The sequence below is a fragment of the Patagioenas fasciata genome, chromosome 7, assembly GCF_037038585.1.
Source record: "Patagioenas fasciata isolate bPatFas1 chromosome 7, bPatFas1.hap1, whole genome shotgun sequence".
In the NCBI taxonomy this organism is placed as follows: domain Eukaryota; kingdom Metazoa; phylum Chordata; class Aves; order Columbiformes; family Columbidae; genus Patagioenas; species Patagioenas fasciata.
This window is the reverse complement of record NC_092526.1, coordinates 3713471-3785559: the sequence shown is the minus strand read 5'-3', so window position 1 is coordinate 3785559 and position 72089 is coordinate 3713471. Positions and strand designations below refer to the sequence as shown.

The window sequence follows — 72089 nt, the reverse complement described above, 5'->3', positions numbered from 1 at the left end:
TTTAAACTCACAATTAATACATGAACCTTTAAAAGACACAACATGGAGAAACCTCTAGAAAACACTTGGGAGCAGCCAGATAACTGTGCAAGGAAAGCCCAGGGTTTGTTGCTGGTTTTATAGAGAACACAGAGACTAAACCTGTTGATGGAAAGAAAACTCCCAAAAAGCCTCTTTGGCACCACAAAAAACACACAGCAAGTTCAAGAGCCACTTACTCAGCCAAAACCAAGAGGCAGGCCATAAAAACACAATAAATAATCATTTCTGCCTTCCATGGCTATTATGTTTTTTTCTCCATTTAAGACTATTTCATTACAATAAAACTTGCCTCATTAAATTTAAAGCCTTTTGGTCCCCATGGACCACAACAAAGATACCTGGGCAAACTCACCATACAGCTCTGACTGACTCAAGGCCACACCACAGCCTCACACCTTTCTTTACCATTAACACTGTAAAGATTTAATCCAAATCCTCCAGAACAAACAACACATCAAAAAAGCAAAAAAACACATTACACTTACTGTGATGACAGAGCTACAAGCAACACCAAGAAGAAGAAGATGATGGTGGTGGTGGTGACACTCCAGGATCCTCTCACTCAGGCATTGTAGAGAGATGTGTTAACATACAAGAGAGTCTCACACCACCCAGGTGCAATTTATTCAACATTATCTCCTCCCAGGGTGCCCAGCAGTGATCCCAGCACCAGGTGCTGCTCATAACTCAATCAGTCCCTCAGGTGAGCAGCATCACCCACCCACTCCTAGCAGCCCAGGAGCTTTTTGCTTCAGATATACTTCACTTTGAGCTCCAAACTATCCTAACCACATTTTCAATTCCATGAACAGTCAGGTCTGCAAACACCAAGTGTCCAGCAGGTGTCTACAGAGCTTGAGAGGGCTGGACTTACCTTAGTTCTAACAACAAAATGAAGCGTTTTCATATTCTGCTGAGTTTTTCATTGTTTCCCACTAACAACGACCTACTTAAAAGCAAGAATAATTCATTTTAGACCAAATAAACAAGGTTAAAGGTTTTTCCTATGCTGGCCTGGTTGGTGCTTGTTTGAAGAGGTGTGTTTAAGATCCAACTGTTGAGGGGACCCCTCGTCCCTGTGTAACACTGGGAAGAGTTTTCTGCCACATACATTTGCAAAAAAGAGGCAAGGACATGAAAACAGATATGAGGTGGGGCCACAAAAGTGACACACAGCTGAATCTTCAGGACATCAGCCTCTTCCTTAACTCCAGAGAAGACTGGGAAGTGATGGGAGCACCGTGTATGTATACATTAAATGTAAGTCCAATATTGTGGAGGGGCACAACCTCCGCAGCAAACGCAGTGGCTGCAAGTGATGCAATGAAGTTTGAACTGAGACACAGTCTTCTGTGGATGAGTTGCCTGGGAATGCTCTTGGCTGCCAGTTCACAAACTGAAGGAAAAGAGAAGTCTCCCCCCAAGGAAGGGACCTTCTCCTCATTAGCTGGAGGACACACAGGTGGTGGTTTTGGTGCTCCTCTCTGCTGACTTCTCCCCTTAGCTGTTCCTACCTCAGTCTGTCTCCCCGCTTATTTACATTTTCCTCCTTTAGTTCTCTTAGGTTCTTTGTGATGAAGAATGTTTTGCAAAATGTTTCACTGGTATCACAGACTGGCTGGGCTTGAAGGGACCTCTGGAGATCATCCAGTCCAACCCTCCTGCTAACACAGGGTCACCAGAGCAGATCACACAGGATCATGTCCAGGTGGATTTGAATACCTCCAGAGAAGGAGGCTCCACAACCTCTCTGGGCAGCCTGGTCAAGAGCTTTGTCACCCTCAGATAAAGAAGTTTCTCCTCATATTCAGATGGAACCTCCTGTGCGTCAGTCTGTGTTCATTGCCCCTCATCCTGTCATTGGGCACCAACAAAAGGAGTCTGGTCCACTCTCTTTACACCCACCGTGGAGATATTTATCAGCATTGATAAGATCCCTCTCAGCTTCTCTTCTCCAGCTGAATAGACCCAACTCTCTCAGTCTCTCCTCATCAAAAAGATGCTCCAGACCCCTCAGCATCTTCGTAGCTGCCACTGGACTCTTTCCAATAGTTCCTTGTCCTTCTTAAGCTCAAAACACCTTTCATAAACATCACACTTACTAATACCTCTATGGGTTAAAAATGTATTTTATTTTCTTGTGCCACCTACTTCGAATGCTGCGTCACAACCCAAACGATTTCTTTGTGGAAATTCGTTCTTAAAGAGACTTCTGAACATGTACAAGTAGACAGAGACATCCCAGATCCCTGCCTGGGCATCCAGCAGCACTAAAGGGTTTGGTATCAGTCATCTCCCACGCGTTTCTTCCCTTACAGGCAATGGAAATTGTTTCCTCTATACACATTCTGTTAGGTCCCCAAATCTGCTGGGTGTTTTCTTGTAGTGACTGATGATCTGCTTCATTGGGTTTCCCCCACTCTTTCCCAGAGAAATGAGCCTGTCACAACCCACTTTTTAACTTCTTTACAGCAAAATCTTTTTTAAGGGCTCTTCCAGCTCCTCTAAACGCTCTGTCCAGAGCACCCCTGTCTGCAGCAGCACAACTTCCATCTTTTTTTCAAGTTTTTCATGCCCTGCCCTTTCACAGTGTATGTAGTGGATGAATCCTGGTATTTTATGTCAAATAAGATTCCGTAAAAGGGATTTCAACCTATCCATGAATACCTTTAATGGAGATAAATTCAGGAACATCAGCCCTGTATTTTATTTACAGTTTTATTTTATTATCTATAGCTTTCTAAAAATATGTAATTTTTAATATTCCTAATACTAAGAACTCTTCTCACACACAGACTTGTTTACTCAAGTCCAGCTTAACAAAGTATTCCTTTCTCAGACTGAGGGAATTGATCACTTACTTTTCTAACAAGACTCCCATAACATATTCAATTGAATTAATAATACTGATTTTCATCAGTATCTCCATATATTCTGCCAGTATCCCTTACTATGTCACCCCTTGCATTTCTGGCATCCTCATCATGCACCAAGCATTGCCCATTTGACCAAATGTCACAGGATGAACAAGATCCATGTCTTTGTCTCTCCCAGCTCCACCTTCGCGTTGAGTTTTGAGAGCTCTCCGCCCCAGGAGCAGTTTGCATTTCCCTGCCCTGCATATGCGTGATTTCCCTTTCCCAGGAAATTTCAACCTTTTCAAAAGTTAATGCCAAATGTTCTGTCTGCTTTTTTGAGTGTTATTTCGGATGGTGCCAGTCTGCTACTTTTATGAGTCAGATCCCCATAACTGCAAAATGCAATTAGCACAGTTCAGAGCATCCATAGTTTAATTTTATTTTCGTGCCTCAGATTAAAGACATATTTCTCGTATACTCTATTTTTACGTGGCGCGTTATATTCAAATTTCTGCAGCACAGTTTTACCGTTATCATCCTACAAACCAACTGAAAACAGCCAGAAACGTACAATGTTTCAGAACTTACCTTCATAAGTAAAGTGACTTTTGTTCACTTTCTTTTTCCCTACACTAATTTCCTCCTGACATAGTGTTCAGCAACCACTGTGAATCACAAATCTTACAAAAGATTTGCTATTTGGCAATGCATCTCCAACTGCCTTTGCCCACCACAACCTGCTTTGCTTTTGGTCATCCCTCTCCAAACTCCCTGCACGAGCACTTCAAATACAATTGCTAATATCACAAAGGCAGACCAGAATAATCTTAGTTTTCCGCTGTATACATAGGACCTGACTCCCTTTTAGGAGATACTAATACAGAACTGGTACGAGAAACCAGCAAATGGGTTTTAAGCTACATCTTCCAGCTTTACTGACTCACAAATGCCACTTGGATTAGTCCTACAGATAAAATAAAATAAAATAAAATAAAATAAAATAAAATAAAATAAAATAAAATAAAATAAAATAAAATAAAATAAAATAAAATAAAATAAAATACCCACACCCACATGGTTTGAGAAACTAACTTCAGGCACAAGCCATTGGTCTGATGGTGGATCTGGTGGGATCCTGTCCCTCCTCCAGGAATCAGACTGTATCAGAAGTCACTGGGCTCCTGCTTTGCCTTAGTGCAACACAATTGATAAACCAGCCTTCAAAAATCCTCTGGACCACTTTCAATACTTGGTTTCCTTCTTAAACGCAGACACTGCAAGAGCGTAACCACTAACAGGTAGAAGGACGGTGCTAAACTGACTTCTAACCTACAAACCCCTATTGCTACATCCTTTCAAACATTAGGTTTCATCATGGTTTCGGTAAAAAGACAGTGAAAAAAATTTTACTTTAAAATTACTCCTAAATACCTACTGGCTTGCTCTACAATTGCCCACTTTTTTATTATTAATCATATTTTTCCTAAAAGATTGTCTACAATTTTCTACAAAAAAAGGGGGAAATGAAATACATAAAAAGGTAAATACCAAGGTACAGCTATAAAGACATGGACACTGAAAGAGCATCCCACTAGTCACCTGTCTTATCAAAGATACTAGTATGGCACAAAGCAGAGGGATAATAAAAGGATACCACTTAACTAATCTGCCCAAATTGGAAAGAAAATATTAAGACTCAGAGGTACTATTTAAATAAAGGCATATGCACCGTGTGGTTCAAAGCATTGTATAAAATGTCATGTTAGAAATGCTAATATTCTAATAAATAGATATATCCCATCTCACATTCCTTTGGATTTAAAGCTTTACAGTATTATAATATGCTAAGTTACACAGTCGGAGGTGACACAAATGGTTGTGTAAATTACACATGAGCGAGTGTGTGTGAGCTCCGAGAAGCAAAAGGACCAGGCCAGGAGCAAACTACAATAGGGAGTAAAAGCAACAGGAAATAAATAAAATTCTGTAAATGAATGCTATGCAGATTTGCCACATCTTTTTAAAAGGCATTGGATCACATGGCATCTATTTCTCAACACAAATAATTGTCAAGATCCTGGGTGTAGTGTATTCAGGGGGCCAGTGATGGGTGAATAAACATCAGGGTTGATTATTTCGACTGGATGTAAGTGGTTTTTCAGGTAAACGAAGCCAATGTCTGGAGTAAAGCACCACAGTAATACAGCCAGAAAAGTGCATAGATAGGTGTTATACAATGACATTTGATTAAAGATGGCTGAATATTTTTTCCAATTGCTTTTCAGAAACTGTAACTGAAATTCTTGGCTTTCATAGCAATGCTTTTGTAAATTAAAAGCACGCATCTTGAAGAATATTTTATTGTTTGGTCACAAACACTTTTGAGTTATGAGAAACTATTTCCTGAGCAGCTCCCCACTGTGTAGTAACTTGAACAATGACTTTTCCATGAAGAAAAACCAAGATGATGGGAGGAAAACGAATCTTCCAAGAACTCCTGTCAATCACTTGGTGACTGTAGCGTAAAGTGTTGACTACTGCGGCTGGAACACAATTCAATACATTACGTCAACTGAGCAAATTATTTCATTCTTCTTAAAGGTAAGAATTCAGGAAATGCAACACAAATATCTATATTTTTGCTGTACGCAAATACATTAGAATACCAGCAGAATTTGCAGTGGATCCTAGAAGCTATTGGTGAATTAATTACACTCAGGTTACATTTCACATCATTAATTGTGTTGCTTTTTATCACCCAGTTTCCTGCCAGTGCTGTAATATTATATATACCTGTATATAATGTGTATATATATGCATATAGATACACAGATCCATATACACGCATATCTATTATATACACATATAAATACATAAAAATACACACATCCCTATATGTTTGCATGAAGATTTTGTTTCCTTTGCCTGAACACAAGTACCTTAAGGCTCAACCGCGGTGTTTTCCATTCCCGGTGCCACTGAGCGTGTAGGTGACCCCGACCACTAACCCGCCGTGTTCCTGTCGCTGGGGACAGCAGGTTCTTTCATCTCCTTAATGGACAGTCCTCTACGAATGGCTGCGGCCTACCTGACTATAATCCTTTAAATTTTAATTCACTTTACATTTAGCCGAGTCATAAATACCATTTAGGTACCGATATTCTGCTTTATGCAATCCCTAAGGTGGTGCTTTTATTTTAATGAAGCCATTTGCGACTTAAGAGGAAAAAATATTCCATCTTTGATTGAATATATTTGTCAGTTTTATTCCCGACTGGCATTTTTATGTGAAAACTTGAATAAAACTAGGGGATAGCAGCTTACCAACTGGGATAAAAGTTTCAGTGTGTTTTTGCCTTCAAAATTAGCTGAATAAATGGTCTTTGAAATTCATTTTGAAAACATCAAAGTTAACCTCCAGCATAATCAAAAATAAAATCCAGAATTAAATTACATTACAAATGAAAAATTTCCTTGGTTATTCGGTATTTTAGAAGAAATTATACAAAAGCAGATAACAGACCTTCCTATTAAAAACGTTATTTTTAGTATCATAGAAAAGCAGTGACTTACCACACTTCTACAATTATACAAGAAGCCAAATGTTGGAAGTGTTCTACTACTACTTGTTTTCTCAGTTTTTCTATTGTGCAGTAGTTTTTATCTACTACGTACATGTCGTTTCAGTGGATGAGATTGTGTTTCAGCCATCCTGGTTTTGCTTAATGCGGTGGTACCAAAAATAAGAGGAGAATTAAGGCAATATCGCATAACTGAGAGTTCTTAACTCAAATCTCCATATTTTTTCCTATTTCTATAGCTCTGGTGCAATAGGGGTTACAAGAGGACAGAGGTCGCCTTGCATTGAAGGTCTCCCTGTACCAGAGTAAATAAGATTTTATCGTTATCATCACTGTCATAGACCAAAATGATATTTTTTCTATTAGAGGAAACTGGAACAATTCAACATTTCCACTCACATTTAGAATCATCCAGATTATCATTAAAATCATGCCAAACAGAAAAATATCACAGCATCATATTCCAGCTAGTTCCAGTTGATGCTTCTTCAATCAAGGTGATTTAGTTCAAAACACTTTGTGCGTCAGGTGCCTCCTGATTCCAGTTCCAGTCACCAGTTTGTTGCAATCAGGGCAAACGCAAATTAATGCTGAAACAACCAGAATTTAAAAAAAAATATATAGTTTTCAGTTTCCTTAAAAGCACAACGAATTTTCTCCTTACAGAAAGTGCAGCAACAGAAAACATTTCCCTAAAAAGCTGTTGAAATTTGTGCTGTCAGAAACATTCCTAAGGACAATTCCAGATGTGGTTTTATCCTCATAAAATTGCACCGAGGCAGGTAAATGGCATTATTGCCATTTCATACATAGTAAAGTGCATCACAGGTCCCAGAAGGCAGTGAGCTGTCTGGCTTCTGCCAAAATCAGTCTGATTTAAGCATCTGGAAATAGTACAAAGACTTAATATTGTGTATAAACAAGATCACAGCTCTCTGGTTGCAGGGGAACGTTGCCTATCTCAAGGATGAACCAGTTTAGCAAGGAATAGGTACTCCAGAATCAGTTAACAGCTCAGAAAGAGTTATTATTTTGAGTTATTAGCATGAGCAATTGTTTAAACCTTAATAAAAAACCCTCTGTTGTTTATTAGAGGGGTAAAAACCTTTCAGAAGAGCTGTTTTAGGTAGATATTTGTACGCTAACCAAGACACTTACTGACACTTGAGGGTTTGAGTGCATGTGTACCAACTAAATGTACGTTGCGTTACGTTAATGAGTCCTGCAAAAATGGAAGTGTGGATATTTAAAAAGGCACATTTGAAAATCTGCCCAACCTTCTGGTTTCATCCTGACCCAACCTACCAGCCTTTCCTGCTCTTTGGAGAAGAGGCAATGCTGTGAAAACTAAACTGCTCCTGCTTAACAAAAAGGTTACAAATTAATCTCGATTTCCATGGTGGTACAAAATCTGAGCTCTGTCCTTTGAGATTTCTGAGGCTGGAATACCTTGTTTTGGCCAGCATGACCACAGCGCCAACGAAACTTTCTTCTCTTGTTTCCATTGAAATGGAAAAGAACTTTAATATTGCTATTTACCTGCTTCAGGAAACACCTATCAAAGGTCACTGGCTTCAGCGTCAGTAGAAAACTAATTCCACACAGCCTACCACATTTGTTTGATCAAAAGCTCCTGAAGTCAGTGGGAAAAAATGCAATTAATGTCCAACTAATTGATGGATTGGGTCAGCACTCCAGTTCTCTGCATAATTCAATGTCTATTTTTTCAACTCAGCCAAAAACTTTAAAGGTTTGGGTTTAATTAATCGAATGCTAATGAAGAACGCCAAATTCCACAGGATGAAATCCTCTAAATTCTCTTTCCATCCACCCCAGTCTCCTGAAGCCCAGAGCATCCCAGTAAAGCTCAGCTCTGTACCCAGGGCTAGATGGACACTGAGGTTTCGGGTCAGATCGCAGGAGCTGCTGTCTATGCCAACATCTAAAGCGAACACAGAAGTCTCTAGCAAAGGGATTTAGGTCAGTATTTACATATTTGTCCAGTGACATTATGGGTGCTGTCAGCTAATACAACAAATGCATTTGTTGTTTTGATTGTTGATATTTCAGTTGCTTAGGGTTTTAGTTGTGTTTAGATTGTTGATATCTAGCAATACATACACTTGGAATAAGGGCAAAGTCAAGGTCAGTGTACTGGCAGATTCATTTCAGGCGGGATGAGGAGTCGCTGGATGCTCCCGGGGCAGTTCCCACACCACCAGATGTGCTCAGGAACAGTTTCTCTCGTTACCACTGAGAGACCAAGTTCTCATCGAGCAAATATTGCCTGGTGATGAGACCAGACAGCAGGTTTTGTACGATACGGATCTCGACTTAACGAGCTGAAGGGATGTCTGCAATGCAACCAATGCTCTGAGGAAACACTGCACATTCCTGTGAGCCAAACAACAAAAATATTTATAGGAGTAATTATTAGCATACATTACTGATTTTTTTTTTCTGTTATATGTTCTCCTTTGCTACAAACTAGAGCTATAGAGCTATGAGAACAAGGATATCTGCATCACCAGAAAATCCTTACGGAGAAGAAAAGCAGAACTTATCATCCCTATTTTGTGGTTAAAATGAGATACAGTCAGGGTGACTCAACTTGCCCAAAATCATTCCACCTGGTAGGGGTTTAGGTACAGCAGCCGCCTCAGTACCAAGCCAACACTTTCAGCAGTAATCAGTACATCCACATCTCTCATTTAACCACTTATCAGGTTTATGCATTATTGTCTGATTAAAATGTCTACAGGAGTAGATGGTACAATATAGAGCACTCTGGTCTAGCGATCACCAAGACCTGAAACCATTCTTAAACCCATGGCTCTTCTGGTCAACTCTTAATTTACATTAAATTACAACACAGTTTTCTCCACCTTTTGGCTTTTTGTGTTTCAATTTATCTGTTTTATTTTCTTGATTTGTAATCTTCCTCTTTCTTTTTTACTGTTGCTACTCATAAGGGTGAAAATTTAAGAGCTTTTTCATAGCGACTCTGAAAGTTCTTTTGCAGTTAGTACGGAAACAACTTTCTTACCAAACCATTTCTCTTTCTATATTACAACATATAGATCATTACTTTGTGTGCATTCTGTTGCATTTTGTCACAGTCTTGGTTTTGACTGCACTTTAACCTCTTCTGAGCTTGGTCTTTTTTTCTGTTATCTGTAACTTACTTTTTTACATAAAATCTTAGTCCGAGTGGCCGATCTTCCACTTACACCCCTGCAGTCCACGTTTATAGGTTCAGAGCTTAAGGATAGATATAAACTTCCTATCTTTCATAATCTCCTAGAGATCACAGACAATCACATTACATACCCCCCAGATGCCCCCTGTATTTTGGCCAAGAATTTATGTTACAAAGAAACATTTTAGGTTCCAAGAAACTAAACCTCTATATGAATAAGAAGTTGTCATTAATCATTAGGAAAACCCGTATGGTGGCCAACAAGTTGTACTACAAGGTGCTGCAACTCCACATTCTCAAGAGGAGGCATCAAGGATGGTTTCACAGAAGAGAATATAGAAGGAACGGTACATTTTTAGCTGTTTACTTTTTAAAAAGGTATTTTTGTTCTTCAAATTAACATTCCTCCCAACATGCACACAAGTTCTACCATGTTTCTTCTATGCAATGATAGCGCAACACTTCCAAAGCAACATCCATCACAAGTATCAAAGTATGGTGTATTTAGCAATTTCAGTGCTAGAACAAGTATTTCCTGCAGGGCGTCTTAATTAAGCTGGGTTATGTCTGATGCTTCATAACAAAGTGAGACACACACACAAAGATAAATCATCCCCCAAGTCTACTTTATCTGTCCCCCACAAAACTAACGGCGTGTCTGAGTGCACCGTAGCATTCACGTCACATCACGTGCCACCTCCTTCCGAGAGCCAGCATTTATAGGATGAATCCATTCTCCAAAATTCAGTCGCTTCAAATTTTAACAAACATTGTTCCTAATTTCTCCCTACACCATGCTCCCTCTGACATAAAACCCTGTGTTTTTAGAAAAGGTAAAAAAAAAAATAAAAATGAGAACTTAATGTGAACCTGCTTAAAAGCTGACAAATGTCCTAATTTTTTGGAGATACTGTATTACAGAGCTGGCATTAACATGCCATGGCATCCCTGTTAGCATTAACTTAGTCTACTTTATTTAGACTAGTTTCCTTACACCTGATGGCCCTTTCCTCAGCCCTGCAGACATGAACACCAGTTTGACATGGGCTGTTCAGGACCTCAAGGCAACCTACTGCTCGCAAATTTATAGACCCAGAGCTCAGACACAAGAGCTACTGCAGACTAAAAGAATCACTAAGTATCTGCCAAAGAGCTTTGCTCAATTTCTACATTCTTGGGCCACCTCAAAAGAAGATAAAACAAGTTAGATCCCACTTCTTTCTTTCGAGTTGATGATAATGTATTTTACCTTCCAGTTGCCACAGGCTATGAGGGTGCAACAAATTGGTTTGTGGGGCTCAGCTGGTGCCTGTTAATTTGTCAAACCACAGTAACTCAATCGCACAGCCGAACCCCTAGCAATAGCTGGTGCCATTATGCTAAATGCCTTGTGCTAGCGATCAAAATACAGTTATAGATATTAACGTACCATCTTAGAAGTCTAATTGACTAATACAGAAACTCTGCATAATTTGTCAGAGAACTTTCTTCTTCTCCTGCGCCTTGGTGTGGATCCAGGGAGGATCTGGCTATGACCGAGTGTTACAATTCCCCATCGACAGTGATGATTCCTCTAGGAATCCAAGAATCAAGGATCTCCTTGCTCAGACAAGCGCAAGGCTGGAGCAGGGCACTGACTGATCACTTACAATTACGGTTTTGAACTGAAGCCTGGAGTCCATGGAGAACTCTGCTACACAGCATTTCCCTCCAGCCATGTCCACATAAGTTAGAAACATGTTGTGACCTTTTCTATTTATTTTTCCCCCAGAAAAAAAATCCACAAATTTTCATTTTTTTTAATCCTCTCTGATTTAACAAGCATACTTAAAGTTCACCATTAGGGTTTTTTTCTTTAATTTTACTCTACATTTCACTTTATATTACTTCTTACATATTAAACTAAATACTGAGCTTGCTGTTCATCATTCAGGGTAGTAAAAGTATTCCATCCCTATAAACTGTTTGGGGTTTATCAAAGTACGTACCACACGTTATAGCTCTGAGCTTCACCTCATTATTTCAAAATACACTCCTTAATTGACTGAGATAATGCAAATAATTTCCTTATTGCTATAGTACCTTGTGTGTAGCCACAAGAGGAAGGCAGGTCAGGATCTCTCCTACATGCTGTAACAACATTGGGGCCAAAACCAACATCATGGGAAGGCAAAATAATATTACTGCGCACTAACATCGCAGCCCATCCATTTCCTTAAAACAGCGTAAATTTACTCAGCTCCTGATTTATTCCACTCCCAGCCTCCTGAAACTGGTAGTGAGGAAGTTAAAGGCTTCAGAGAGTGGGATACTGGGGTGGATTCTACAAACCAGCCTGGACAGGTCCTGGTTTAACCTGAACTCCAGACAGGTCTATAACCAAAGCAATATTTACTTTGAGTCGTTTCGGTTAATACCTGTGACAGGATTAGTGCTGTAGAGAAGCCATTAGTGGCAGCAATTATTATCTACTGTATGTCATGAGGTGTGACAAAAAACTAAAGTGCAAAATTAAGTTTTTTACTAGCTTAAGGAGATTTCTGGTTTAGGTGTCTATACAAGGAGAGACGATAGACTCTTAGACCTTATAAAAGAAATATTAAGGATCAGTAAAACATGGTGCAAGACACTTACAGGGCCTGGGTAGCCAGGTCAAGATATGAAATAAAAGCTACATTATAATAGACTCACAGTAAACAAAATAATATGAATTATCTGAAGCTGATTAAAAGATTGCAAATTAGATATCGCTGAATACTATTAAATATCACAGTCCCTGGGTCTTTCGGCAAACTAACTACGAGGGTGCACAGTGCTTTTAATGAAAAATCTGTGTCTCTGGTGGACAGCAGTGATGTCAACACTTATTTTATTTCTGTCTTGCAGATGCAGAGTACAACACAAAGCGGACAGACTGGCTCATGTTTGCATTTTCAAAGGTGAGGGGGTAGAAAGCAAAGACCTCGCCATGTCCTCATCCAGCACCAACTGCTCTCAGCCTGGAGTGGGTCTGTCTCCCCTTGACATTGGCTTCGGAAGGCATTATTCTGGTCAACTCTTGATAAATTCAGGACCAAATGTGATCCTCAGTAACCTGACTGCATTTAATCTAGCAGATAAAGATGAGCTTTAATTCATTCCTTGACGACATGACTGGATCCTACACAACTATGTTGCCGCTGAAGAGGCAATAAGAGCTCCATGTATCTAAATCTATCTAAATAAAATCTAAATAAGTAATCTAAATCTAGCTAAATAAAAATATAGATAAATGTGATAATGGGTCATGCAACTACATTTCTACATAGGTGGCCCAGGCCTTGTGGATTCCCCTGGTGAATGCTCGTAATTCCACGACACATTGGTCACAGACATGAGCACGACCTAGAGCTCAAAATCTGTGAGCTCAGGTATTTTATGCTCTTGCAGTATTTGGATTCGATCAGCTGCAATGTCAAGGCTTGAATCTCTGTTTCTGAGAACAGACATTTCACTCAGAGAAAAGCATGGAGTTCTTGTGCATACGGAATTATTTAAATCTCTAAAACACGTCACTATGTTGCTGGTAATAAGGCAAGTATTAAACAAGGGTAAACTTGGTTATTCAAATGGTTGCTGCCTTACTTTGGAAATAAATATACAGGATAAAGTTGTCTTTTTCTCCAGCTAATCCAATAAATTTGCATCACTCAAGATGAATGCAATTACAACCATCTTCACCAGATCAATCTATCAGTGACCATATTTGTTGGTTTTGACATCTTCCCTCACGGAATTCCCTGCACCCATTTCTTCCCCAATCTAATTGCACAAACTCTGCTGATTTTTCCCCCACATCCCAAAAGTTAAGTTCCCATGTTTATGTGCAACCACTCCTCACGGCTTCTCCTGAAGACAGGTTACATTTTCGTGCTCTTTAGCAATAATGTGAGTATTGTAAACTTTCAATAGACCTTTGAAAAACCTGTCCCGGACTTGACAAAATTCCCTGTTATATCCTCTCCGTTTTCTGGCAGCCATAGGCAGGAACAAGCCATACTCAGGTAGGCATCCCAGGCAAAGAATAAGGTTTTAAGTGCAACACAGCTTCTTTTTGTCTATTAAAAAACTCTATCCACCATACAGCCAGGTTTTAACCTTCTCAGTCACCACCACTCCAGAATGGTTTTAGTGATGATTAAACCAGTGTCTACCGTGCTTTTTACCAGGTGAACTATCTAACAAGCGTCAGAATTCCTGTGCTAAAGAGATCATGCTCTGAAGCACTGAACGCAGTAAAATGCAGGGTTCAATTCAGCAGGTGCTGGGTTGGCATTTATTAAGCAATTACTCCCTGCGCTGATACGTCTACTTCGAAAAGCCTGAGTTTTCTTCTGCAGCGACTCTTCCTATGTCTTTGAGCTCCATCTCCACTGAGAAATCCACTGCTGCTCCACCAAAAGCCAAACTATCAGGTAATTGCAGTAAAGAGGTGTTTTGAAAGCTGGAGCTGTGCTTGTCCCGGCTCCCCGTGCAGGAATGAATTTCGCTCCCTGGGTCTGTGCAGATTTGAAGGTTCAACAATGCTTTTGACTTACAAAATCTCCTTTTGTCCTGATGGCTTTTTATCACACATGAGGCTCTTGGCATTTTTGTGCTGATTTGAGATAGAAGGAAATACTCGTAAGGAATTACTGTGTTTTCTAAATAATTCTGAATAGATATTGAGAAAAATCTATTATAGAAAGAGACTGAATCTACTTCAACCCACTTCTGATTTTTTTTTTAATTTTCTTGTACATTTATAAGAAAATTAGCTTAACTTTGCCTTGAAATAAAAACTGAATTTAACTTATTTTCTATCCTCCTATATGTATATGTTTCCAATGTAAAGTTACAGAGATACACTGTGTACAAAAAACTCCCTCAGACCAAACTTTCTTTCCACAGCCAATACATGAACATGGTTTTCTAATTCAGGTATCATTTCTTTTATTAAGCACTATAGTGTTTATATAGTATTTGTGTATATTATTTCTTTATGGATAACTCAGTGTGGCTTCAGTTTTCCTTATTCTTTCCTGAGCAATTATCCCATGTGGGATTTATAAATACAGGGTTGCAGATTTACCTATAGCGGCACACTTATTTGCTGCTGAAAACCAGAGGGGAGGGAGGAAACAAGAAACTAACAACAAATTTAACTACAATAACTCTTTTTTTTTAATGATAATTTATATAAAGAGAAGTGGTTTATGTCCATCATGAGAGACTTCACCTATAAAAATAGAGATGCTTGAGTTCGTGCAATACATCTGCTTCAACTTCCACTGCCCGAAGCAAGTTCCTAAATACAAAATACACTTAAAAAAAAAAAAATCCTGAAAAGCAGAATATAAAAATCCTGTGTGTTCTTTAGCATTGCTACAGGGGTTAAATCGTTAATGCTTTACTTTCACTCTAGTTTTTTATCAAACTTTATTTTTCCTCTCCCTGGGGATAAACAAATGGACAGCTTTCCTCTCTAGTATTCCTCCTTCCATTACCATCGCAGCAGAATGCATCTGAGACTATAATAATTCAGTGATGAAATACAAAATGTCGCAATGCCATCTCTCTTAAAGTGAACTGAGATTTTGTTATGCCATTTTAGGTGCACTAATAGCTCCTAAAGTCCCATGGAGTATCTTAATGTGAATTTAATGAGCTGATAGCATATAAATGACAGTACTGTGAGGGTGAAGGTGACATAACCTTTTTCCTTCTATTTGATGTTTGTGTTTGAAAAAATACAGATCCTTTCAAAATGTACCGCATTATTACAAAGTGCTGCATCATTCAGCAAGGCAACTACCATTGTTTTAGCATTTTAAAGCCCTTTTTTGTTCCCTTCATGGCACGAGAAACAAAAGCACGTTTTAGTTCATCATTACGGAAATTCAAAATCTCAATACTTCACATCGCGGGGCATTGTCAGTACGTTCATGGTCACGTTGCGGTGCGCACATCCGGTGACAACCCATCACTTTTATCACGCGTCGATGCCAATGCTTGTGTCACAAAACCGGTAAAATCATGTACAAATCACAGAAAACACATCCGTATTTTTTTTCCGAGGTGTCATCTCTTTCTTCTCTCCTACCAAGGATAATGCTAAGAGGTCCACTCATCACTGCTGACTCCCTAACTCTGTGTGTCATTGTCATTTATAACGAGTTCCCTCCCCTCATTCAACAGTGTCACACCCCATTGTGCGCCCGAATCCCAATTACCTTCTGCGCGGTAATGAACTGGGATCCCATCAGCACCGGCTGGGATCGGCACCAACGTATTTAGAAGATAAATACATTGATAATCAGATAGCAGCAGACATATAGAAAACATAACCGGCAGATTAAGGAGGTAACTGAATGTATGAGGTTATTATAAAAGTTTGCTGGAGTGTAGCACTGTATCATTTCCACTCTAGTTTGAAGTATTCTCCTTAAAATCTTTAATTCAAACTTAAAAAATGACATCTGAGGGTTTTCTTCCGCCAACCTAAACACTTACAGACACAGCAGCCAATTATTTTCTCACTTCCATGCTAAATATTTTGCAACTTGAAAAGAAAAAATTATTAACTTTGACTTCTCTTTCACCAGATGTTATAAATGTATCACTCCTATAGAAGCCAGAAATTATTTACTACTTCAAAACTTTATCATGAGCAGGACTTATTTCTTTTAATTTTATGCTTATTAGCTGCATTTAGGCCAACCAAGGGGATTTTTTATTTCACTTGTTCAACTTTAAAACACGAGTTGGACAGATGATGAGTTAGTTCTGAAGACATCAGATTTTCTATATTTTCTTATGGTCCCAATGCTCTTACGTTCAGTATGTAAGCCTAAATCAATTAAATTTATAAAAGTTATTTCTTCCACCAGCAGAAATAACATTTCTTCTTCCAAGAAGGATGTACCTTGGGCTGCGCTTGACAAAGGCAAAAATAAATAAATAACAAATAAGCAGCTTACGTGTTTCAAAAAGTTGGAATTTTTGGCAATGTACGAAATTTGTTTAGAAAAACCTTTTCGTTGCCAGGTGACAAGGCAAAACATATCACATATGCTTAACAACCGGCTCGTACATATTTTGTCTTTCCAGGGTTTCTAGGGCTGGTCAGGCACAATGATGCATCGCAGCTGAAGGAGCTTCCAGCAGGGACAAATGTTTGTCTCCTTCCAAAAGAATTTTCCTAATCCTTAAGAAAAACAACATTTCTCATTGTTTAGTGATTGAGTAAGGATTAACTCTCTTCAAAATTCATCGCGTCATGAGTCAAACCATATATATCATGTTTGCTGAGGATACATACTACTGGGGTTTTGGCACATCGTATCTTTTAGTGTTTGGTGTTATACTGTAAGAAGTAGTTGGGTTAAAATGTACAAATTTCTTACAGTTGCCTGACACCCTATCCCTGTTTTCCATCAGATACCACCACAAGCAGCATAAAAACCTGTGGATGGCCAAGGATCAATTATGATAATGTGTTAAAATTTATATCCTACTACTTATAAAAGCTGCTGTTACCATAGTCTCAGCACCTTAGGATCTCTGATATTCCCATTTCAGCAACGCTTCATTCCACTGATGAACATTTTCATTTTAGAGGAAATTAATAATTAGTTAAGGTCATAGAGGAAGCCAGAGACAGAGCAGAAAAGAAACAAAAACAAACGAACAAATAAATATATATTGATTAATCCCCCCCCCCACACACAAAACCCAACAACAACCCAAAAACCGCTGTCCTGCACTCAGATTCTCCTGAAATGGGTCATTGTCACCAAAGCCCACCCTTCCCATCTCAAAATTCAGCCCTTGCTGTGAACATTGACACGTCTCCCACGGCCTGCAGTGGGAGTTAATGGACTTCACACATGTGAAATTAATTGTGGGGATAATTCTGAAACAATTACCTTTTCTTGGAATCCCAGTCGACAACTATTCTAATAAATCATGGTGTTGCTCGTGTTATAACGATCATTAGTAATCAAATGCATCTGTGTGCTCAGCCTGTTTGCTCATTTCAAGTGAAAATACTGAAAAAGCAAAGAAGAGTCCGAGCTCTCATGTGCCTAAAATACAATATGGACACAGAGGGCCCGACTGCTCTTCCAAGCACCCTGTTGTAGCTGCAATTACAAACTGTTTGTGCCATTATGCAAACTTTAATCTCAGAAAAAGATTCCTATTCATGTCTACATACTCCACATATTCTGAGTTTTTTCGTTCTCTTTTTAAAAATTCCAATTTTTGGTGTGCTTCAAAGGAAAATTCAGCACGAATCCTGAGATTACATTGTGTTTGTTTTGTTTTGTTTTCCTCTAAGTTTACCCCTCTTCTGACTTTGGAAGTGTTATGGAATATAGTCCTTGTACTAATTTTCAAACAATAGGCATGGTTTCTTTATGGATGTGTTTTATGAGAACACATAATTATCATAATGCAAATTATTTGTGAAGAGCTACACATTCCTTGAGAATCTTTCATATTATTGTAGAATGCATGCACACTATAAAAACAGGATTTAAACCACTGGAATTTAGGGATCAAGTCTAGATAAAGTTAATAATACTTCTCATTACACTTGTCAGTAGAAAGTGTTAAATCAATTTTCAGATAGCATCACTGATTTATTTAGAAGGAGTCGTTATTTCATTATTTCTCTGTGGTACCCTCATGGGCTGCCCTCATGTCCCCTGCTCACCCATGAGGCTTTTATACAGGTTGGGTTTGGCGACTGGAATTTTTAATCTCTCCACCCCAATCTTAATTTCTCAGCTACTTCAGGGGACACTCCAAGGCAAATTTCAAAAGGGAACAGGGTTTCTAGGGGTGGACACATGCAGCTCCTTTCCTCCAACCTACTGCACCTTTTCCCACCTACCCTGGGGAAAAAAACAAGATCACAGAGAAAACTCAGAGCTAAAACACTGCTTTCTTCTCTCTTTTTGAGATTATAATAGCTTCTTGAATCAGCGATCCAGTAGGAACACTCCGGTTTGCTCTCCCTGCCAGTAAACCACGCACACCAGCCAACAGATTTCCTAGAATCCTCATCCGAAGGCAACAATAACAGGCTGTAATGATGGTCAAATCAAATTCATTTAAAAGGGAAAATGAGAGCATATACAAAACATTTCAGCATTACTGTCCAGATGCACTACACCTCTACCTGCAGCTATTAATATTCACTGGCTCTCTAATGCCTTAAAAATTTACTCAATTCTTTTTTTTTTACTTCCTTTGCTATTTCATTGTAGATTATACCCCATTTTAGTGCAAGGCATCCATTTACACAGCATATACTTAACGCTGTGAGATATGATCCCAGATGAGGTATTGCCTCAAACAGAAAATGAAAAATATTCCATGCATTTTAAACATGAATCAAAGATCGTAAGTATCACAAATGCGTGATGCATTTCTGCCATTCTCTGGCAGGAAAGCAAAACAGAAGTGGCAGCTATAGTGATTGTATAATGGTAATTATTGAGAGAAATAATTATACAAAAACCTGTTCAAATTATGTACGGGATGGAATGACTCAAAGCGAGAAGAATTTGAAGTGATAGTTTATACTTGAGCAAACATCACTATATGACACCGGGCAGCAAAATCCAACAAATATATCTGCTAAACTTCTTCTTTCTACCCTCTGAAGTTTGTAAAATGGGACTAAAACCAACTATTGTTGGTGCCTGGGGTCCAGCTGCAGGGACTCCTGCTCTCTGCAGCATCAGGGCACAGGTTCCTACACCAAGAGAGCAGGAAGCCCTAACGCTATTTTATTGCATAATAAACAGACTGTAATCACTCATTCACAGTCATTCAATAATACCAATCCTCCCTCAGCTGCAGGTGGGTTTAGAAAATTAAACCACCACATTAGGGTGAGAAATAGAGTGGGACGTCACAGCAGAGACAAGTAGCTCCAGAGCTCCGAGGCCCAGCCTGATCTGTCACCTGTGTCACTGTGAGCGTTTCTGCCTGTCCCCAGAGCTAAAACTTCTTGTCCGAGAGGTTTTTCTCTGCGGTCTCATTCCTACCACCCCAACGCAATGGATGAAACTCGCAGTCACCGAGATTATCATCCTTGAAAAGTCAAGGAAGACTCATCACCTCTGCCCTTTTTTGCTGAGTCCCTTTCTGGCTTTCCCAGATTGCATCCGAGCTTCTTCTTCCTTCTCTCTCTATTTTCAAAACAACTTCTTCCGTCACATCCGTTCCCTCCTTCTTTCCACCCAGTTTGTAAACCTCTGTCCTGACTTCCCACAGCCGGACACTCCAGCCAAAGCCCTTCTCGAGATAACAGATTTATCAATATGTGTGCACAAAAAATACAAATATCCTTAATTTCTCTCTATTAGCTACAAACATTTCCCCAATTATTTGTCCTCTTACAGCCATGTTGCGATTCCACTCCCCACTGTAGTGCATCTTATTTGAAACTAATTTGTGGCTCAGCCAAGGGCAGGAATCACTGGCTTTTACATGTGCTGTAAACACACGTTTGATTGCTGTACATTGAAACAATAAATGCTATGAAATGAAAGTGTTATTGATTTCCTAGCTTAACAATTTAGTAACAAGAGCACAAGACAGTAAAAATATTACTTAGGTTTCTCTTAAAAGTTTCTCACAGACCACTCATACAGGCAAAGTACCACATGCACTGTCCTGTATTAATCATAATTTTTCAAAGTTTGTGTTTTAAGAGCTTTGGAAAAGTCAGCTGCTACCAAAGCTTTGTCTTCCAATGCATCACGGGTCCATCAAGGCTTTCCTTGTACATGACACAGAGCTTCAAGAAAGACTTTAGACAAACTGGGCTTCTCATGAAATACCTAAAGCGTCCCTCGTCAAAGGTGTCCGTGGAGATTGTGGTGCTGAGTACACCTACATTACAAAAACAATACATCCCACCATCAGTCAAGGTCCTACCACTGGATCCTCATCTATATCTGTACTAAGTTTTCCCCAAAAAAGAGAAAAAATAGCAAATTGCACAATACAAAATTAAATCTGTGGCCTCTGAATATCTGATGTCCCAATTAAATCAGTATGTTGAACAACTTGCCTCAACTTATTTTTCTAGTGAGTTTACTACTGAAAAGCTTACGTCATGTTACTATTTCCTTCTTCGCTTTGCAGCCATCAAATATAAAATCTGTTCGCCAAGTGTTTCTCCTTCATTCTTGAGGGACACAAAATGGAAAGAGCGTGCTGGAGGGCTCAGGAAATATTGCAGAGTGAGGATTAGTCCATCAGCTCTGAACCACCAGATGATCTCTTGTCAGACTCTACTACTTGCCTTTGACCTCCTCTTCATGGACCATTTCACTGTATGGTTTCAATTTTATATTTGGTATCACATTCACAGTCATGAATACCGTACAAAACCTGCTCTCTAAAATTCTGATTGCCAGTGAAAATGCAGTAAAAAAGCTGACAAATGCTTCAGGATACAAGTAAAAATGGCAAAGACAGAAAAAGACTGTTCTGCTGACGAGCAAATTACAGACAGTGCAACTTACTCAACTTGCCACGTCAAAAGAAGTGGTTTTTTCTGAAAAGAAAAAATGTCAATATTAATTAACAAGGTTCTCATAGGCTCGTGGTTCTAAAGTCCAGCCCAGCTCAGGAAACATTACAAGTATTTTCTGTGCAGAGAGGAAAAAGTAGCAAGTGTTTCAGGGGATTTACAGTTAATACTGACATTTTTTTCAGTATTCGGATGTATTTATTTTCTCAATGCACATAATCAGCTCACTGTGTTCTTTCTAATTAAATTATCTTCCACTGTACAGTCCTTCAGTGCTACAGTATTCTAGGAAAACAAGTATAAAACCAAAAGCCCACTGTGGGCTCAGCGAGACAGCTGCCCAAAATTTATATTAGAATGGTCCTTGAAGAGAAGTAATAACGTATGTATTTTTAATTCTAGGTATTATAAGTCCACCAGTGTTGTTTTCTTTAATTGCTTTACCCTCTGGGCAAGTCTGCAAGATAGAGAGGTGACATTACGCCTAATTAAGGGATGCAGACCTGAAACTTGATTTGTTCAAGGTGCCACATGGAGCCTACGACAACCTTGGGATCTGGGGACAGATAGCCCAGATCTCACTCAAGTGTCCTACTCCTTACTGCAAATGAGCCCCCCCTGGAAATACCATAAAGGATCCTTTTAATGACACTGGGAAAATGAGGGAAGGTATTTGTACTCTTATAGAATTAAATACAAATTAAACCCCCGCATGCAGTGGAGGGCAAGGCAGAAGAAAAGCATCCCCTTGGAAAACACCATGGGAGATACACTGAGGTTTCCAGTACCAGGAATAAGATACTGAGCTGCGTTAAAATTTCTAAATCTTGTCAAAAAGGCAGACATTCACACAAGATTGAGACATGATGGCTTTTTACTACTTCAGCTACTCTTTACCTGTCATGCACACATGGCCCTGTGAGAACCACAGCGTGAGATGAGTGTCCATGTGGGGCATCCACAGCACCAGCCAAGGAAACACTTTAGTCTCCGATTTCCATGTATTTCCTCAAAACACCAGAATAGAAGGGTGATTTGGATTCCTGCAGCCCATATTAAGCACTCTGGGAGGAAAGTCCACCATTAAACCTGTAACAGTCCTACCAGTCCTTGGCTAACTCATGGGTGCCCACCACTTACGTTCTCTACACAGCCTCTTCCCACCCACGCTCCACTTCAACCACATTTTGACAGTTATTTCAGCAAACAGTTTAACAATTCTCCCACTTCCCTTCCCATGTTTTTCACCGTGTAATACAAGCATTATTTCTGCATATTATATTTATTTCCCTATTTTATTACAAGTTGGGTCTTGGTAGGAATTCTAAGACCAAAACCAACAGAAGAGCCTTATTGTAATAATAATCTTCAAAAATCAACTGAAAATGTAATGCAAAGCTTAAGGGAAAAGAAAAAGGAAAGAAACATGGGTGACATGAAGGTGGTCACACAGGATCATCTCATCAGAGACAGATTAAGAACAAACTGCTGTGCCCCAGTTACTGAATCACCCAGTTCCCTCTATAATATTGGTTTGTCTTTCTAACTCTAATCCCTTGGTGATGAGTTCTCATCTGTCTCTAAGGAACAGGAGCAGAGGGGATCCTCACCAGAAGCCATGTGAATGGGACCACATAACACTGGATGCTATGACAGCATCAGGGAAGATGGAAACAAGCAGCAACATCCACAAAATCCAGAGGAAATTACCCCGATTTCCCTTCCTTGGCATCTTGCTCAGTTGTGCAGAAGCTGCTTCTGACACTGCAGATCTGAGGAGGTTAAAAGAAGGAAATCAAACAGTTCAATAAAAGACTGAACGTTGTAATAGCAGCAGATCGGGCGGTTTTCTTTTCTATTTTGTACAACACACACTGTGGGCACAAACTTTGCTTTCCAATGCACCTAAGCTGTATGCAATTTTTATTGACAATCACATTATAAAAGCTGCCACAATTCAGCTTTTTTGCACAGTGGGAAGATGTTGGAAATTATTTGGGTTTTTGCCTTACAGGAAATTGCTGAGGTTTCCAAGACCGGAAGAAAAGGCAACTATTTTTATTGCACTTTTATTCAAAAAGGTGAATTATATTTTGGGGAAAAGGAAGCTCTCATTCAAAAAGTCATTAATTTCTAGATCCCAAGCCAAGAACTCTCACTCAGCGGGTTATAAGGTCACGGATGAAGCCGTTAGCAACACTGCTATTCCCATCGCCTTCGTTAGGGTTAACACCTTCTGCAGAGCACAATCAACTTTTAAGGTACAATATAAAACTTTAATAGCGCTCATAATTAGTGCCAACTGGGGTAGTTTCTGTGATGTCTACCAGGGCCTTAGTTCGGGATCATAAATTCCATCTCACTTGGGTCAACCATCTATCAGGTGGTAACTACTGTTCCCTGCTACCCACCTGGACTGGCTGTGGTATGAAGCTGAACATGGTTTATTTTTACAATATATCACAATAGGCGCCTTTATCGGGATATTTAGCAGCAGGTTTTGGCTTACGATCAGGGCATAGACGCTGTCGTGCATATTTCGTTATATTGTGAAATATATATATTGAGCTAGGTTGCTTGGATAAACTTTGAAAAGAGAAAAAATTACACTAGCAGTAGCGAATGGGATTTACAACTCACGCTTCCGAGCACCTTTACTGCACAAAATCTGTTTATTAGCACAAGTTTTCCCTTTGTATGTTGTGTTTACTTGTTTCCCAGCAGGGTCTGCTGATGTTAATGGACTCACAGCAGTACATTCTACTTCTGTTATTACAGGTCTAATTCAGTCATTAACATTTCATTAATGGACTGGCCTCCTAGCTGTTTGCATGGCTGTCTAGATATTGATGAGCTTTCTAGTATAGAAAACTGGTATTTAAGGCAGACTCTTAAAGGTTTATTAAAATGCTGGCGGATCTTCGTGGCATTCTGTCATTTATTTTAGAAGATAAAAGACAAACCTTTGCACTAATTTGCATTGCAAAAGTTGTCGGCATCTGAACAGAAAATAAATTTGATGCAAAAAATCATAAGGAAAGGCAAAAAAGATTCCACAGTTACGTCACCTGCATACAAGAGTCTCCAGTTCCTGCCTTAAAACTGAGTTCCTTGTGAGGAACCGCACGTCGGTGGGACACAAATTGATCCTTTTTCCACCCCCCAACGGTGTTTTGCAGCTCCACAAGCTCAGATTTTATTTCGGACTCTGAACTGGAGCTCATAATGTTCCCCAAAACCCACTCCATTGGGAACAGCCTTACCGGTACCAGTGGAATTGGCTGAATTAAGTAAGAGACTGCTCAGAATAGCGGGCAGTAATTTTGGGGAAATTTGACATTATTGCCAAAGAGGAAGATTTATCACAAGTTTTAGACTTCACTAATTTTCTAGATTTATCAACTGGGTAATGGGAACTAATTGTAAAACAATCTAGGTAATATCTACTCGATAGGTAAGAGCCTTTACAAAACCGCTCGATAGAGTTACAAGGTGCTTCCTTTACCGCATCTCTGCTTTTTTTCCCCATTAAAAGTGTATTTTCAGGCACCAAAGAGAATCGAAACATACTGCAACATATCATATGAGCGTCTAACGCAAGTACTCTGTGAAAATTACTAATTTGATATCGTCATTATGTTTGTAATATAAAATTATTAAGTACTGTCATATTGCACAGTAAATGGAACTTATATTGCTGTAATAAAATGTATTTCAATTCCAATACAACAACTTTATCATATTATTTAATGGTACTCACCGTTAAGAAAAGTAAGATACAGCCAGGAAAACATGGTTGATGGGTACATTACGCTACGATATTAGGTCACAATATAATTTGTGAACTTCTTTATGCGCTTTTTTACATTTATGAACACCTGCAAATTCTATTTGTTTTTGTTAGAGAGCGAGATGTTAAAAAGTAGAGGTAGGATTAGAAGCTAGTAAACAAAATCCCTGGTGCAAGTTCTCTTAATAAATTCAGCATTATACATGCCTTTGACTTTTGCTTTATAAATGGAGCTATAAATATTATTGATCCTAAATTCATTTTTTTTAAGGATCTTACTGGCTCGGTCAGTCAGGACTATGCCAGGATGACATGAAAATATATCTCTTATTAACAAAACTGAAGCTTATTATCTTGATAAATGCAGCTACATTTGAGAAATCAGGGTGGGGGCGAGGAGCACAGAGAAAGGAGGGACACGGTGTTTTAATACAAATATGTTCAAGTGTTTTTCTCCTCTGTAGAACTGTCATAGCTCAGAATGCATGAGCTACTTGTTTAACAGAGGGAAATAAAAAAAAATATGAGAAAGGATGCCAAATCCTCATCTAAACATTTTCATCTAGGTTCCTTTTGTCTGTCAGGGTAAATAAAATGAAGAAACAAGCAGCAACTAGAAGGGGGGGGGAAGAAAAAAAAGCAGTCAGCTAAAATGTCATGACTTGCTTCTCTGCAGGTGTCAACTTGACTTCACTGAAATGGCAACAACTTTGATTTTCTCATCAGGAAAAAATGTTTATTCCCTCTACCAGACCTAACAGATAAGAGCGCACTGGAACGCCGCATATTGTGATATTGTGGATTTCTGTGTGTAACTGTTCTTGAGACACGTGCTAAAAATATTTTGTGTGCTTTGCCTTGAATTGTTGTCATAAATTATTGAATTGAGCTGTTACTTTTTCATTAAACTGGCAGTCTTAATAATTTAAACACTGGTCTTTAAGAGACTTACTGTATACTGATGATCTTCACAGGAAGAAAGAGAACCTTGCAATTATTTTATATCTGTCTTGATTTTTTTGTTGTTGTTTTTCAATGCATTTCATGACATATCATGCATTATGGTATGACTATATTGTTTTAGCACATCGGACAACTTTTCTCTATATTCAATTTGTCATTGAGAATTTAGCTGGCTTTTATTCCTGTAGCCAGAAATTCATACCTTCTGAATATTCACGTGTACCTCATGGGTAAAGGTCCCATTTACTCTAGGAAATGAGGTGGGAAATAAACTTCAAAGTTGTTGTATGTGTGTGGCAATTTATGGTGGATTTGGAAGGCAACCTTCTTGCACCTCAGCAATATCTGATGCTCCAAAGAAAAATGAAAAGCTAAGAGATGTGAATGAGTTCCAAAGTTACAGCCTCACTTCAACAAAAACCTCAACTTGCTTCCCAACTAATCGGAACAAAAAAAAAATGTACTTGCTCTATTATGACAATGGTTGAAAATGAAATTTTTGGGAAGGTTGTTGGCAAATCATTGAGCTTAGTTAATCACCTAAACTTTAACATTAATTAAGTTGTGTTGGATCTTACTGAAGAACACTTCATGCCATTCAGGAACTTCCTCGAGGACTGATGTTGGTATCATGGTCAGCAACACTGGAATCAATGGATCCACCGCCTCATCACACCTTCCATTTAGCAACTACATCTCCTTCAACTCCCATGAAGACCAGAAAGCACTTACAAATTTTGAAGGAAAAATATTTATATTCAACTACTATCATAACTTCTTCGGAAGGGGCTGATTCTGGTTCTGCCCCCTCAAGAGCTCAACAAACCCATGAAACCACTTAGTAAGCTTCAACCTTTGAAAGTAATTTTGCGCAGTTTTCTATGAACAGACTATACAGATTTCAGTATCTTGAATTCATCTGCAAGAATTTAATGATCACAAGCCCTGTAAGTTTGTACCCATCCCCACAGAGCATGTCCTGCTGTACTCCTAAATAATTCTGGCCCAGATTTTGACATGAACATTACTGTGGAAAGTCACTTACAACCTTTGCATTTCTGCTTAACTGTGAAAGGGGAATAAGATACGTTTTCATCTTTGTAAACAACAAAACCTCCTTAGGTGGAATATATTAAACCAAAAAGCACAAAAGTGATTTTAAAAATTCAAGTCCTTTTAATATCAACAAAGAAAACAGCTTTAAAGTTAGAAGCTAACACAAAAACTTCAGTAATTATTCATCCAAATTCCAAACAGAGCAAATTCAGCAGTGACAAAGCCATGAGGTAACAGCCACCATTTCCTAACCAGGAACCTCATCCTTAGCTACCAGAATGACACCATTCACCACAGGGATTTAATGACTATTTGTTGCATAATTTTTTGGTAGGAGAACCAGTACAATCCACACAACATCATCCTCAATCAAATAATTCCAAGTGACCCTCAGGAAGCATTGCTTTAGACTTTTCTCTTTCAGCTTCATCTCTAGAGGAAATACAGACTAGCTTGAAAATTCCTCATCCACAAAATGGTGACCACCAGCAATGAGCTTATGAGACTACAAAAAGCCAAGGTAGATATTCAGATTTCAGGAATTTTTAGGTCAGTCGAATGAAACAAAAACAAAACCATAATTTTCCACTAAAACTTCAGAGAACAATTCAACTGATAAGGTTTTTCTTTTTGCTGAATTAAAACTTTCAAAAGCATTTTAAGAGATTTTTTTAATAAATCCTTCCTGCCAAGGAAAATACTCTGTGAATTATAGAAGCATGAAAGTATCTAAATGATAGAAATGCTTTAAATACATAACATATTTGCTCTAATAACAATAAATTAATAATCTCTGAAATCTAACCTCAGCATTTGCACTGGTGGTTGAAGGAGTCCCTCAATCTCTGTGGACCTCACTCAATTACACCACAAAACAACAAGGCAAGGACCGTTTCAAAACACCTCTTCAAGACCCAGAACAAAGTCTCAACTCTCACAACCTTCCCGTGGTAGAACTAGAGATTACAAAACCAAGAAATTTTGTGAGTCAGCTGATGTTTATGATCAATGGTGATGTGTTACTGAGGTAAAACCCGTCCTCATTTTACACAGCACAACTACAGCAAGATTACAAAATATTAACTTCAAACATCACATAAAGTATGAATAATCTGCATTGCTACAAATTTCTAAAATGCATCATATTTCTTCGCCACATATGTCCTTGTAGCCTCATAAAACAAACAGTTTCATTATATGCTTATGGGTTTGTGTATATATATCACAAAATGTTAGCTACTGCAAAAAGTAAGGAAATAGATTCTGACATTAGAGAATTTTTTATCCTGCTCTCCTGTGCCTTTGGATCTAGAGGCAGAGCTGCTGGGCTGGTGAATCTGCCCCGAGTCCATGGCCAGAGATGCCACATGAAACAGGAGTTCTCTTCTATAAACTCCAAATGATCACAGGGCAATTTGTATTTTAACTGATGGAAAGAAAATTCTCGTTTAGTTTCCTTGCCCGCTCAGGAGTGATTTTCATTTGGGCAAGTCAGTTCTATTCTTAGTAATAAGATGCACTTGATGCTGTGATCACATCAAATATGGTTTTTCCTCATGCAGACAAACTGAAATAAATATCAATGAAAAAGAAGCAGTCTCTGTCCAGTTTGCACTTCTTCACTAGTTAAAACTCAGTAGTAAACCCTCTATGCTATCTGTCCTTTGCTGTAAAGTAGCCATAAATTGCAACCCTTTTAATTAATCCACAATTCAGACTGCTATCTCAGTTCAGTTTATTGGCTTCCAAAAAGGTTAAATGATTTCAGCTGCACTAAATGTATAAAATGGTAGAACAGCCATTAAAACAGCAAATTCATATAGGACATCACGGGAATATATTTTTATTTATAATACAGGAAAAACCCAACTTTTCATTTTCAATCCAAGATAAAACTCCTCCCGTACCTCTACATACCCTGGTTAAAATGTTATTTCATGGTGGTTTCCCCCATGCAAACCCAAACATTTTCAGACTGACATACTGCTGAATTGCCAAACTCCCTTCTTGAAATGAAAATAATTGCTTTGTAAACCAAGTAAAATTTCTTCTTTATATTTCCCTTCAAAATCTCTCTCCTACTTGTTCAACCTGCACTTCAAGTTCTGCACATGGAGTCCTTGGTAATTATTAGAAAACCAACAATTCCAATCTGCAATGAATTTTTCCAAGTTCTACAGGCTTACTGGACATAATATTCACTGAAACCACGTAAGATCCTACCGTTGCAATCAATTATCATGCGGGTACAAGTTCCACTCACCGAAGTCATTATTTATTGTAGATGTTCAGCAGTAGGTGCTTTGAAAACTATTTCTTGTAAACAAAATGACAGAGGAGTCAGCAATGTGCAAAGTAACGCTTCAACAAATTAAGTGTTCAAGTTATTGAAATATAACATGGGGATATGTTTGAGCTTGAAACAGGTGCATCAAATTCATTCAGTGGGCATACGAAAATTTAGAGTACTACAGATGAGATCCACAAGTGCTGTTGTTGGTAGGAACTAGAATTAAATTGACCCTATGAAGTATGAAAAGCAGCTTAACAGTAATTTTACACTACCTTCTCAAGAAGAGTACAGAGTTCAGCCAAAAGGATTGTCATTGTATCATAGAACTTGATCAACATTCAGGTAAGACAGGAAGAAAAACAAAAAAAGCCAGGATAATATATGTATGCTTATTATTCTCATCTGATATCCTGCAAAAAACCCAACTCCAACTACATGGAAGGAAACAACCAGTTACTATTATTAAAAATAAAAGTTTGTATCGCACCTGCAGTATCTATCCACCTCTTCACCTGAAATGTTTCCATTTAAGTGTCATTTTGAATTGGGCAGAAATATTTGTTTTTAGTAAGCAATATAACCATTTCTTGATCTGGAGATACTAAAGTATCTCCTGAGACATTAGGAACACACTACAAGCAAATAGTCTTTTATTTTCTGACACAACCTTGATGAAAACGGGCTGTAAAAGCCTGTTCCAGGCACTCCCATTTCCTGCCACTCCAGGGTTTAAATAGATGACAGGAGGGGACACACGTGTCACATCAGATGGACGTGGGCTAGTCAGCGCCCATGTCTCCTTGCCCAATAAAGATGATTCTTCTATGACACAGAACCATGAGTTTTGAGCAAAAATACCACGTAAAGAGGTTCTTTTACAAGCAGTATATGCATATAGAGTGTCTAACAATGAGGTCTACGGATAAAATTAGCAAGTACCTAATTATGCTGCAGGTGCTGTGGGTTCTCACTTCCCATGTTATAATTGCTGGTCAGATCATCTAGCTCTCACACTCAATGCCATCATTTTCATCTCTGCAAAGTAGACACAAACATAAGTGTCCTGGCGTGGCATCATTCTGTAATGGTCTGGATGGGTATGAAACATGGGCAAGATGTAAGACTGTAGAGTGGACTCATTAGAAAAATGTACAGCAGCGTATCAGAATTGTCCTTTTCTATTGCTATAAAATATTTGCAATACGAAAAAAGACAATCAGAGGAAAACTAAAGAGAGGTATTATCATTTTGTGGATACAACCTCACTGAAACAATAAAATTATAAAGTAATTAAAATGGAAGGGAATTAGTGGTTTATTGCATGTTGAACATTTTTCCTAGTGAAAGGTGGAAACCTCGACACCTGGCGGGGCATGTAAAATGAGATTCAAGAAGACACCGGAAATATAAACTGAGCATCAGAAGACACCAGAACAGAAATCTTTCCAGTCTCCACCACCACGTTTCACAGCCATGGGTCCCACTAGTGCTGGTCCCCACAGCCATGGCTGCGCTGGGCATCTCAGACCCTTTTCTCTCCAGAAGGACACGGGAACCACTTGGCCAAGTGCTATAAAGGGACCACCAGCACCTCTTGATTTGAGTGCCGGAATTTCTGCGAGAAGCAAACACCAGCAAGCGAACACAGCTGTTCCAGGCATTGCACAGATTTTCACCCCTGAACACTTGGAGGCCTCCAGAAAGACACCCTGGGAGGCTGCGGAGGGACCTTTTGTAGCATTTTAAAATATTTCTCAGCCTCGGGGTGCATGTTACAATCAGGTTTTGCTTGCTAACACGTCACCTCTTTTCCTTTGTACAGAACCGCCTCACAGGTTCACCTCCCCGGTCTTCAAGGTTCAAGGCAAATGCACAAGACATTCCCAAAGCCACAGGAACTGTGTTCGGTTTTGCAAAGCTTTTCTGTGACATTTTAATGAAAACTCACTATGCTTCTAACAGAAAGAAAATACCTTAAACAGACCCTTAAGAAGAAATACAGAAGGGGAGGAAAAAAAAAGCACTAAGTGTGAAGTCTGACAAGTGAGTCAAAAGAGCACAGCACGCACATTTAAATACCAAATAACTCCTGTCGCCGTAAGATTACCAGGAAGAGTTAAAATTTGGGTCTCCTGTCTGGAAAAAGTATTCCAGGAATATATTCTGAACTTTGCACAGTTATTTTTTGTGACAAATTAGACATATAAGATTTATTGAGATGCCTCATGTTTAATAAAATACTCATAACAGCTTGTGATGTTTCACAGGGTAAATAACAGGATTGTTAACAGTATTTGTATAGCAGGTCTAAGAATAATAAATAGTTCATTCAATAACAAACTGACAACAAGTTATTTCAGGTTATAAAAATGTGTGAGGTAAGAATCTAAACGACAAAACACAAAGGATCAGAAGTTCTAGGGCAGACAACATTTGAGTCCAAAACCAGATCATGTTAATCCAAGTATCATTTAAACTCTGAAACCACCTGAAATAAGGAGACAGAAATTTCCACATAAATTATTTTCCAAGCCAAATCCACAAGAAGACAGTGGAGACAAGTGTTCCTTTATGTCCTACACAGCCAAAAACATCTCAATCTTATCATGTTATTCAAATCTAATAAAAGATTAATATCCTTTTAGAATAAGATAATATAAAAGTATCTGAAGATAAACACGTAACAATTATTCATCCCGGATATGCCCCTCAAAGAACACATGAACAGGAAAAGTTCAATACTTTTAAAAAGTACGTTCTTTTGAAAATATTAGCAAGCAAAGACTCTCTGAGAATATTTGGCTTCTAAACACATTTCTTTTTTGGAAATGCTGAGGAGGCAGACACTTTTAGTGAGGTCAATGAGACTGATTGCACAGTGTTATGGAAAATCAGGCTACTTATTTGGGAACTAAATATGAATTTTAAGAACATTCAATGAAGTCACACTTTTGAGCATTTTGGAGCTGGCCTACATTTGTTAAAGAGAAGTTTCAGACATTGGGCAATAACTTTTCAGAAGGACAAAATATTTCTTACATCCTTCATAGCAAAGGCAACTTACATGTTTCTGAAAAAGATGATTTGGGCAAGGGTCGAGGTTGGCTACATGTCCATTTTTCCTCTAACAGAATACCATTTGCAAGCCACTCAACATACTTAGAGTGTCCCTAATTCTTGGTGGCTTTGACCCTGAGGTATCTAGAGGACAAGGAATGGGTCCCCAGGATGGTATTTGCCACCAATATTTGCCTCTCACCTGTATATCAGCGTAAAAAATGATGGAGACAATACAGCCTAAAGAAAGGGATGTAAATAAACACTTTCTGTGCTTTAGCGCAATTATTAAAATTGAACGACCATTCTCTCCAAAAGTCATTCTCATGTATTTTATCAGGGACAGTTCATTTCCAAAGTTTTCCTGTCCAAGTCTCAGCAGGAAGCTGAGCTGTTGATATTCTTTAGGTCTGTGATGTTCACAACAACAGTAACATAAACTGACTAAAGAACAACTTTCCCCCCCTCAAAAAATTTTCAAACCCTGCATAGCCAGCTATTTCAAACTACAACAACTGCTATTGCTATCAATTTGAGTAATCACTTTCCCAGCTGACAGATGCAAAGCTCTCGGTTCAGATAATGACTTTTCCAGCTGAGGGGAGTCAGGGAACGGGAAGTGTATGTGGGGATAAGTGTTTGGGAATTAGAGGACAGCCAAAGTTTGCAGCTACCTGTATTATCTGAACGAGGTTAATTTACTTCTACTGGCACATTTTTACCTGAAATAAGCATAAATAAACATTTAAAAAATACATTTAGTGCAGCGGTGTACTTTCTCACAGTACTAGGCAATTTTTAAAGCTTTTTATTTTCTGTTTGAGAGCAATATCATGACATCAGCCAGTAGCTGCAGTGTTCAACAGCGCTTTTACAGGGCAAGGAGAAATGGTACAGACTGCATTGTTTCTGGCTGTGCTTAAGCCAAACCTGTTCCCTGATTTTCAGCAGTTTTCAAATTGCTGTGCCTCCTGGCTACAGCAAAAACAACCTTTTTAGCAACATGGCCCAAGTACAGAACTGGCAGAATATGTGTTATATTCATATGGTTGAGTGTCTTATGAATTATTAAGGAGGTTACTAACAATCAGCAAACTCAGTATCTCATGCCCTACTCAACACTCCGGGCATTTTTATGCCTCCTAATTCCTCAGGACCTTTGGATGCAGTTCAAAAACCACAAATAATTAACCAGTTCCCAAATTATACCTCTGCCCAGCTCTTAGAGAGTACATAGCGTTACCTCTTCCAAATGGTTGATGTTCCTCATCTGGACCTGCCAGGCTTCCTTGTCCATGTTAGAAAGCAGAGTATTTCATCCTGTGCAGAACAGGGGAAAAAAGGCCACATGTTACATCTCCCTGGAGTTGTCAAGAGTGCAAAGCTGAAAATTCGATGGCATTTTCATGACCCAGCCTTGTCCTATAGACCAACATGTCAAGACGGCAACTGTTAAGCTACCCTAAAATAACAGAATCTCCATTATGCATTAAAGGAACTCAGCTGGGCTGGTCAGTGTGAACAGTTATAACCCAATATCATACTTTAGCATTTACCAGGCTGTGGAACTTTGGCTACAAGTTCATAAAAGTACCAACATTAGACTGTCAAGCTGATACGAAATAAAATATTTCTATTCATGAAGACCGACTGAAATTTTTATTAGGATTGACCAAACTGGAAACAAAATATTGTGGGGTCTTTTTTAATCTTGTGCGCCTTATCCCACAAAATATTAATATTGTAAAACAACAAAAAAGTCAATTTTGCAAATAACAAATAAATAAGCACAATTCTTGAGCATCTGTATCAGTCTTCATGTCAATAACACCAAAAAAGAAAATATGATAGTCTTTTTCAGTTTAGCCTTATTATGTCTATTTCTATTTCTTATCTACCTATAAATTTGCTTTTTCAAGTTAAACTTCTCACAGTCATAATAATAAACCAGCACGCATGAGAAAAGTAACACGATATAGATATGAAATGAAAACGAGCTAAGAAAAACCACCATCAGAACTAGAGAGAAAGGCTGTGAAATTTGATTTCTGAGAGAAAAACAGAACATATATAAAGAAAATAGCGTACAGAAGTACGAGCATGCCTGTGTTCATATCGCATGCTCCTTTTTAGTGCGACTGTCACATCCGCACACACAAGAACTACAGAACCATTTATTTTTGCTCATATTCATATACCTTTAGCGTACGTTCATTACAACAATGTGACTTTTTTATTACTCTAACTGCAAGGAAAAAGGAGAAGTGATTGTGGGAAGATAAGGAGGTTCAGAAATCAAGTAGAACAATGTAAAAAACTAATATCAGACTTCCACAGAATCTTTCAAGCTTTCTAAGACTATTCTCTAATAAAACAACATGACTCATTAAAGCACAGAGGAGGTCTCACAGTACACACTAATGATAGCAAATGCAACCCAACACTCCACATATTGTTTTATTTACTTTAAAAAAAATCAAACTTCATTGAAAATCCACTTTGGCCTCACACCCACAGCATTACACACCAGAAACTATTATTTTCCTTTGAAACGCGCCCAGTCAACTTTAAAAGGCCATTCCTCCAAATGCAGAGTACATACAAATACTTAAGGGGTTAATAAACTCCTACGGTATACCAAAATCACCAGTTTTATACCTCAACTCTGGACATTTGGAGCTCCTAAGAGAGGAGTAATTGCATTGTAGTAACGCTAAAGTTTGATTTAGGTTCCTCCATCGGCAGAATGAAGTGTGTCTTACTTCTCAGGTGTGAGACTTGGCCGCCCTGCCTTTCGCAATATATTATCCCAAAAGTGTCAGAAAATGCTCAGCAGCGCCAATTCTTACAAAACTGTGTGCGTTATAAATCCCGTGTAAGCAGGGGATTTCTTATGCCAACAACGCTCCTCAACCTTTACCTTATTACCACACTTCTTTGGCTGCTAGGAGATAAAAATCATTTAAGCTTTTTTTACTGCTCGTGTGCGAAATCTCCGATAACGCGGCCAAACGCGGGGAAAGTTCAGGGCTGTTTTACGACCCCGTTTTTTTTCTATCAAAAATTTCGATCTACAAAGCCTGAAAACACCAATTCATCGCTGTGGGATGAGGTCAGGGAAACCCCACCCATTCCCTCGACAGACCTTCCTTTTCCTTTAGTAGAACTTTACGTTGGCTACAGAAATATGCCCCGTCAGACAAGAAACACTTGCCCTCGGATCGGACACAATGCCAAGTAAATTAGGATTTTCTTTTAATACACGGTGAACTTGAGCGTTGTGTGTGCTTAAGACACATTATCTGTGAGTTTTGGAGGTGAAGTCCGTCCGTAATGAAATTCAGCTGAGCAGGAACTCGCCTGGAAACGCCAGCGACGGGTAATGACAAGACAGGTTTGGCACCGAGGGATGCGTGAAATAAAATAACAGCGGTGAAGATTTCCAGAGAAAAAATATTAATTGTCTTGTTAAAGTGTATGACATGAGGAGCAAGGAGGAATGGCAAACACATGTCAAAAACACATTTTATTTACCTTTCATTAGCATGTCTTCCTAGGAGAAGGCTAAATACTCCAAGAGAGGGATGGGATTTTTCCTATGTTAACTAATCCAGACAAAACTGAACGGAGATTTGCTTTCTTCAGCATTCATTGATATTAATTGCCTTATTGAACTAGCTGTGGGAACACGGATTTCCCAATGCCAGCATAAAGGATCATTATTTATAAGCTAACTGATCCCACAAATTCTACACTTAGCTCAACATTTCCGTTGGAAACGCTGAAAGAATCTTTTAAAAAATCGTTGTATTTCATACTTTACACTAAGGCACACCAGCTAAATGATACAGTTTTAAGTCTCACATAACAGACTCCACATCAGCTCTGCGTATTATTACATTTTTTTCCTCCCTTTATTTTTCATCCTCTCCCTTTTCCCCTGACTTACAGGTGTCCTTAGTTACAGCCATCAGTAAAAACAAAACACATATGCAGACTATAAATCTGTATTTGTGTACTAATTCATGAGAGTAAAATATCTTCAGTTGCTCCTTCCAATTTCCTCAGGCTTTCAGGAACTCGATTTTGTCCCAGAAGTTTGGTGAGCAGAGACCTGCAACTGTGGGTTCTGGCTTCAAGTAAATATATTTGGCAGAAGAGACTCCCAAGCAAAATTAAAATTACTAAATAAACCCTGCAACCTTTAGTCAAAGTGCTAATTTGTCACTGCAACCCTTTGGAGATAGATACAGATGACTCGGTCCATCAGAGTTCCTGTAATAATACAAAAGTCAGTGACATCAAATTATAATTCTTAATACCAAGGAGTTAGTAAATTTTAAGGAGAAATCAAGAAATCATGTGAAGTTCCTTTGTTCTAATACATGGTAACAATTCTTACAGCATTGCTGCAGCTAAGCTCAACTTTGCTGTTCAGAGATCAATTTAGGGGCTTTATGCACTGTTTTAAATCAAAACTGAGCTAAACTTGGTGTGTAGATTTTAAAGCGACAAAAGTCTGTTGTTCTTATGTTCCTTCCTCTTTATATCACAGTCAGAATCCTTCGCCAGACCCCAAAAAAGTAACTGGTTTTGGCACAGTTTAGATGCCAAATATATAAGCTACAACAGGAAGATCTAGGATTTACTTTACAGTTTTAATAATTCAGTCCACACAGAGCAAAAAAAATACATTTTTAGTGTGCTGAAAAGCAGCACAGTATCCTTGGAGAAGATGTACTTGATAAGAAAGATCTCATTCTTGCACAGATTTTGGTTAAAGCAGATCCACAGGTGGGAAAACATTTTGGCTTGGACTTCCAAAGCTCCACGATACTCTGCCCACATTTGAGGATCCTTGGCCAGGTGAGACATTTCCAAGTTTGTCCCATTAATGCAAAAAGTATTACTAAAATAAAGATATTTGGCACAGATATTACTTAAGATACGTATAGCAACAAGTGCCACATGGCTGTATTGATAGTCAAAGCCTGGTCATCATAATCCCTGGGTTAAAGAGATGCCACTGACTGATGCTCCAAAGTACTTCAGCAGAAGAAAGTCAACACGTATGAAGACAAACATGCCACAAACTAAACTGTCTGTTTAAGTTTCTAGTTAATTAACCAGTTGTAAGGATGTAATTTCCAAACTTTTCGGTACTAAGGAGACCAAACGAGCATCTCCAGAAGACAGAGCTCATCTACATATAACAACCAGGACTCGACGTGTTACAACATGCAACGACCAGGGCTCAGAGAGCCTGGGGAGCTTTGACAGATGAGAATCCTGTAACTGCAAGGCGAAATACACAAAAACTACCAGCAAACATAAAACAGTACAAATATAGCCACTAAGTCCATGTTTAGAAAGCCAATCGATCATATCTAATGACATGATCTAATGTCATGTCTAATGATCATGTCTAATGACATTACTAGGGAGAGAACCTAGAAAGAGAAAGGCAAATATTAAAAAGTGGTATGTGCTAAATAAACATAAAATACTATGAGAAAGGGGAACAGTTTGTTTACCTAATGTGCAAGAAGAAAAAGTAAGATATGGTCCTAAAATCTCATATAAAGTACATATCTCATCCCTCTCATTTTAATACAATACAACAATTGTTCTAATTAGAAATCCAAAATACGGGACAAAATTACAAGTTTTGCTATCAGGACATGAAATTGTAGAGCATCACCCTAAAGAAAATGAAACATTTAGGAGCCTCCCCTGTGTTACTTCAAATAAATCCTTTTTTAGTTCTTTTCTGTGTTCCCATAGCTGTTCCTTTTTGCAGAGTATTTCAAGGTTTCAGGATCTCTTAATGAATATGTGTTGCCAATACATAGTTAAGCTTAGCATTGGTTTTGTGTGTACGTATATGCATGTGTGCACATACACACTGTAAACCTGGAGAACAACCCACGGCTTCGTTGTATGGAAATGCTCACACTTTGTGTTCGATCGACGTGTTCAAAGGGAGCCTAAAAAAACCTTGACATCTCTTATTTGAATGGGGCTGGCATGGAAAACCATGTTCATATTGTACTCATTTGTGGTCTGCTTCTCAGGAATTTTAACAGATGACAATTCAAAGATAAATTTGCTTTAAAAATAAATGACGAAAAATAACTGGCTTCTCCGCACCTATTTCATCATCTCAAAAGTATGTTCAGATTTATACAATTAAAGCAGAAAACAGAAGTCTAAAAATGAAATCTGATTTTAGAGCAGCTGGGATGAATAGGATTCTTCTTTCAATCCCTTTGTTTTGTGCTGCAGCCCCACAGGTCACAAATGGGGAAAAGAGGGGGCTCTGACCTGATTCTGTGGCACAGGAGCTACAGCTTCTTGTCTTCTCCAAGTTCAGATAATATTCGGTGGGAAGTCCCATTAAACATATTTAATACATGCTCACAACCGAGCAGGTACTTCACTGAGCCAAAACCTGCCATGGGGACACTTTGGACAATTATTTCCATCTCTGTTTGACCTCTAATTGTGGCTTAGAGCACTCATGCCCTTCTTCTATTTAGATAAAAAAATCAGATTTTTTTTTCTTTCCTTCACACAGCAATAGATTGGAAACTGAGGGTGTTATCCTGTAGCTCAAAAATAGTACCAACAGCCAAAACAGCTCACATGTGATCCTTGTGAGGGAGGTTCAGGGCCCAAGGTCTGACTGCAACTCTTCGTATCAGTTGTATTCATGGGGGACAGCAAATTGTCTTGTTGGACATGGAGCTGAACAGTAATTCTCACCAACTTACGAAGGCTCCACTAATCTCCTCTTAACCAAGGAGAGCCAAACCTATTTTGACACTGTCAATGTTCTTTCCAATCCAAATTAAAGCTTGTTTTGTAGTCTGATTCATGCAGACTGTGCCTCAATTCCAAATATGCCTTGTACCTCTCCTCCTGAAGACCTTTAGCAAAATCCAACAATACCATAGGTAAGTTCCCTGTATCTTTTGTATCCATCACTACTAACACCAGGCTGCAGGTATGTCCCCAAAAAATTAAAAATACACAAAATAAATGATGAAGTGGAATAGCAAATATGACAAGGGAACAAACCAGCAAAACAAATAATGCAAAAATGAAGAGTCAAATTTCACCTCTTCATCTCTGATAATGTCTCAGCTCAACTCCAAAATTATTCATTTGGCTTCTACTCTTTTACCAAATCTGAGGTATCTGGGTGAAAAATAAATTTGAAATTAATTTTGAAAATCAGCTTGTGCTGATAGAGACATAGAACAACAATATCAAAAGCACCCTCTTTCCCCCTACAACCCAAAAATCAAACTCAAAACCAAGAGAAAAACAAGTCTTTATCTACCTCTAGTAATTGGACTTTCAGGTTTCTGAGTCAAGTCAGTGAAAATTTCAGTGAAATTATCCATGTTGCTGCCTTTTTCTCCTGTTCTGTAGGACCTGCACAACCCCTGTGTGTTGGCCACCCCTTTCTGACCATTCCTACCCTTTTTTCCAGTTTTATCCTCCCACCTCATTACACCACAGAGGCAAACACTTATTCATTTATTGACGTGTTTTAAAATGATCAAGACCTGCCAAGCTGCACATAGAGCTATTATGATTGACCAGGTGATCTAGGAATCTAAGTCACCATTTGTTCCTTGTCATACTCGATAGTTGTGTCTATTTTTTCACCAGATTATTTGAATCAGGGTCCCTGTCTTCGTGTGTTTTTCTAGGTTTTATCACAATAAGTTTCTGACATAAATTATAGTCTTGGGATCATCAGCAATTTTGCTAATAATAACAATAATAATGGAAAACAATTGTTTGGGGCGAACTAATATTTTAAGCTATAAAAACCTGGATTGATTACTAGCTCATCTCTGATGAGAAAGAGGGAATAGCTCTCCGGACACCAAAAGTCAAAACCGAAATTGAAAACTCAACATGTTCATCTAACACCAAGCAGAGACGGACTTCCAGTACATTAAGGCAAAGGATTAGAATTCAAAAGACCTTGTCAAATTGGAGAAATGACCTAAAAAATAACATTTAATTAAAGAAGGAAAAATGCAAATTTTATGGTTAGTTAGGAATAACCAGGATGTTAAATACAAAATAAGGGACATTCTGTTAAGACAGCAGTTTCTGCGTGACATGGTCCAGTTACACCGATGAAAATCCTAAATGTTATGATGCTGTGGAAGAAAAGACACATAACATCGCAGGGGACATGTACATATACATACATACATATATATATATACAACCCTAAAAAATCTGAAATAACCTGCTGCACTTCCCAGCCTTGACAGTACTTGACCTACCCTTAGAACTATATACAGTCACAAAAGACACCAGGCAAGAAAGATTTGGACCAACTAGGTAGAGTCACGAAGAATGAGAGTGATAAACATGTAGAAAATCAGATTTGCTGGGGAGGGAGCAGCTAAGGAATTAGGATTGTTTGTTCTATAGAAGAAGAGACTGAGGAAAGATTACACATAAAAATATGTGCAATAGGAAGCAAAGGGGAAAGAAATTAATTGTTCTCCATGACAATGGTGTACAAGCAAAACCAGGAGTCCATCAAACCTGCAGCAAAGAACATTTTGGTGAGATATTGTGAAAAATCTCATGGAAATGTTAAGAAAGTATTACTCAGTGCTAGGGCAGGTGTCTCAGCTGGACCTTCAGATGAGGTTTACCTAGTAAACCACACATCAGACAATGCACAATGGTCTGTCCAGTGACAGCAGAAAAAAACTCAGCAATAAAACATCTATGACTCTTTTCTTTGGTGCAACTTCAGAAAAAGTGTTTGGTTTTATGGGAAAAAAAACGTTTAAAATGAGAAACATTTTGTGCAATTTAGGATTTACATCCTTTAATGTGAGATAGACTTAAAATCTATTTTTAACCAAAGAATCTTATTAAAGTAAGAAGATTGCCTGGTTTACTACTTGTAGTTGTTTCAAGCAGTGGTGGCTGATGATGCTCTTTATAAACAATAGGGAATAAATTTAAACAAGCTAAAAGACGTTTAATGTAAAAAACTGTAGCTTGAGAAAAAATATGTTGTTGTGGATTGCATATTTTACATGCAATTTATGCTGCAGTTTCTCTTCATTAACCACATCTCGAAGATTTTTCAAAGCAACAGCATGAATATTATTAACATGTGTTAAAAATGTGTTTAAAATAATATATAAAGCTTTGTGCTTAAAGCAAAAGTTTAGGTATAATGAACAAGGGTGTCTGTGTTTTATATATTGGTTTGTACATGTGTTGATATATAAACCAGGCTATGTGTGCACAGACACATGCACATATATATTGCTTTGGAGTTCGTGTTTTAATTAAACTGAACTAGACCTTAACAAGAACATCTAATTCATAATTCTCTCATTCCGTTCTATAGATTCTTATTAGTTAAAGCAGATATAATCCATCCTGAAATGTGACACATAGAAATTGCTAGCATCTCCTTTTGCTGTATTTCTTTTCCTACCGTTGGTTTCCTTTTACTGCAGGGATCTCAGGACAAGTCTCGTAGCATTCGGTTTTTCTCTGCAGTATTTCCCCTTTCAAAATTGCTTTTGCTGTCATGATATTTATAGAAATCATTGATAATGGCAGACGCAAAACTTGAAAACTACAATAATTAAAAGTAGTCTGAGTAACTGACAATACCCAATATTATTGCACGAATCTAGTCCCAGTACCATCTCCAGTTTATCTGCTCAGTTATAACTCTTACATACAACACCTTTACTATAGAAAAACCCACCTAAATACCAAACAAAAAATAATCGCATAATCAGACTGTAATGTAATATTCTGAAGTAACATCTTTTTGACATTTTAGGCATAACTCTCTGGAATACACTCAGCGTCCATTAAATTTACTCCTGCTGGTATGGACAGGAGTATTATTAGGTGAACAGAGCGCTTTCACAAATCTTATCCTACTAGTCAAGGACTGGCCTGAACTCTTCATCAGTAGCACACTGGGATTTGGTCTATGCTAAGCTTTTCAGAGAAATAAAAAAGTGTTTGTGGATATTTTCTACCTTTCAATGAAGAAAAAATAAGGTTTGGTTTGGTTTTCTTTTTCATCTCAATGGAAACAAAACCAAGATGCATCACTCTGAAAGGCTTTTAGAGTGTCTGGATGTTAATTCTCATACACTTCAGATATTGGAATCAAGCAACATGACAAATTCTAATGCTCCTTCTGGAGATACCTGCATGGCTGCACTATGTCTGGTTAGGATAACATTAGCCAAGTGGAAGCTTTATAGTGGTAAGTTCCTCTTGATGACAATTTTTATTTTAGGATAGATATACAGTGATATATTATTTACTTAAGCTTTATATAAACAAGTAGAAAGCAGAAAAAATAGAAGTTAGTACAAGCAAGGAACAGAAATCATTTTATAAATGTATCAAAAACAAACCATATTTTCCCTTGAAAAAGCAGAGTAAACATAATGAAAGGCACTTAAAAGGCATTAAGTTCTCACTTCAAGTACCAGTAAAATCCTTCTCCTCCTTCTTCACACTTTTACCAAACTGATCCTGCATCTCATCTTCCTTTTCACTGTGTATTCTTTGTTGGAACAAGTTTGCAGCTCACACATCCCCGCGCTGATGTTTGTTACTCACACGTACCTGTTCAGTGATTTGGCAGAATCACAGTGGCATTTTATCAGCTTTCAGCGCTGCTTATTTCATCTGTCGAATGTTCATATTTCCCTTCGCCTATGTCATCCAAGCATATTTTTTGGACTTGGCATAACAAGGAGGCCATCTCCACATCACCGCTTGGCAGTTTGCATGCAATGTACGTGAAAACAGATTAAACATTAGCTGGAATCAATCTTACCCATTTTTGGCATGGACCAATTGAGAACAAACATTTACTGATAGCAACTGCCTCACTTTTTGGACGTAAAGATAGTACATGAGTTTCAGTAATTCCTTGAAAGTGGGAATTTTCCTAGAAAAAGTTGTGGTTTTGCACCATAAAAAAGCACACAGGACAATAATGTACTAATTCATGTCACGAGTTTCCCAACTCACCAATAACTTCATACAGCATTTGAAGAACCAAAGAAGAGCAGGAGGAGGGTTCTGATTTTGGCAGCAATTGTGACCAATCTGTACTATGTGTGTGTGGCACTGAGCACCCCAAAAGTGGCACCCAGCACTTGGTGTCACCTCTGCATAAGATGATGTGAGAACCTTGGTTACCCCATGATGTGCTTCGGTGGGGTTAAACAGGAGGATACAAGAGTCACGGTACAACCGCAGGGCATGACCCAAAGAGCATAAGAACTAAAGAATCCATTCCTAAACAACAGTTCAGAAGCAAAATGTGTTCTGAGACAAAACAATCTTGGTTTCACGTCTTTCCTTAAAAATTCACGTTTTCTGCAGTAGAAAAAATTTGATAATCAGCTGAAATTTTCACCTAAATATTGAAACTTGACACCACTTATTTGGGTCAGAATAATGTTCTGTTTGTTGTCATAAGAAAGGAAAGAAGATTTCCTGCACTTCAAAACTAATGGCTTTGTGGCTGTGTTAACCAGGCAAGCAGAGGCCAGGGGTTGGAATTAACGTAACGCCATCTGTCTGGTTGCTCTTTATCTAATAAACTGATTATTTTCTCTAACGTGACACACAAGAGCAGCTCACAAATATTGCCCCATACCTAAATAACTATGAAAGAAGCACAGAAAAACAAACTCAAGGAGGGTTGTTACAAAATGAGGGAGGGCACTGTCCTAAATGTAAGTCCTTCTCTGTAGGAGAAAGGGGGAGAAGGATTGTTTGGCTTTTAACCTTCAATTTGTTTTATTTTATCATCTTGATCTGTGCTGTATGTGTCTATTTTACGAGTTGTTTCCTAAGTTTTCAGCTGGTTGGAATTCCCCTTGCAATGGGAAGGTTTGCAAGTTCAGAAACACGCCACTTTGGGGAGTAAAAGTTTCTCTTCTTAAAAGTATTTCTAAACCCGTGTTGATAAAAACTCAGTGATTAAGCCACTTTGAAGCAGTGCTGGTATCAGATCCACGCACAACTGGAAGCACCAGTTTAAATCAGCCGGGGCTCTGGAAATTAACAGAGTAGCACTGGAAATGCCTCTAGCAAACCAGGTTGGGACATGAAATTGGGGTACCCCAAGACTTCTGGGAATTTATACCTAGATTCAATTCTGAATCCAAAATTTGGATGTGTGTGTTCTGCAACCAGTTATGATTCACCCATAACCAGATCCAACTCTCTGAAAAAAAAATATATAGCATTAGTAGTAGGTTTAAATGAGTTTGAAGGCAGCTGAGCCCACAGCCAGGCTGTAAAACACCCTGCGTCTCTCTCTGCCCAGTGAAACCGGCTTCATCCCAAGTAAATCACAGCTCAGAATCAAAGTCCAGTCCAAATTAAACCACCACAGATGAATGACAGCCCTCGGGCTTGTGCAGGTAGCTCCACATCATCCCATCCTATTTCAGACGTTAAACAGTTTTACCTGTGTGAGATGCCTACAAGGCTTGGTCTTCCCTGCCATGGGCTGCAAAAGGCACTGCTGATGTTTCTAGGTCAGATTATTACTATATTATTTCCTCAACCCTGCATTAACTCAGTAAGTCTGGCACGGTGTAAACCTACTGGCAATGGCGGTTTCTGTTCTGCAGCATGACTAAGGCTGGGCTTGAGCAGACCAGGTTTCTTAAGCCTGGATCGTTCTGAGGCTTCACCCATGACGTAGCTTCAGCATGAAGTATGAAGCGAGAAGTAGAAGTAGAAATGAAAGGATATTTATTATAAAACAAGAGCGTTTGTTAGTACCAGCTTGGACACGTGACGTTATCTGGAGAAGTGACAAGTCTTTTTATACCAAGACGCTACTCACTGGAGTTACTGCACTACGCTTCTCCTTATCCTAATCATTTATAGAGAGATACGATGCAAGTCTCTTAAGCTTTTCCTTAATATCCAAATATATTTCACTGCCACAACAGAGATGTAAACAAAGTTCACACAAAGTCATAAGCACAGCAAGTCATTTTATCTCCTCTCCCCTTGTTCAAGTATCTCAGGTATTTTTGTTCCTGTGCTGCAACGTTATTTGCACAGTTGTACGTTTCTGACTTTTAGATCAGGGCATGTGAATCTACAAGAAGAGAGCAGCTAAAAACAGCTACTTTTCTCTCATCTACCAGCAAGAAATCAAGTCTATGAGGTCTACATGCAACCCCGAATTCTTGAACTAAAAGTTAAGGCAGCCTTTCCCTGGGGAAAAGCTAACTTCATTTATAAAACATATTTGATTTCCTTTTTCTAATCTCTCCGCAGCCTTTTTACACTGCTGCGTGCTTTAATTTTGCTTTCAGTCAGAAGTTTAAAAACTTTAGCTTCTAATAACTGGAAAAAAATGGTTATTTAAAGATAACTGCAACTTGCTTAACATGCCAGACTATCATATGCTCACTGCTTTGAAGCTGCAAATTAATGACGAGCAGGAACAGTGACTATCTTTCAGAGAAAACTGACCTCTTTCTAATGGCTCATCGCTAATGTCATCTGTCTGCTGCATCTCATTATGAGAATTTCACGGAGTAAAAAAGTATCTTAAGGCTGTGCACAAATAAAAAGGACCTTCTAGTATTGAGCACTTTGAAAATTTTTGATCTCTCAAAATACCTTCCTTAGATACTGGTTTCCCCTTTTGTGCATGGCACGCTGCTTATGTCATCTATTCTCTGTGACTAATTATGTTAATTTTGTGCCATAAAAGTAACTGAAGGCTGTTAAGGAATAAAAGCTTTTGAGTGGCCTTATTTCATAAACACCCCTTTTGAACAAGGCGCATTTAGTCATATTTGCAGTAACAGAAAGAGTCTTGTGCTAAAAATACAACAAAGGCTCTTGAATATGGCCATTTATTCCTACTTTATTAGGTAATTTATGAAAAGTATGAAGGGAAGCCTTTTTGTTACTATAATTTGCATAAAGCTGGTGCCCCATTAATGAGATAACTTCCTGCCTTTTGTGTACCACCAGCTGGAAATAGAAATATAGGAACTTTTCTGTCTCCCAATTACTTAACCTGCTGAGTTCAGAGTTGGAGAGTAAACAGGATTCATATCAGTCAAAGAAGTTGATTTCTGCTGCTCTATCTAAAATATTTTTATTTAATTACGGAGCCAGTGAAAATGAAACATTTAAAAATATAACAAGTGTCCATCGGTTACATAGGACCAAGACTTAAGACCTGTGCCTCAATTTTGCACCTGTCTTTTTTGTGCTGTCAGTCACAATTAGTTGTGCTACAGACTGTAACCATCACGAATCACGGCAGACATGTAAACCCGACATTTTGAAGGTATCTGGGTGCCAAAGGATACAGATGGGTTCTAGACATCATCTTCCAAAGTCACCTAGAAACTCAACTGGCATCCAGTGCCCAGACGCTTTCGAAAATCCCATTAATTGCCTTTTCGGTGCCTAATACTTTAGAAATTCTGAGCTGGATAGAAAACTCCCTTCAGGAGAAGCAACAACAGAGCATTTCCCAATGAGAAGAAAATCACTCATCTGTAACACTGATCCACGTGCCAAAAGTTCAATCTACCTTCAGATTGGCTTACATGGTGCAATGGTACATGGTACTCTGCTTAAAAAAAAGTCACATTAGTGGGTTTTTTCAATCACTTTTCTGCTTTAATAGCAGCATTTTGACTGCTGAATTAAAGGTATTGTTTATCAATTGTAGCATCTGGGAATCATTCATACATAAGGTGATGACTTAGCCATAAAATCAATGGAGCAGCTCCCTATTTAGATATTTTTACGCTGTTTACTATCTCCGAATTTATTTCAAGTGACTTAATTATAATTAGGATAATGGCGACTCCTTAACAGCGTGCAGAAACATACACAGGTTGCGAAAAAGCTACATATAGAAATAAGACTCTAAATTTCAGCTGCACAGAACTCGTGTGGTTTGAGGTCAGTTTGCTGGAGCATTAAGGATTGCTCAGTGGTCAAATTGCTTGATTAGCTATACCCGCCTGATCTATTAAATCTAAATAAAAGGCGTGATTTGCTGTGGAACATGTGGCAGGGTTGTGCTCACCATACCCCGCTCTTTGGTTATACTTGGGGGGTTCCCTGTTTTCCCACTGTAGGAAAGCTGGTCTCATTGCCGTTCCACTCTGAAGGAGGAAAAGGCAATCAAAATCACCTTGCAGATAATAAAATGGATTCAATCCCGGTTTAAAGAGTCCTTTCACACTACCCTGGATATCTAAACAAATCATTGCAAACCCACGTATCACCTCATCTAGTTAAAATACGGCTGTATTTAGAATAGATGCGATATAGTCGCCACTGGCATTTTAACCATGAGCTAAACCATGACTGCTGACAGGCTAAAGGTTGTCACAGTCAAGGTCCTAATTACTCTACAAATTACAGCGAGATGGTAAGATTCATCTCCTCTTGCCTGAGGCACTGGGTTGGGGAGGAAAATCTACATGAGCTCCTTTCAGGAGCAGCAGAGACAAGCAGACACCTCCAGATTGGGATTCACAGCTCGGACGGGCTGATTCATTCCCAATTTAGACATCCTGAGTACAGACTCAGGAGGTATGAGTTGAGACTCAGATTTTTTTTTATCCCAGCTTACATTTAGAAAAACAAGATTCAAACTGTTCCTGAAGGTGTGGGTGTCTGAATGTGAATCTTCAAATAGTACATAGTCACTTAATTTGCTGCACATTCCACCTTTCTGCCTGATTTTTCCTAACACATTAATGACATCAAATATTTTGTGCAGCACCATTTGGTGCTAGAATGGGCTACTTTGTTAAAAGACTGCATGAAAAAATATGTTTCAAGGACCTGATAAAGGTTTGGAGGAAGAGAATTAAATCCCAGCATATGGTTATTACTGAATCAACACACTTGTGAGTGGAAACTTAGGTAGGCTGGAAAGCATTTAGAGAAGTTAAAGTGTTGCTTCTCTTTTCTAGAAGTGAAGTATTGACAAAAAAGAGCCGCTGCTCTGTTATAGAGAACCCTATGGCACCGACCCTATGTCTCAGGAGAAGTTACTCCATCTAGACTGCTGGCCAGAAGAGCAGCAGCTCCCCAAAGATCCACACCACCCACAAGAAGCGACTGGTTCCAAACCACCTTCACACAGTAATTCATATTGCAGGGTTACAGAAGCTTTTAGGAAGCACTGTCACAGAATCACAGAATAAAAGGCTGAGGGAGCTGGGGCTCTTTAGCTTGGAGGAGACTGAGGGGTGACCTCATTAATGTTTACAGATATCTAAAGGGTGAGTGTCAGGAGAATGGAGCCAGGCTCTTCTCGGTGACGATCAGTGGTAGGACAAGGGGCAATGGGTACAAACTGGAACACAGGAGGTTCCACTCGAATATGAGAAGAAACTTCTTCATGGTGAGGGTGTCAGAGCCTGGCCCAGGCTACCCAGGGAGGTTGTGGAGTCTCCTTCTCTGCAGACATTCAAACCCGCCTGGACCCCTTCCTGTGGAACCTCAGCTGGGTGTTCCTGCTCCATGGGGGGATTGCACTGGATGAGCTTTCGAGGACCCTTCCAATCCCTGACATCCTGGGATTCTGTCCTGCTGTTTATGGAGGGGGGAGCATCTCATGTGCAACAATGGATCATAAAGTTACAATCTAGACTGGTCATCAGTCACATGCAACACACGCTCACTCCTGACATTAAATAAACCTCATTAGTTCACAGCTCTTTTTTTCCTACTCAAAAGCCAAAATCTTTCTTTTTTTTATATACTTTTTCCTGGGTAAATAGTCTTTTGACTCCCTCACAAGGAAAACTTCCCTTTCACATGTCTCTTTGCACCCTGCAGAGGGCTGGGCCAGCCCCCCTGGCCAGGAGACTCCACAGTGTCCATCCCACACAAGAGATGCCCCTGAGGTCCCGCTCCTCAGATCACAGTATTTTTTGTCCCCCACTTGTATCCAAATCAGGTTCCTGTGCTCAGGTTGGCTGCCCATATAGCCAGCTATATGGGTTGGCCATATACATCATCTGCTAGTCCTCCCACAGAGGGAAAATGCAAAACTTGCAAACCTCACCCAAGATCTTACCTGAGAGGTATTTTTGCACATGGCTGGCCCAGACTGGTGCCAGCTGTCTAGCGTTTTCCCCACATACATTGCAACAAAAGGTCAGATGCTGTGGAGAGAAGGGAAAAGAGAAGAAAAAAATATATGTTTTTATATATATATACACGTATCTTTATATGCAGGAATAAAGAAATGTGCCTAGAAAGACTTTGGGTGTTCAGTGTTTAAGATTCAATAGAACATGAGTCTATATAAAACTTGAAATAAAAGAAGCCCATTGACCTATTTAATGGGACTAGTCATTAAAGCCACGAGAGGTAAGGAAAAAACAGCCTAATGAGGAATTAAAAAAAATAAAAAGGGAAAAAAAAAAACCCTTCTCCATGCCCACTAGCCCAGGGCTGGCTTAATTAAAGCCAATGTAGAAATCTGCAAGAATAAAGAAATAAACAGTTAAATGTGTTATTTTTATCCCCATATTCCCAGCTTCTCATTCTCTGTGATTGGTTTCATTCTCAAATAAACCAACAGCCTTGTGTTTGCTTTCTATTCTCTGCCTAATTTGGATAAATACAAACTTTGCTAGGCAAACTCAGAAAATAAGTTGTTATCCTGAATACGAAGCTCTGATGAACATTGTTTTGTGATTTTGATAATTACGAATATTTATAGTACGTGGTTTAAGAGGGCAGCACTAATTGGACAACGGTTTCTGGACTCTCTTCTCAAAGCACTTAAATGATAAATCATTCACCAAAGACAGATAATGTAAATAAAGCGATAGATTGGCTTTCCCTCTCTCTTCCTTTCTTTTGATTTACACACCAGCCCCAACGAGCTGTCTGTGGCCAGAAACCCAGTGTTCCTGTGGAGTTAGAACACTGTTATGTCTGTTTACAATGATTTGGGAGACTAGAGGGGAAAAGTTTGAATCAACAAATATTTTCTACGTTCCTACTGGTAACTCCAAGGCCTGTTTTCAGGGTGGTTTTTTTTCGCCCCCCTTGTCTGTTACAAGTTATGATGTGTGGATGAAGGCTTTTTCCCATGCAGTAATGACTGTATACTGAGATTTCAAGGGGCTGTTCATGACAATCCCATTTTCTGTGTAATTTCATGGTTGTCTTCTTGAATGAAGATATTGGCTGCTCTGAAGCAGGAGGTCAGATGCTCCTGCTCCCTTTCAGTATTGTTCCGGAGTATGTTTCCTTTCAGCTGATGAAAAGTAATTCATCATTTACACCCTTGAATTCTGCCAACGCTTTTCTTTTTTTTTTTTTGAACAACTTTTCTTTCCCCGTGGTACCTTGGGCCCATGAAAGAGATAAATAGGTTCAATACAACGCCAGGCCCCGGATCCTGGGAGCAGGTTCGGCCTCGGAGGCCCTAAGCTGCCCCTTTCTCATGATGGAGTTTGTCACCTTTCTACCTCTGCAAGTCAAATCCCGTCGACTCAGCCATCTCTCAGCCTCTCTGAAGTGGCTTTGGCACCCACTGGGGCATGTGAGCTTAAAATTGATTTTTTTTAATTTTTTTTTTTCTTTAAAGATCTGTCAAGTTCCCTTAAGGGAGTGGGCTGACAGCCGGCCGGCCCCGCGGCCCCTCGCGGAGCCTCAATGTCTAACAGGCACCCGAGGAAACCAAAACCTTCCTGCCAGCCTTTTAGCCTTATCTTCATTTTATTTTTTAATACAGAGATGTTAAATAAAATAGCAGTAGACAACTTGCCCCCTACGAGCTCACCTCCGCCTGGGACAAGAGGACATTGTCCCTCACATTCCACCCACGGCTTCCAACGCACTGTGCAAATAATTCATTGTAATGTCTCAGAAACCCTCAAAATAAAAAAAACAAACAACAAAATCAGACAGGTAGTCACAGGCAAGGAAAGACAGGATGCAAAGGGAGTATATTTAAGACAGATAGTCCATTCTTCAAATAGCCACTGACATACATGGTTGCAGCTAAAAGCAGGACGGCTAATTGGAGTAAATGGAAACCTTTGCGGAGTGAGGATACAACTCCCAAAACTTACCTGACAAGCTAAATAAAATTAATGTCAAAGGGAAGACCTGTCAGTAGATTAGATCACTAGAAAGCAAAGCAAAGTTTGTTACAGAAACACCTCTGAAAGGGGCTCTGTCTAAAGCCGTCATTTCAGTGCAGAAATTCTGAGCCCTTCCAAGGCATATATTTAAGATTTCTCAGATACAAAGAGGGTTAGTAATAGAAGCCCTTTTTTTTTTTTTTTTTTTTTTGTTAGTAACTCTTGTTTAGAGTAGTCTCTCAGAAAAGCAAATAATCTTTCCACTTGATCAATTTTTGTCAACTTTTGGCTCAGCACATACTGCTGCTGAGGACTAAAATATGCAATATTCCCAGTGTTGGCTTTTTTTAAATACAATGTGTCTCCCTCCTCCCTTTGATGCAAGCATTTGTTTTTAACAAGAATATCCTGTGCATCAACGTTATCAATACACATTCGCAGTGGGCAAAAGGATGGGTTAGTTTGCTGCTGTAGTGACAGCAGGGGGAGCAAAAATCACTGCATCATAGGGGAATTCGCACTAACACTGCAATGCTATTAAAAAATCCACTTTTGAAAATAAATAGACATCCTGAAGAAAATAATTCTCGTATGCATTTATTATTACCAGCAGAGTTAAAGCTGTAGGTTAGCCCAAACTTTGTTATGCGAACCATTAGCAAAGGCACACAGCAGCTAGGAAAAATTACAGGTATGAAATAGGAGTCAAAAGAGAGCTGGGCTCTTTTTAACTTGTGAGGGGAGTGCCAGACACCCCCTCTGGAAGCAAAAAGGGACAACGAATATTTGGAGCTTGTCATAAGTACATTTTAATTGTACTTATGTACAATTGTACGTTGTGCTGCAGGGAAGGGAATTGCAAACCACCCCATGCCAGGAGGCACCGCTGCAGTCAGGTCTCAGTGCATTGCCTCTGATGATTTAGGGTTAGAAAGGGCACTGGTGGTGACACAGCCCTGGCCCAAACATAGTCCTGGGAGCAACCAGTTCAAGGCTCCACCAGTTACAAGATAAACTAAGTTACCTGAGATAGCTGAGATACCTCCACACTCACTGCACACTCCTGTTTTCCCTTCAGAGTCACAGGTTTGGTGGCGATTGGCCATATTGCCAGTCAGGTCACATTAAATGATCACAAAATGAATATTGTGGTATCTGTCATGTTTGTCAGTTCTTCAGGTGAGGAGGCACAGGTTGCAATATAAAGCAATATACTCCTACTTTGTTCGACATCTCTCCACCTGCCCATCCCACCATCCACCTGCCTCCGCGTACTCAGACGCAAAAATAAAACCTGCTAAACAAACCCGTTATGCCTTTGTCCATGCTACCATGATTTGTGGACCTATTTTTCCTTTCAATTTTCTGGAATTTATTTACAGGATGTTATCATCACCTCAAATACTTCTCCTGTAGTTAGCACTTAGTATTTCCTTTCTGCTTTTCTAATTAGCCTTTCAGTTTACTTCTGCTTATTCTATATAGCCTTTCAACTACTCCACCTTACCACATTTTGTATATTTTTTTCAACACCGTGTGCTTATCTTACTCTTTACTATACAACCCTACTTAGCCACATTGGGCATTGTTACCTTTATCCTTCTTTAGACTTAAACCAGGATGAATTTCAAATGTCCTCCAACTGTTTCTGAAATATATTCCAATTTTCTTCAGTAGATTTACCATACATTATAATAAAATCCTGATAAAAATTCCTTCGCACGCTTTGCATTCCCTCAAAGTCAGCCTGCTATAAGGCTCGCATTGCTTTTTTATTCCTCAACAAATATTTCAAATCAAATTATGTCGAGATCACTGGATCTTTCATACCTCTCCAGTTCAACAGCCTTTATTACCCTGGGCTCAAATCCTTCAATTAATTAAAGTAGTTTCTGAAAAACAATACAATAAAGTGCACGAAGAAACTAAAGGTAATTCTATGTTAGTTTTAGAGGCGCAAGTACTCCCTCCCTAGTTTTACTTCATCACAGTCAATAACGGAGTAATTAAAAGCCATCTTTATCAAAGTTCTGGCGCTCTTGAAGGCCTTTCTCATCTGGAAGCAAAGACCTAAATGTCCAAAGAACCATTTCAAAAAACCACACTACTACCTTTATTGCACTTTTACCAGAATTAACATTGCTATGTCAGCCAAAATTCTTGCAGTATTTCCCTCTGTAGACGCTCATCTCCCAGGAACACTGATATGGCTCCTCCTCCATCTACCTTTCCTCTCCACAAACTCCACACCAGTATCTCAAAACTGCAATTTCTTGCCTCAACCATATCTATGCTATTCCAATAATATCATGCTTATCCTTGCTACTCATAGTTATCATTGATAAGTCTTTGATGTAATAAATCCTTGATATAGTATCATACTTATCCTTGCTATAAGATATAATCAAAAATGAAAGCAGAAACTTAAGATACAGAGTAAAATATATTACTTGCCAATTTTCCACAGTAACTTTTCATCATTACTCCAAAATTACTTTTTAATGCAAAGAGTAGTTCCAATCACATAGAGGCCCACATGATTCAGATACTATCATAATCACAATTAGATTACATTACTGCAATCAGGAATGGAGATCATTAAGAGAAAGAATATAAATTGCTTTAGTTTTACAAGTACTGAGCTAGCAAAATTATAATTAATCTCCATTTATAATCTTTTCTTTCATAGAACTGCAAAGCATGCTACTTTTTTTAGGCCATCAATACAAATTAGAACTAAGTAATAAAGCCCTAACTGCTACTACTGTGCAGTTCTCAATCGCAGGAACTTTCACATTACGTACGGAAAGTGTTTCACGCAAACGGTGCCCTCAGCGTCGAGGGTTTTTCAGTGCAATAAGTCCGGCCATTTCCACCGTGAGTTTGCTGTTTATCACACCAAATGCAATCAAAACTGTCTATCCTTCCTCCGAACAATGGATATCAAGTCTGCTTCTAAAATTGGATTATATGTTTTCCGAGAGATGAGGCAATAATGACTTAGCGGCAGAGGCAAAAAAATGCGCAAATTTCACGACTTTTCAGAATTTCCACTAGAAAACAAATATGCAATGCTGTCAGGAGTTATAAGATGGCAGACAAGGCCTCATCTAACTCCAGTTAGATGCTTTTCGTGTTATCATGTATGATTTTCCCCATTTTAATTCTCCATTTTGAGAAACTAGAGTATTAAAACCAGTGGCAGTCTTGCCTAAATACTAGATGTTCTTCTAGAACCAAACCGCACCTTCCCTGACCAATAAGAAAGAAATTATACAGAAAAGTGTGTCCCCTTTTTAAATGCGCAAGTGACTTTATCTCTTGGTTATACTGGGACAAGGCACAGCAACCAAACAAATTGTTGGAGATTTGCTGCTTTAGAGAGTAAATGACCACTCTGGACAAAGAGAACCTGCTTAGTGCTGGCTAAATAGCAAAGGAACAGGTTTAAAATCCAAATGAAATAAATCCGCAAGACTGCTATGGATTCCCATGGTTAAGTAAATGCAGGAGAAACCCAAAAACCAAGAGTTTGCACAAGACCTCCTGACAGCAGGGACATTTTTATAATAAGCAAAGCGGGAACCAACTTGTGATCACGTTGACCTGTCTAAATATGTTCTTCTTTGATCTGCTGCATATAAACACTGCATCCAGGATGATTTGGAGAAGCCATGCAGAACATCAGCAGTTGAAATCCCCTTTCCACACGGTAATGGACGTTGGAACTTTGGGTCCCCAGGATCGATGGTTGATCACTGCCAGGGGGTGGCCCAGCACGGGATAAAGCCAAATGAATTATCGTTTTGGATCCACATGGTTTATGGACTTCTCTAAGATTAGAAATCTAGAAACAGCTAGAAAACTTCCAGAAAAAAAGCCCACCACTGTGTTTTCTTGTTTTCATTAAACCACTACCATTTGCAAATCTCAACTTCATCTCATGCAGTCCTCATCCAAGCCACCAAAGAAACAACTAGTTGGGATCAGCCTAAAAACTGACTTTAAGACTTCCTAAGCTGACACTGGGTAGTTTATATATTGAACAATTTTCTTCATAACAGTAGCTAGTCGAATCCTCTAGTGCTTTAGTTCCACACATCCTAAACTCATTACTGAATGTTCTATTGAACATATTCCATCCGTTCCACTGATTCCTTAGAAAGAGCTCTTAGTTTGAACTGGTTTTACTCAAACCTCTTCTTTCTGGAGCCTGCTCTACTTGCTCTCACTCAATACCACCAATAATTGCTGAATGCAGCCTCTTAAAGTGTTAATACAAGTATCAACTATAATAAGAAAATATATTTTCAGGTTTCCTTAGGATTTTCTGCAATTCTTCATGACAGCGAGCAATATACATACTGTCCCATTTACGTAACGATTTTCTAGGTGCAGGTGATGATGAGCCCTTCTGTGTGACACATAGCGAACACAGTGATACTCCTGGGTCCAACATGACTTTTATTTACCCCGTTGGCAGCAGAAAGAGGCGCATGATGCCCGTCCCTATAGTTGACAGTGCCCGGGTCCTCATCTTCTCACAGCAAACTTCTTTTCCCCCCAACAAAGGAGCGCTGAAGTTTGTCTGAACAAAGGAAGTTTCGGATGAGAATGTTGGATGTAGGCCTTTAAAAATCTTTGTAGACTCTATTTCAGATATGCAAATGCCCTTTTGGATATGGTTCTTGATCAAGTTTTCATGAACATCCACATTCCTCTGCTGAAAAGCGTGTGAAATCAGTCATCTACCAGACCCAAGCAAAAATTGCTTGATTTCAGTTTCCTTGTCTGCCTTTTCTATATGCCTGAAATTGTCTTTATCATCTCTGTCTATGCACTATTTATATTAAAATGTTTTTCTTATCTCCTGTAACCAATTCAGTTTGGGTCAACATTAAAACCATTCCACTCACTTCAAAGAGATCCATAAGAATGCAAGAGGAATCTAAGGAGAAAACTATGAATGTTAGGTAGCATCCAGCAACTAGTGTGAAATTAACATATTTGCTTTTTTTTTTAGTTAAAAAGTTAAGAGCATGCTGTAGTTTACATAACACAATTAAACGAACAATCAATATTTAACCTACTAAAATGTTACAAACCAGTAACTGGCAAAACTCTTGATGAACAATAAAAACATAATTTGCGTGCTTAAAGTGGATGAGGGGGTTACATATGTTAAGGGTTTTTCTGCTTTTGGTTTGTGGGTTGTTGGTTTTTTTTTTAAACCTGCCAGTAAAAGAACATGATCTTAGTGATATGTCAGAGATAAAGCTGAAACACCAGAATGCCCATGGCAAATTCAGGGAACAAAGACTCACTCATACAGAATAAGAATGAGCGGTTCTGTACAGCACACTGTTAACTCAGGGTGCTTTGGAAAATCACAAGCGCTGAACATCAACAGCACAAGTACAGACACACATATTTATTTTCTTACACCTACAAGTTTTTTCCCTGGTGCAGTGGAAAAGGAGCTTTTGAGCTACTACAGTGATGGACACATTGCTGGAAACCTGATAATGAGAATAATGTGCCAGTGTTATCCTGTGTATAAGGCAGCAAAAGCCTCTGACATAAAGAGCAAGACTTGAACACTGAGAAGGAAAGAAGAACGTTCCAGACACAGCATTGACCCATGTGCAGGCTGGACAGATGAATCACGTAGGCAAACAGCTTTCAGGTGTGATACCACAGTGAAATAAATCTCCTCTCCCAAGGAAATCATTAAAGAAACAGGTATGAAATCAGTGCGATACTCACTATTATTTGCACTACACTTGGGAGGGAGTGTCATTTGTTTTCATTAATGTTGGGTTTTTTTAAGCTGGGTTCAGTTCCTGTTGGATGTGACACAGCACAGAGCACAGAGCTCTGCCAGGACAGCACCGAGAGCTGGACCTTGCTGCAGGGAGCGAGAAAACAATCCCGTGATTACACAGGAGATGTTCCAGTGAGTGGTGTCTATAGCATTAGCTGCACTAATCCTCTCCCTAAGTCGGACTTGTCTCGTGATGGACAAATTATCCAGCTTAGCTAGGTATCTGGGATGGCGATAGCGCCTCAGCTGTGCCGGTCCCTCGGTTTGCAGAGACTTTGGTACAGCTCCTGAAATCCTGGGTGTGCTCCCCTTTGCAGATCACCATGCACAGGGCCAAGGTTTTGGTCCTCATTCTCTGCCCTTGGGGAAAAGCAGGATTTCCCAGTGCTGATAAAAATGAACTATCTCCTAAAAAGTTAGTCACCTGTCCAAGTGGCAAAGGTGGTTTGAATGGGGGTGATCTACAAATAGAATTTATTCCAGGCACCTAAACTAAATGTGTGCTATATATTCTCATTCCCACTACATAACAGGGGGTAAATCTGTTCCACAACAAAAGGTATTAAGAGAAGCCAATGTAGGACTGAGATGAGTGACTAAGTAGCACATCTTTATTTTTCCAGTTCCTGAAGAGTATGCTATACCAGTTACCAACTGGACTTATTCTCAAAATGTTTCATAAACATTAAAATATAATGGTTTAGGATACTACTATTAGGATACATAAACATTAAAATATAATGTTTTAGGATACTACTATTAGGATACTATTACACGAAACTCCACTCTTATAGCACAGTGAATGCCATGCTCATATCAGCTCTAGCACCCTGAATACTCTCTGCAAGTCACAATTTGTTGTCTTACTTTAATCCATAAAATTTACTAGGGCTTGAAAATATTTTTGGTAATGTAGATATAAACAGAGAAATAAACACCATTACATTGGTAGGAAAATATGGGAAGAGCAACGAGAACTGAAGGAACGGCAAACGCCTCCTGTGTATGGTTTATCAAAGAGAAACTTTGGGTTAACTCAAGCGGTCTATAGGTATCTACAAGAGTGAAAAATTTTCATAATAGACACTTCAACAGCCAAAACACGTAAAAACCAGTAGACAAAAGTTCTAGACAGCCTTATGTGGATAAGGTAAAAATACATGTGTTTTTTAAAAGTCAAAGTAACAAAATCTCCTAGCAGCTTGCCCTAGTTGTGGGTTCTCCATCAACATGTGTTCAAATTAAAGCTGTGTTTCTAAAAGATATATTCTTTTTTTGAGTGGGAATTAATTTAGGGAGCCCTACAGTCTGTACTGTGCAGGTCAAACTACATCACTGCAATGCTTCCTCCTGACCTTACAAATTATAAATGGTTTAGTGACCAAAATACTATCTTAAAAAATTAAAAATACTCTCTCAAAAGGCATAGATTTCAATACCAGAAGGGTTCAGTCAGTTCTTTATCATTCAGATGTAGATAAATTGAGTCCTTGCACTTTTCTCTCTATCTCATTCTCATAAAATCTAAGTCCTGTCTGTTCCACATAGATATTCATGACATTTTCTCACAAGAGCTGTGATTTACTCCAATGTCTTCAGCCAAAAATATTTCTGCTCCCCTCTGTGTTATGTGCTTGACTAAAATTAAGTGGAAATAAGTGGGATAGCAGCAAGAAAATAAAAACAGCATCAGGAAGACCAATGTCAAAAATAAATACATTTTTTCATCTATTTTCTAAGAATTGAAATTAACATTGTTTTGTTCAAAAAAAGTTGAAAATGCAAAATTTAGAATTATGTGAAACAGTAGTATGAGAAACCTTTCTGAGGAAAAAAAATTACAAAGATATTTTTAAACTGATTATTTCAGGAAAACCAGGCTAAAAGCCAAAAGACATAAAGGAATAGAAACCGTACCTTAAAATGAAAAGTTTTCTGAATTCAGAAGAATCCATGCAGCCCAAGGTGTGTGAATTCACCAAAGATGGTCTAACTATAACAGGAGAAAAGCAACCTATTGAAGCTGCTATATACACAGTATATATCGCTAGGTATTCTGGATACTCATCCTTACATAAGTTATCACTTTTTTTCTGTAAAAATGAAACATATTGGCACCCTAATAAAATTATTTGGATTCTTTTTTGTTTCTTAAAGAGTATATCACATACTAGTGAATAGTATGATTCAAGAGAAGCCTTGTCCCACAATAGCGTGACATTTGAAAGTGAAATTGTAGGTATGTGTTTTCTGGGGACAAAAATTATTAAGTATCAAGGTTTCTATCAGGGATGGGAAGAGACTAATTCCAAAGAAACTGAGATTTTTTTGTTTTGTTTTGTTACCTGGAGGTAAAATTTAGTAATTTTTAAGAATGAAGTATTGGTTACTTTTTTAATAAATTCACTGCTGTAAGTAGAATTAGGAAATATTTTTGTATTGAAACACTACAAATCACATAGAAGCAATTAGCTGAAAATCAATTCAATTGTCCTCCAGGTCTAGCACTAAGTTACAGACCAGCAATGTCACCGTGTAAATAAAGTTTTAAATACCTAATAAAAACAGCCATTGTGGAAAACAGGGTAAAAGAGCCTTATTTATGCCTCAATTAAAATCTGATAATGCAGAAAAAAAGAATTGATTTGGCACAATGACCTGAAAATTATTCCTGTGCCCATGAAGGTCTTTTGCGTCCCTGGAGAACACCTGAGGATGGGTCATGGAGCTGTTAGTGAATCCATCAGGAGCCGAAATGGTGAGTTGTCCTACACAGTCCTCACCTTAACCTCAGCCTTTGTAATCCTACTTGTTAAGCCTTATAAAATATTCCCCTCCCAAAGCCACCGAAGTTTTCTGGCGGACTTTCTGCAGCTGGAAGTTCCATCGCAATTGGTTTTGCCTTTAGTTTTTCACATGAGAATTATTTATGGATGGCTTAGAAAGTAGTATGGGGGCCGGTAACCTGTAAGTAAGAGATTTGTATCCTGGAAATGCTTGTAGTAAATACATCAAAGTGGACTGCACTAATATCTGGGACCTTCGCATGATGAGACAGGACTTTCCCCTTCATAATGTAGCCTTGTAAACCAAAGATAATTGGAAATCTATTGCCATAGTTCAGGTGAAATTAATTCAAAGTACTTTCATTTGTCTGTGAAACTTGCTACAGTTCACGTGCAGTAATTGCAGAAATCTTTCACCTTCCAGAATGCTTTTTTAAGTGAAAGGAAACAATGATTGTGGGAAGCAAAAGGTACATTTTAAACCCTTCTGTCCTTCATAAGAATGTCACAGTTTTAAATAAATCATTTAGTCTTTTTATATTACAAGAGGAAAGCAAATACAAGGCACATCCTTCCCAAGTCTCCAAATCACAGGTTTTTAACTAAGCTCTTTCCATATATTTTCCCTGAGTGAAGCACAAATAAACAAATAGATAAACGGATGGATGAGTAGATAGACAAATAGACTGATAAAGGGGTTCATTACTTCAGTCAAAGCATTTCATTACCTCATTCTTCCTACATTAAATAATACTCAGAATAATAAGCAGAACTTTCCAGGGCTCTCTTCCAGGCTTTTTCATACTTTGTTATTTCCATTCAGAGCTTCCCTGCTGTTACTAGATCATCATTAACACGTATTACACTATATACATATATATATATATTTATATATAAAATGAGGTTAGGAAGCTTGCAGGATGGGGAGAGCAACATTTGCTGTACAAGAAGATGAAAATCTGTCCTGCAAAAATCACAACTTGAAAAATGACACTTGCTCAGGCTCCTGGTATCTTAAACTAACAAAGGCCTTTAGAAGTCTAAGAGTCTAAGGAATTAGGAATCTGGGGACATACTGACTTGGAAAGGTTTCTTGCTTCTCCTATGAATGTCCTATCGCCACCTCAGGAAAAGTAACCACCCTCACACCTCCCGTGCTTCATTCAAGTAAATGGAGTGGAATAAATACATAGGTTGAAATAGGCTTAAACCAAGAACAGCTGAAAATACAGACCAAGATGACAGGATTTTCTCCATCTGCTTTCTGACATTTTCAAGATGCATTATCTTAGTCACGTATTCCCGATCCTCTGTTATCACGACAAAGTTCAACTTTGACTCATACCCAGGACTTCATTACCATGAAAGGGCTACAGACTGGGAAGGCTGGACTGGGTATTAATCACTGGCCAACCAACTGCATCTCCAAAACTTGCTGGATTACAAAATCTGCATGTTTACTTCATTAATGGCAACTCAAACCCCAGCTTCAGAAGTTCCAGGTGGTTTGCTAAAAGTCAAGCTGTGACAAGTTAACATATTTCAGATTTACAAAGACCAGGATAACATGCTTTCTCCCTGTCTTTATTATAAATCATTTAGTATAGATTTTTTTTTTTTTTTGCCTAGAATTTCACAGATATTAAGCAGAAAAGCATCTTTCCAACACTACCTGGCTAATCTATTTCTACGGTGGTCCACTGTACCTAAATAAAATTCATAAAGATACTGAAAGTTGTTTGCTTAGATGCTAAAAAAATAGTTGTGCCAATAAACACTGGCTTTCAGCTCAGACTAATGAACATAGTCACCAGTTTAACTTGCTGAAGCTGAACCTAAATTTCTAGCAACTGAGTTAAGTGAAGTGTAATATTCTACTCTGTTCAAAAAAAATCTGATAAGTATCTTTAGCTAAACCTCATAGGTAATTTTATATACATAAATATTATCTGTCTGTAAGCTGTAACCAATTCCTGGCTCCCACTTTCTTGTGGGTCAACAGGTTTTCAACCAGTCAAGCCACAAGTGAAAGGGCAGCAAACGAAACACAGAGTCACAGCTATTTAAAAGACAGCAATGGGATAATAATTGTAATGTTTTAGCTGTCAAATTTTCAGGATTAATCAATATTTACTCTAACCAGTACCCAATCAGAGTTCTTAAGAACGTGTTTCTGTGGGATCTCTTGGGGATGCATTCAGAGTCTGAATAACAAGAGGGATCAACGTGAAATTTCTGTATCTCTACAAGGCAAAAGAAATCTTGGTTTCTAGAGCTTCTGTTTTTAATCTGAGTGGCAAAGAAACGAGAGAGGCTGACAAGGAAGGGAGCTCTTTCACCAAGAAATACATGGCAGACGACTTCAAAAAAGGTGAAAGGTATCTGTGATAGCAATGGAGTGAGCTCTTGATACTTGCTATGAGAGCAAGAGGAAACTAAACTGTAGAGAAAGAAAAAATAAGTAAAGAGTTGAGGAAAACTTCTGGATTGTCAGGACAGTTACCAACTGAAATAATATGCCAAGGAAGTTAGGAAATCCCTATTCCTGTAGGCATTTAGAAAGAATAAAACATTTGTCAAGACTGCCCCAGGTGTTGTTGATCTCACAGGGATGCATTAGGTGACCTCACCATCCCTCCTGCCCTATTTTCTGGGATTGCTGATTCCCATCTCTCTTCTCTGCCTCCCTTCATGTCTTTCCAGTTGCTACCAGACAGGAATGTTCACTGATCAATTCTATCCCTACAGCTAATGCTGCTTCTCTATGCAGACAGTTGGCTTGAGGAATCGGTTTCAGGCATAATCAAAACAAATTCTTAATAAAAACACTCAACATATGTGAATCTCTTCTTCCTCACTGCTACTGAGCTGGGCTGGAGCCACAAAGATGACTTTGGATTAAAAAATCCCATAATTTATGACACCATTTATGAAACTACTTCTTACAAGATATCTTTACATCATTTTAAAAGAAACAGGTATAGGTGCTGTCAATCTAAATATATCAAGTTTCTTATGGTTATGATTATACCATCAAAAATGAAAGCATATTACAATTACAGTTTTATTTACAACCCTAAGGATTTACAGCTCTTCCTGCTCTTTTCTCTCTTCAAAGTCACTAAACAGTTCTTAGTAATGTTTATACTGTACCAAGGGCATATTGGTGCCATATCCATACAATATTTTACAGTGTTTTCTTCAAGGTTTGAATAACAAACTTTCATACAGGTGGATAAAACATCCTTTACTAGATACTCATGAAACTAAATACAAGTTTATTATACTAGGGAGAAAGGCCTCAGAAAGTTCAATTTTCACTTGAAAAAGCCCAGAGACCTGAAAAAATATTTTTATAGATCATATAACATTAATTTCAATTAAGTCATTTACTTCAAGAAAGAATATTCCTATCTAAATGGGGTTCAGGAGTTCGTAGATAAATATGAAGGCTTAGATTCTTTCTTGCTGGCATTTTTATTTTCTTTTTAGAAAGAATTTCTATTTCCCTGCTGAGCTCAGACAAGCCATGAAGGATTTGTTTCCTTTACCATCCGACAGCTACACAGGGGGAAGAACAGAAACGTTCTGGGTATTTGCTTTTATCTTGCTGCCCTCTTTGTTCTAGAAGCATTTTTGCCAAGTTAATAACTCAATAATAGCAAGTGGTAACTCAATAATAATTACATTTGATCGTGTATTATATAGCAGGGTTTCATTTGTCAATCTTAAAATGCTTCTCCAAGGAAGGAAAGTATTTGCACCGTGTGATCATACCCAAGATACAGACTCACAGTGTAACGTGCTCAAGGGAAGACGAAGGCCAGTGTCATAAATAGGGATATATATGACATCTCTTTCATCTTTCCTCAGTGTGCCATCGCCAGGCCTTTTGGCTTTATTGTACAGTTTGGATACAGCATTCCTACCTACATTTCTATTTTTTCAGGATAAAAACACACAGTCAATAGCAGTTATTAGCAATGTGTATTAATAATGTATTAGCAATTACATTAGCAAAGATATTAGCAATGTATGATTGGGATTAACTTTCTACAATGCTAGAAAATGAAATTCAGAGCAGGTCACAAATATTACTTTTAATACAGACAAATTCCAACCATGCTTGTGCGTAACAAAAGTATCCTTATTGTATATGCCTTTACTAGAGGCTATTTACATGCAAAATTCCTACCTTCTATCAGGTTGCTACACTATTACTGGGCAGGATGTCTATGTAAAGGACTCATATGAGTATTTTACGTCCCATACTTTCCACCACACTAACTACCTATTTGCCAGAGTAATAACAGGCTGCCGTAACACTAACGATGCATTCAAATATTGAGCTGGTTTGAAAGACACGCACATACACACAATTTCATAATGCTGTATTCAAAAAAACGCATGTAATTGTAAAAAAAAAATAAATAAAGATTTTGAAAGTAATTGTATAGCTCCATAAGACAAGTTTTGCAGTAAGTTATATAAAGATGTGCCAAATTCAGGAGATTATATCAGGACAGCATTTAAATCAAAGCAAAAGGACTCCTCTTAACTTCCATGGGACATGGAATTTACTCAAATCTATAAATTAGCTCAAAAGAATTAATTGACTGCCTTCTATTTATGCCCCATTTTACTTTTCTCCATAAACTTTAAGAAAAAATATCTGATTTCATAAAAATATTCCAGCAATTTGATCCTTCATAATATTAGCATACTTTTAAAATGCAAAATCAGAGTTAAATGTTTTAAAAGCCAGCTCTTTAGTGCTGCTCTTCAAATGAAATCACTGGTTTAGTTGCTGAACTACAGTTTAGAATCAAATTTTGTAAAATATCTCACAAAGGAAAAAATAGCTAGTTAATGAACGGTTCTATATAATTTTCTGTATAATATTAGCATTTCAGGCAGCATCCAAACGTGTGCTCCCTTTGCAGAGCAGATATGTTGCTGAGATATTCACCGCTACTTAAGTAATCCCATATTCAAGCTACAACACAAGACAGTGTTTAATGTTCCAGAGCTTCAAATGATGGAAGAGAGGGGTCTTGAACCAGATATGCTGACTGGAAAATAGCATTAAATGAGTTGTGAGAAATCCAGCATAGACAATATCAACCGCATCTTGAAGGACTTCTTTTAAAAATTAGCTCGGAATACAAGCGACGTTACAGACATCTAAATTTGAATGCTGATTCCATAATTCAACGTACACTTTAAATGTGAGAACTGGGTAGTTACTTGCCTTGAAGTATTTATGTAAAGGATTGAAAGTCAGATTGCCGTCAGGATGGATCACGCAGTTGGAGGGATCGAGTCTCAGGGGCAGATCCCCATTTGGCTCGTGTCATCGGGGTGTCACAAGATCTAATAAGTCGTGGCAGACAATGTCATGGCCACGCACCTCCAGCACACGTTTCCTTATCATTCATATGGTTCCTTCTGCAATTGTTGTAAAACACATTTTGTTAACAGAAACATTTTAGTTTTGGATCTGACACACCGATCTAGCACTTACCATCAATTTATGTGATCAGCTCTGTGTTTTGCTACATGGACTGAATTCTGTCTCATCATGACTGTGTCAATTAGGTCATGTTTTTGGAAATCACGTTATTATCCAGCATATTAATATAGCCATAGAAGTACCTCTGAAATCAGCACTGAACCAAACAGCTTGTGCAAAGAGGAAATTCAAGTGAAAGGTTCATATCCAAGTTTGGGTCAGAAGTTCGTAGTTGCCTTATTCTGGGAAATCAGCAGCATCCTTCAAGAATGAAAGGGATCACCTGAGCCCGAGTCATAAACATGAGCTCTCCCGTTGCACTCCTGTGCCAGACAAATGAGACGTTGGGAACCGGGAGAAAATATGGGGTTTGGAAAGGCAAGAAGACATTAGACTAGGATGCAATATCCCTGTGAAAAAGTGTACTTTGTACTACAGTACAGGCTCTACTCTATCTTTGGAGGCCTTGACATTCAGTCTAACAGGAATTTAGGCCAACTCATAACTAATGGGAGCCCAAGGAATCAGAGGCATTCCAAAAGCTGCCACACGTGTGTTCACGTACACGTAGACACAATGTAGAGAAGGACAACGTCCCACCAAGATCCCACCGCCTTGCTCACAGACCTTCCTTTCGCAGACACAACTTACGGTCAAGCTGTACGCTGGGTCTGCTGCTGCCTGCTGCTCCATAGGCTGAACCTACACATCCACCGAACAAAAACCACGCGCATGGGATGTGTGCATCTATAAACACACACTTGATGTTTTTCTCAATTCTCATCACACGTTTCATTCAACAGACTTATTAATCAACCATAAGAAATGAGTTAAGATGTTGAAACAGTCATGGCCTTTGTTCTGTGTCAGTTTTGTTGGCTTAGCTGACATATAGCTACAAGGCATGACGGATCAAAGTAATTAAAGTTCCAATCATTTACCTTTCTATGTTCAGTGTCAAGACCGCTAGCCTTCACCCCGGGTTCAGAGCATTTTCATATATTTTTTAACATGCTGTAGCTGCGCCATTTGCCTTGTTGTGTTTAAGAATTTGACAGCATTTCCATTATAAAGTTTGTATACCAAGGCTTGAGATTCCCTCTGGATTCCAACTTCGCACAGAAAATCGCAGACCACAGGCAATCCCAAACCATGCTAGGGTTTGCTTTTCCTTTTTTCTCTTTGTTCATTTACTTTAAGGTAATTCAGTCAGGTTTGGCAATCAGAGCCCAAAACGTTACCAGTTCTGTATCCCTTAGTTTCAAGGTATATTCTTTGTGTTCTGTGAAACTTAAATGAAACTTATTTTGTTCCTGTCATGAAATACAGCAGGCAGTTAGCCCGAATCTTTACTTTTCCATCATACACATTATTTATAACTGAGAGTATGAAAACATTTGGTCTAATGGAGAACTTTGGGATATATAGCAGGGAGTGTCTTCTGGTTATTTCAAGAACAAGAGGCTGGTTTGTATTGGAATCCAAGCACGAATTTAAACAGTAAGTGCCACTTTTCCCAGGTTAGAGGAAAAAAAATGCATTTTTATGAAGTTGAACAGATAATTGGAATATTGGGAACAGTATCCACTAACTAAATACAAACAAGTCTATGTTAAAAAAAGAACGGAAAAGCAAAATCAGGAATGAAATAACCCACAACCAGTGACAGCAATTGTCTCCTTAAGTCTTGCCCTGTCTGTACCTTCTTCTCTTTCTCCAGAGATGGAGAACAGAGTCATCTACTTCTCATCATGGTTTTTATAGGACCTTGTACAGGACCGACACTAAACATTTTGCAAATTTTAGTTAAGAACCCTTTACACATTATCAGATACTGGTGGCTTATAGTCTCCCATGTCCCATCTCCTGCACACAACTTTAACACAGGGAAAATGAAATCTGTCAGGTTTTCTACAAACATGTAATATTGGACAGCTTTATAAGCTTTGCTTCCGCAACAGTCATGCCAAAACTAATGGCTTTATTATATATTAGAGATTGAGGATGGAGGTTTAGAGGGCCCATTATTTGGCACAGCAACGTGAGATGTTTTGGGAAATAACCCACGGTCTACATGCAGTACCAGACCTTCACCCAACCCGTTGTACCACCACATAGACCTCGTGACTCCGTAACACGCACAGACTCCTCCAGTCTTGTATCAGGCCACCAGAAACACAGTCTGGAGGAGAAGATTAGATGGCTTCAAGAACATGAGTGCAAATGCTCCCAAATATTCTGTACCTACTTGGAAGGATTTGAGAAAACAGTGGCAAGGAGAGATAGAGGAGACATGAGCCGCCTCCTTCCACATTATGCACTGAATAATGAGAACAGAGGATTGTTTGCAAAAATCATTCACGGACTGAAAAGGAGGCTAATTCAAAATTAGTTTCATTTATAATAAATACCTCCACCAGAATTTTTATAAATAAAACACCAGCCGTTATTATTCTACTATGTATTTACAAGAAACTGGCAATTCTAACAAACAACAGAAGGACATCTCATTCCTCAGAACTTCAGAACTGACAAACTACAAGACACTACCTACCTTGTCAGAGTCATTAGAGGCCCATCTTGCTTCAAATTCAGTCAACATATGTTTTACTATTTACCTTGACAAGAGTAGAATCAAGCCCAAATTTCTGTCATTCCTCCCATAGGCATCTCCCTTTTCTCCCTTCAATGACTTTTTAAAGTTCCCAGAGCATGAAACATCACTTTGATGCTGCATCACATCCAGTTAGGAAGCTCTGGCATGTAGTGTTACGTTTAAACCAACATGCAAATGTAATCAGGGCTGACACGTCGTCCCAATAACGCAGTCACTCAGCTTTGAGAAACTCAAACAGACAGATTATAAAACAGAGATTCGCACAGCCACAGGTTTGTGTTTTTGCAAAAAAGTCTCTAAGTCAATCTAAAGTTTGTGAAAGATCTTAATGAATGATGCCCCAAGCCTGTCAGTGTTTAAGAGGCATATGGACATAATATATAATATATTGCTTTAACTTTTGATCAGCTTTAAACTGGTCAGGCAGTTAGACCAGATGATCAGTGTAAGTTCCAACTGGAACTACTCTTTCTCAAGCTTCAGTCTTTAAAACATTCACTCAAGGACCTACGCTTGGCTCTCAAGGTCTGATGGACAGTCCCACAACCTGTGTGTTGCCACCAGAGCATCTGAGCTGACGTTAAAGCTCAATGTCCAGCTCTGAGGGTTTTCCTTCTTCATCTCCACAACACTGGCAAGTTCAACAAAAGATTCCCAAACTACTGAACCCAAGAATAGTAGAAGGAGGAAAGAGAGATTTTCCTCACCTCTTTTCCAGATAATTTTTGTTAATATTTATTAAGATGACCAGATTGGGCTAATGTTCTTTTGGAAATAGCCTCTGCTGTGTCTCGCTCAATGACCGGGACTGATGAGTCCCATGAGGGTGGGAAGTCCTTTCCCAATGCTGTTCTGTATGATTCACCCAGAAAGGGCTCTAAACACTTTGTTAAAGCAAATCTCATATACTGATGATTGCTCTCTCCCCCCATCCTCTGTATCTGGGCTAAGGACAGCAGGTTTGCCTACCTGGTCTTTCAGGTCTCAAACAGCACATCCACACTTGTGTGGGCCTCTGTGTAAGTGTGGCCCGCCATGTTTTACCACCGATATTGATTTTGGCTTTACAATACTCCTGTTATCCCTATTATAAAGACAAGGGAAAAGGCACAGCTAAATGACTTATCAAGGCTAACAAAAAAAAAAGCGAGTGTTGGAGCTGAGAATAGAAACCAGAACACCTGAGGTTTCATTTCTGGAAACGTTTCCCTTTCCTTTGAATCTTTGTTTAGTACTGGGTCAGGTCATTGAATATCTGGGAAATATTCAGATATTCTTTCTTTCCCAGAAGGAAATAAAGCTTTACAGGCTCACTTTACAGAGGCGTCCGGTCCATTCGGGCTGCCGAGGTTTTTGCAGCTCTCACAGGACGCTGCAAAATCCAGCAATCGGACCTGAGCAGCCGGAACGATTTCAGAGGACATGGCAATGCACAGAAAACAGCGTGTTATCTGAAAACAGGCTCACACAATGTGTTCCTACGGACATCAGAAACTAATCTTTGAAACGGTCCCTGATGAGAGCCGGGTTGGCCCGAGCCGCCTTCTGAAAACGTTCCAATTCCTCCTTTGCATCCGGTGTGTGTTTACTGGAGAAAGAATAAGTTCTCGTTTAAATTCTGCACATGCATTTGCACTGTGACCTTTTTAGTTGTTACCTCATGGCTATATCTGAAATTGGTAATAAAATGCAACTCATGGTAAAGACCTGCTAGGTGATTTTATGCAACTATAATTTTACACTCTCCAAAGGCAGAATATGTAATTCCTTTAGCCACACACGGGAACTTGGTGATGCTGGGCTGGATTTTTGTTTGCAAAGCCAACACCGTGTGAATAAAGCCCACTCTATACAATGATAGAAATAATGACTTAAACAGATACGCATTTTCGCTGATCTTGATGCGGGGTGAGAAAACGATGTGAAGTGCCATTGAAGTGAGGATGCTGCACAAATACAAACAGCTCCTGCAGCAGATGATGATGCACGTTAGTGGTTTTATACATGTTTACCTATAACTGCTACAGAAGTGTTTCTGAAGAGTCTCTTCAGTCCGTCACACTTTAAACAACCTCCAAGACATCCTACTCATGCGTGGAAAAAAATACCACTGGCCAGTGCAATTAACGATCGACGGAAAATCTGATTACATACAACCTTCTCCTTGCCTGGTATAATTTTAACGCATTCCAAAATTGTTCTGCTTTTAAGACTGTAGTAAGGAGCCTTTGTGCTAGGTAGTGGTTAAATGCAAAGGAAGTCATAATATGATATACAAATATTTAATATCACTCTTGCTCCCCATAAAGTCCCCGTGCGCAGGCTCTTGCCGCACACAGAAGAGCACTGAGCTCAATGGAGCTCTGCCCAGCCACAGGTTCAACTTCACTGACCCAACAGAACAAACAGGGGAAACTATTCAGATGGAGAAACACCACACACATTTTCTATACACTGAACACACTCCAACTTGTCCTAATAGCTTGTTTACTAAAATAATAAGGTAAGCAGAAACTATGCCTGGTTCTGTGGCCCTCTCCTCAAAGTGAAATTGTATTTACATCAAGCAACCTTAGAGTATACTTAAAATGACTGGATTTCAGAAATTTTTGGCTGGTTGGGAAGACTCCGATCAATCCCTTGAGCAGGATACAGAGTCATCAGGTTTTGCAGTATGTTCCAATAGATCTGCAGATCTCGGGCTGTGCTGCAGGTGAGCTCCTAAGAACAGTCGGATCTGGAGGACAGCAATGGCTGGAGAGCTGCCAGTTTGGGTTTTCCTAATGGAAAAGCGTTTGGAGGAATAAACTACCACTTTCTGGTAGAAGATAGAAAATAGGCATTTTCTTTGAAGAGTAATACACATATTTCCTCCTAAACATAACCCTAATGAGCTAACTCTACTGTCGTTCACAGATTAGCAGGAGCAGAGTCTATATCACAAGTTTGTCCTACTCTACGTTTCCAAACACTTATTGTTCAGATTTGGAGTCCTTTAAAACACAGACAACTATATCCATGTCTCAAAACAGAGACCACACATGTAGATGTTGTCAGTTTCCAATTAAAACTAGACACAGATAGCCAGTTTGTGCAAACGAGTCCATTTAGAGACATTTTTCTCCCCTAGAGAAAGTATAAGGACGTCCATCCTCTACCTGTGATTATTGTGGGTCTTAGATATTCCCTAAAAGATTTGAACAATCAGGTTCAAATTCCTTGCGTACACAGAAAGGCAGAGCAGGATTGAAAAGTTATCCAAAATCAGATTCTGAAACAGTCATACTGTGTTTTCAAATCAAGCTATGGGTATTTCTAACCACTAAAGAGTGCCAACAAGTACTTAAAACCTAAAAAGACTTAGCAGAGAGGTGGAGGTACAGCAAGGTAGCAAGAGATGAGCCATCTGGAGCACCCGCAGGTACTTCTAGGTCATCTATTTGCTATGCAGGGAAAGAAATGGGGATCTGCCATTCTGAACTGACAGCAATATTGCAGCCCAGCAGGTATGTGGTGAGATTTAAACTACAGGCATACCTTGTAACTACACCAGCCTCTTGCTTTTCTACTACACATTTATTTATTTCAGCTGACAACGGTCTCCCCGTCCAGATTTGTAGGCACACAACACATCAGAGAAACACTTCAGAGTTCAAATCCAGGTTTCAGTTCAGCAACCAACACCAATATAGCAAAGCCCTCAAGTGCTTCTGACACCTTCGCTGATCTGAGAAGTACCATAACTAGTAATCCTGAGGTGAAAGAAC

At 38.8% G+C, this 72089-nt stretch overlaps 1 long non-coding RNA gene across 1 annotated transcript; it reads right to left on the bottom strand.

Moving 5' to 3' along the window:
- Window positions 1-33656: 33656 nt before the first annotated feature.
- Window positions 33657-51414, bottom strand: LOC139828380 (uncharacterized). The gene is made up of 3 exons (XR_011739895.1): window positions 51280-51414; window positions 49558-49645; window positions 33657-33734 (listed from the first exon to the last, which is right to left on the bottom strand). It is a non-coding gene; the product is annotated as an uncharacterized lncRNA (long non-coding RNA).
- Window positions 51415-72089: the final 20675 nt, after the last annotated feature.